The sequence below is a fragment of the Podarcis liolepis genome (assembly GCF_965112155.1).
Source record: "Podarcis liolepis genome assembly, chromosome: 12".
NCBI lineage: Eukaryota > Metazoa > Chordata > Lepidosauria > Squamata > Lacertidae > Podarcis > Podarcis liolepis.
This window is the reverse complement of record NC_139563.1, coordinates 5,879,693-5,951,781: the sequence shown is the minus strand read 5'-3', so window position 1 is coordinate 5,951,781 and position 72,089 is coordinate 5,879,693. Positions and strand designations below refer to the sequence as shown.

Genomic DNA, 72,089 nt, shown 5'->3' with positions numbered 1-72,089 from the left:
ATTTCGTAAGCTGATCTCGCTGAAAGCCATTACACTTTTAAAAAGAGGAGCTACTGAATAATTGGTGGCAGCTTGGAACTGCTGGTTCGGTGGGTCAGAAATGATATAATATGTATATGATTTCTAGGAATCCAACCTTGCGGGTACGGTTTGTTTGTTTCGGGGACTCTGTTGTTTCCATGGAAATCTCTCTTTTTTAGAAAAAATGAAAGCATACGGAGCATGATTAATTTCCATTCTGTTGCCATGGATATTAATAATAATGAAGTGGTTATTACTGTGCTCAAAAACTTTAGTGCGCGATTCCAGCATCTGTTTTCTTAAAGGTGGGGTGAGGGATGGAGCTTTCTGCATGGGGGATTTGCACTGCTCAGAATTCATGCAAATCCTGGGGGCACTAGAATATATGCCATTCCAGAACAAGGCTGCCAAGTTATCTTCTGCAAAGGTAAATGAAGAAACGTGGTGGAATTGATGTGCATCTGATGCACACCACGTCTGCATCTGTTTACCCACAAGTCTTCTTTTTTTGCAGCTGTGTGAGTTAAAAGAAAAAAACCAAGTTCTCAAACTGTGCAAAAATTGCGCTGAAATCCATATTCACACAGTGCATTGCAATGCAATCTTCCGCATTTAGATTGAATTTTGCAATGCAATGTTCTCAAAATCCGCTTTCCCGAAAGTATTTTCTTTCAAAAGAGGCGCCCTAGACTGCACATTGTGATGCCTCTTTTGAGCTGCAAACTGGGTTTGATCTTGCAGGAAGTTTGAAAGTCAACGGGAGCTTCCAGGGCATTTCCAACCATGTCAGCTAAAAGGAAGCCCTACTGAACCCACTGGGGCTTTCTCCCAGGTAAATAGAGGGAGAAGCATAGTCTTAGTTCTGATTCACCCATTCGTCTCAAAACTGGCCAGAACAGTTCATTTTGGATCTACCACAATCTAACTGCTCAAGAATCCCTCTGTTAATATTAAGACCTGTCTTTGAAGGGCTCAGTGCATGACAGCTTCATCTCCAGGGCCCATCCCTGCTCTCTCTCTCTCTCTCTCTCTCTCTCTCTCTCTCTCTCTCTCTCCCCTTAATCTCACTCCTATCCATTGTTTCTCCAATATATTCCCAGGGCTGGGGAAACTGTAGCCTTTTGGACGTTATAGTAAGGTTACCAGATTTTTGTCAATGAATCCGGAGACACTATAAACAAACAAACAAACACATACATACATACATACACATATATACATACTAACTGCACATTCGGGACGTTGATGGTGCATGGCAGAGGGGTGGCCTTTACCTCAACTGCCATGTTCCCTTTCCTCCAAGGCTTCTATCACCTTTCTCCATAAGCCTGGGCAGCCCCACAGTTGTTGGTTCTTCAGTGGTGGTGGTGGGGAAGCGGTGCGCGGTGGGTCAGGCATGGAAGGCGGAGAAGGAGAGCCGAGAGCAGTGGCAGCGAGGCTCAGGCAGTGTGATGCTTCCCTTCCCATCGGAGCAGCCCCAATCCCATTCCTACTTGCATGCAAGCAGGAGTGGGCAGGGATCCCTCAGCTGGGAAGGGAGGCTTCCCGTTGCCTAACTGAGAGATCCCTGCTCCCTCCTGCTTGCACGCAAGTAGGAGTTGGGAGGCTGCTCCGATAGGCAGCATGAAGCCTCCCTTCACAGCTTAGTTGCTGGGGTCAGGGAAGATGGAGGCAGCCCGGAAGCTGCATCTTAGAGCCCCTGCACCACCATCCTATGGGGACTTCTGAGCAGCTCCTGAAGCCAGCCAGAGCCAACCGCTCCAGGCTGCTGAGACTGCCGCTGCTGCATTTCCCAGGGACATTAGATGAAATCTGGGGACATTCTGGGCATGGAATATGTCCGGGGACTTATTCGCAAATCCAGGGACTGTCCCTGGGAAACGGGGATGTCTGGTAACCCTATGTTATAGGACACCAAATCTCATCAGGCCCAGCCAGCTTGGCCTATGCTCAGAGGCAAGAGTTATTGTGGCACAGTGAACGGGAACAGACCAAGTGCTGGAAGGCTGGCATCCAACACCTCTTGTCTCAATATCAAGATCTTCAGGTGACCATGAAGATGGATAAAAGGCACTTAAGAGACTGTCTCTTTAGAATCATAGAATCATCCTAGAGTTGGAAGAGACCACAAGGGCCATCGAGTCCAACCCCCTGCCAAGCAGGAGACACCATCAGAGCACTCCTGACATATGGTTGTCAAGCCTCTGCTTAAAGACCTCCAAAGTAAGAGACTCCACCACACTCCTTGGCAGCAAATTCCACTGTCGAACAGCTCTTACTGTCAGGAAGTTCTTCCTAATGTTTAGGTGGAATCTTCTTTCTTGTAGTTTGGATCCATTGCTCCGTGTCCGCTTCTCTGGAGCAGCAGAAAACAACCTTTCTCCCTCCTCTATGTGACATCCTTTTATATATTTGAACATGGCTATCATATCACCCCTTAACCTCCTCTTCTCCAGGCTAAACATGCCCAGCTCCCTTAGCCGTTCCTCATAAGGCATCGTTTCCAGGCCTTTGACCATTTTGGTTGCCCTCCTCTGGACACGTTCCAGTTTGTCAGTGTCCTTCTTGAACTGTGGTGCCCGATGGAGAAAGGGATCTAACCATGATTGCTTCTACCAAGAGCTCACCATAGTCCCCACTTGTCAAAATGGAGCCTGCCCAAGCCAGATACCCTAAAAAGCTCCCACGTGCCATACTAAGAATCGCTTTTTATGAATGGAACACCTTTGAATAGGGTGGAAAGGGTGAAATGGCTGCTGAGCGACACTGACGACTTTGCACTCTATGCGCTGGCAGCTAAGAAGACCAGGAGGAAGGAAGTAGACAAAATAGTGGTCAACTGCAAAGGGGATTCAGATATTTAATTTAGCACATCTTACCTGAGAATCTTCTGCTATTCTATTCTATTCAACTCAGCAAATAATTTTAGTAGCCTTGACCATGGTTTTATTGTATGTCTGGTTATTGTTGTTTCTTCTTTCCCCCCTTTTTGTTCTCCTTCTGAATGATGCCATGCCCTATGGCTAGTGCAATAAAAGGTTTAATTGGAAAAAATTGTGGCATAGTGCTTAGAGTGGCAGACTAGGACCTGGGAGACCGGGGTTCAAATCCCCACTTGGCCATGAAGCTCATTGGGTGACCCTGAGCCAGCCTAACCTAGCTCACGGGAATTGTTGGGATTCAGTGAGGCGGGAGAGAACAACCATGTACACAACCTAGAGCTCCTTGGAGAAAAAGGAGGGACAATAAGCAAACACACACAAAGGATTTGGGCCACAGGCGCTGTGGTTTAAACCACTGTGCTGCTTGAACTTGATGATCAGAAGGTCAGCGGTTCAAGGCCCCGTGAGGGGTTGAGCTCCCGTTGCTCTGTCCCAGCTCCTGCCAACCTAGCAGTTCGAAAGCATGCAGTGCAAGTAGATAAATAGGTACCACTCCGGCGGGAAGGGAAACGGCATTTCCATGCGCTGCTCTGGTTTGCCAGAAGCAGCTTAGTCATGCTGGCCACATGACCCAGAAAAACTGTCTGCAGAAGCAGAGAAACGCCAGCTCCCTCGGCCTGTAAAGGGAGATGAGCGCCGCAACCCTAGAGTTGTCCGCAACTGGACTTAACTGTCAGGGGTCCCTTTACCTTTACCTTCTCCACTAAGGCCCTAACCTCTGTAGGGAGTGTTTCAATATGGTGGCTTGCTTTTCTCCCTTTGCTATTAAATTCTAGCATCAAGTCACTTAGTGCCAGAAGGGGGAAAGAATCTGGAATGCTTAAAAGTTTCACCTCACAGTTATGTCAGGATGGGGGAAGGGGCGGTGAGGAGGAGGAGGAGGAGGAGAGAGAGAAAAGCAAGGCAGTTTCTCCTTGGGTGGGCACACCAGACAACACTCTAAGTCCCAAATCTCTAGCTCCCATCCCAACTGTCAAAGTAATTTGTGCTGCTTCTGGTCACACACACACACACACACACACACACACACACACCCCTGCACTGTGGTGTCAGGCTTGTAAGCAACACACTTTTTCATAAGCCCACCCCCCTGGGTGAAATCAAACCTTCCAAAGCTCTGTGTCCTGAGTGGATACTTCGCAGATCTCTTTGGCAAAGCGCTCTGTTTTCAGGTCCAGCCGTTCCGGCTGGCAAGGGTGACGGTTGCCGCTCAGCGCTTTGAGACATCGTTGCATGATTCAGAACAGATAAAAGTGAGCGCTTCTCCACGAGGCACATTGTTAAACTGCGGGACTCAGTTCCACAGAGACGGCCACCAGCTTGGTTGGCTTTGAAAGAGGTTTGAACAAATTCTTAGAGTGCGAGGGGGGCTATCAATGGTTGCTGGCCTTGACGGCTATGTTTTGCCTCTGGGGAGGGGGCTCTCTCCCTGTCAATACTTGCGATGTTGCAGATGTTTGCTATCTGCCCAACCAAAGGTGTTGCATTCTTTCAGTGCTTTCTGAGATGAACACCGTTTCTCCGCTGACAGCATCCAGAATAGCCATTCTCCCTTGTTACTTCAAACGAGCCATTAATATAATTGTACAATCTGCAGAAAAGGAAACACACACCCACACCCGCTCGCTCTGTGTGTGTACAGTGGTGCCCCGCAAGACGAATGCCTCGCAAGACGGGAAACTCGCTAGACGAAAGAGTTTTCCGTTTTGGAGGTGCTTCGCAAAACGAATTTCCTATGGGCTTGCTTTGCAAGACGACAATGTCTTGCGAGTTCCGGCTGGTTTTTTTCCCTCCCCCCCCTTTTTCTAAGCCGCTAAGCCGCTTATCAGCTGATCCGCTCAGCAGATAAGCCGCTAAAAGCCGCTAAAAGCCGCTAAAAGCCGCTAAAAGCCGCTAAAAGCCGCTAAAAGCCGCTAAAAGCCGCTAATAGCGCTAATCCGCTAATCCATCAATGGGCTTGCTTCGCAAGACGAAAAAACCGCTAGACGAAGAGAATCACAGAATGGATTCTTTTCGTCTTGCGAGGCACCACTGTACCTTCTTCATCTGGTTTCTCACCAATCCACCCCCTGCTTTTGGCCTGCTGGGTTCCTCAAGTTCTTTCTAATAGAAAATAAAAAATCCCTTCAACTCCCCATCCCCTCCTCTCACACACCTTATTTGTCCTTCAGGCACACTTGAGGCCAGGGAGACCCTTCCACACCCTCTCCCCTTCTCCCTCGTCCTCCCCACCACCACCACCACACAGTGCGAATACTGAGCCTCAGGGCAGAACAGAAAGCAGACCCACTGCGCCGCTACTTCACATTTCCTATTGAGACTCCGTTCCAGCAGAGGGGGAAAGGGGTCAGCTGCTAGCATCGGCCGCCAAATTCCAGTTAGGAGCCAAGGTTTTGTGCGTGTGGTGTGGAGATAATGTGGTTCTGGGAAGTTTGAAGCAAGTTGAAGTCCTCATTCACACCTGGAAAGTGGTGGGGACGTGGGAAAGGGATAGATTGCTCGCCGCAGGTCGGGGAAGAATCATAGAATGGTAGAGTTGGAAGGGACCGTGAGGGGTATCTAGATCAGGGGTTGGCAAGGTTTTACCTGCCTGGGCCGTTCAAGTCCCACGGAGATCTCTCCATGGGCCGGATCGCGTGCACGATTTCTGGTGTCTGGGCATGCACAGACGTGATTGTATCCTGATTTCCTGAACTCTGACCCTGATCCAGAACTGGCCTAGGTCACAGCTTTGGCTTTTTCCCACACTGGTGTTCTCACCAGAAATATATCTGCATGAAAATTCATATGCATTTTCTTGCGCATTTCACTTAATATATGCAATTTTGCGCAACATGCGATCTCTCCCTGTCATGGGTCTGTTCCAGGGCCGGATTTAGGTTTGATGAGGCCCTAAGCTACTGAAGGTAATGGGGCCCTTTATATGTCCAGCTGTCTTTTGTCAACAACAAATTCTCGCTGTTTTTGTGTGTTGAATATATGCTATATGGTAATTTATGGACCTAATAGGTATCTCAATTAAAATTAAAAGACACCTCCTTGTTGAGAGAAAAGCAATGACAAACCTAGACAGCATCTTAGAAAGCAGAGACATCACCTTGCCAACAAAGGTCCGTATAGTTAAAGCTATGGTTTGCCCAGTAGTGATGTATGGAAGTGAGAGCTGGACCATAAAGAAGGCTGATCACCAAAGAATGGATGCTTTTGAATTATGGTGCTGGAGGAGACTCTTGAGAGTCCCATGGACTGCAAGAAGATCAAACCTATCCATTCTGAAGGAAATCAGCCCTGAGTGCTCACTGGAAGGACAGATCCTGAAGCTGAGGCTCCAATACTTTGGCCACCTCATGAGAAGAGAAGACTCCCTGGAAAAGACCCTGATGTTGGGAAAGATGGAGGGCACAAGGAGAAGGGGACGACAGAGGACGAGATGGTTGTACAGTGTTCTCGAAGCTACCAGCATGAGTTTGACCAAACTGCGGGAGGCAGTGGAAGACAGGAGTGCCTGGCGTGCTCTGGTCCATGGGGTCACGAAGAGTTGGACACAACTAAATGACTAAACAACAACAGGTATCTAAAGCCATTTGCACATGCAACCAGTCCATGCAGAATGTAGGCACCCTATATATAGAAATGAACAAACCAGGGATATTTTAGGGAGCAGGCTAGCAGGCGGGGCCCTTGACTTCCATCATAGGAGCCTACACAACACAAAACACTGTTGCTGTATGAAGGTTTCATTTTAATTGTTTTTTATCTTATATTTTGGAAATGTACATCCAGTTTTTGTTTTCCTTTAAATTTTTTTGGGGGGGCCCAAGAGAGTGGGGCCCTAAGCTATAGCTTGTTTAGCTTATACCTAAATCTGGCACTGGTCTCTTCTACCCCATTCCATTGCCTCTCCCTTTCTCCTGTCCTGTCCCATTGAGTGCACTTTCTGCACACAACTTATGAGAAACACATTATTTAGTAGTTTTCAATGCTCTCTTCTGCAAAATACGAATTTTATTACTTCATTTATTTCGTACATGTTACACACCACTTGATTGTAGAAAAAACCTCAAAGTGGTTTACAAAAAAGATAAAGCAATAAAACTGACCTGCTAACTCCCCGGTCCATCCTTTCGAGGACTGCTACATGATGAACTTTTGTTGTTCTTGTTGCTTTGGAAAAAGCCAAGTGATATTCAGCAGCTGGAGCTTGTGAGGATGAATTTATGGAGGTGCCATTGGGCCTTTACTCTGATCTACAAATTTAGCCCCTCAGACACCCAGAGCAGCCAACATTTGAATTTAGGTAGGCATTTTTGCTCTACCCTAATATCCTGTAATGGGATGCGGGTGACGCTGTGGATTAAACCACAGAGCCTAGGGCTTGCCGATCAGAAGGTCGGTGGTTTGAATCCCCGCGACGGGGTGAGCTCCCGTTGCTCGGTCCCTGCTCCTGCCAACCTAGCAGTTCGAAAGCACGTCAAAGTGCAAGTAGATAAATAGGTACCACTCTGGCGGGAAGGTAAACAGCGTTTCCGTGCGCTACTCTGGTTCTCCAGAAGCGGCTTAGTCATGCTGGCCACATGACCTGGAAGCTCCCTCAGCCAATAAAGCGAGATGAGCGCCGCAACCCCAGAGTCGGCTAAGACTGGACCTAATGGTCAGGGATCCCTTCATCTTTAATATCCTGTAATAAAAGGAATCCACTTAAATGCCTTCAAATGGATGGCTATTTATTTCCCTACTGAAAAATGCTATGCTGCTGCTCTTTGGGTGTGGCTAACACCCTCGTTTGCTCATCTCAGACACAAACTGCACGACACACATAGCCTCCAACCATGATACCACGTAGGGCTGTATTTCATAGTAGTTATGCTCAGAGTAATTCCACTTCAATTAAAGGACACAACTGACAGTGTGGAGTAGTGGTTAGAGCGCTGGACTATTCCAGTCTCCCAAGAAGGAGCCTGGCATATAGTTTAGAGGCTACATCTAACAAACTAATGGGTCTATAATTGGCAGGGTTTTTCTTATCACCCTTTTTATATATCGGGGCAATTATACTCAGCTTCCACCCTTCCAGTATGCGACCTGAGCTGTTAATGTGTGTCAGGGAACTGACATCAGAGGCACGGGACAAGGAGAGGGTCTCTGATTCTGCAGGAGAAGGTCCCAGCACTAGGGGGAGACTCAGCTGGGAAAAAGGGGAAGGGAATAAGTGTAACACCAGGGATCCAGGAGAGCAACGGGACAGGGAGGTGCAGGGGCTCCAGGACTCTTCGTTGGAAGTTAGTGAGGAGAGCCCAGGCACCCCGCTGCCCACGCCCACCCTGTGCAGGAGACTTCCGCGCAGTGAGAGGCGGAGATGATTGGGCGTCAAACAGCTCTTATGTTGGCAGCGCTTTAAGAAACGCCCACAGACAGATTCTACGAGTGACTAAGGGCAGCCACGCTGAGATGGGCTGCGCAGTCCGGAGGGTTTAACCAGGCAATCTAATGCTCAAACGGAGCAGGATTACGCACGAGTAACTCCCAACCACTACAATGTGTGAAAACAGTTTTGCAAAAATGGGTGACCAGAAATCAGGTCTTATCTTATAAATTTCCATTGGGATCATGTCTTTTCCTGGAACTTTATTGGCTAGTTGGCTTATGATTAGCCACTTAATCTGATTGTGCGTGAGGTCTGGCGATTCTGGCAGTTCTAATAACTGAGTATAGTCAACTTGTGAGGGTGAGTCAGGACGGGGGCCATATATTCCTGTAAAATATGTCACCCAATCCTTTCCTTGGACAGATGCTTCTAACGGGTAGCCCAGGCCATTTGTACCTTGGGCAACCAGATGCCAAAATTTCCGTGAGTCCTTTTGAAGTGCTGTGTCTCAAGTGCTGGACTAAAGTGTGATGCCGGACTATGGGGTTGTGATGCTCATCTTGCTTTCAGGCCGAGGGAGCCGACATTTGTCCGCAGACAGTTTTCCACGTCATGTGGGCAGCATGACTAAACTGCTTCTGGCACTGCGGGGCACTGCGACGGAAACCAGAGCACACGGAAACACCGTTTACCTTCCAACTGCAGTGGTACCTATTTATCTACTTGCACTGGTGTGCTTTCGAACTGCGAGGTTGGTAGGAGCAGGGACCGAGCAACAGGCGCTTACTCCGTCGTGGGGATTCGAACCGCCAACCTTCTGATTGGCAAGCCCAAGAGGCTCAGTGGTTTAGACCACAGCACCACCCGTGTCCCCAGTGTTGGACTAGAACCTGGGAGACCAGCCAAGAAGCTCACAGTGCCTCTCTGCCCAATCTACCTTGTTGTTAAATGAAGAGAGGGCCATGTGTGCCGCTTTGAATTCTTGGGGGGGGGGAGAGAAAAAGACAGTATATAAATGCAATAAATAAATAAATGTCAGTAGGTCTACTCTGAGTAGGACTTTGCTGGATAAGACCCACACTGACAATCGCATCAATGAGTGGGTGGAAAATGTCAGACTGCACAAATAATAATAATAATAATAATAATAATAATAATAATAATAATAGATTTTCCCGATCTGTGTGCGAATGGAAACAACCTCCCTTCAAGAGGAGGAAACTCATGGCTTGCTTCCTAGGAGGGGAGGGGAAGCAAGCCCCCAGCAGAACATCTGGAGCGTTTATTTTGAGATGATGTAGCAAGCTTCCCGCAACGTGCTCCCAGACCTGCTTGGGGGGGGGGGGAGAGGACAAACTTGTGGCTTGATGAGAGATCACACCCATTTCCTTTCCGGGCCCTTCCCAAAGCATGTTAGGAAACGAGAGCCAAGACAAATCAAGCTCGCAGGAGCTCGCAGACAGACAGCACCTCTCCGCCGCAATTACAGCTCTCTGGGAAAGGGCGGCTGGGAGACGGCAGCCTCCGACAAGGAGCCACTGCCCTCTGCTGCCAAGCGGAGGAGCCAGGAAGCAGGGAGAGAAGGGCATCACTCTGCAAACCGGATGCCTGGCCCTCTCCTGAAGGGTTAGGGCCTCCTAAGAACACGAGAAGAGGACTGTTGGATCAGGCCATTGGTCCAGCTAGCCCAGTGGCGTAGCAAGGTCAGGTGGTACCCAGTGGTGTAGCAAGGTCAGGTGGTACCCGGTGCAGTAAATTTCTTGCCACACATTGAAATCTAGCTGGACTCCCAAGAGACTGCGATCTACTCACAGTATAAAAATACTGGCTGTGATCTACCCATTGCCATTGCCAGGAGTTGAGCTTTTTTTAGGGGAGGTTAGCTAAAGTTGGAGCTTCTGATCCTCTCCTTCTCTCTATCCTCCACTTGTTTGCTCACAATAATAATAATAATAGTTTATTATTTATACCCCGCCCCAACCTCACCACAGATACATTACAAACAGCGAGAAGGGGGGAGGTGTGTTAAAAACATCCCACCCATTTCTTGTAAAAAGCCATAGATAGTTACAGGCCAAAGGCTTGGTTTTAGGGGAAAGTGGTTGCTTTTGTGCTGCCTCCCTAGGGAGAACATTCTGCAAATGAGGGGCCAACACAAAAAAGGCCCGTTCTCATGCTGCCACCCTCCAGACTTCTGGACCATGAAGAAGGGCCTCAGGTGACAATGTAGGATTGGTGGCCTACAGGCACTTATCTGGAAGGAAGTCCCATTGAATTATTTTATTTTATTTTATTTTATTTTATTTTTCCAGACCTTCCTCCCAAAGGAGCCAAGGGCAGTAAAACAAGAGACAGAACAATAGAAAGACATCTTTAAAAAATCTTAAAGATAAACCAACACAGAGGTGGACCGGGAAAGATCTTAATATTTAGTAAAATTTATTTACTTAAAAGGTATTTATTTATTTAACTCATGGGACCTACCTCAGTGTGGACACTCAGGCAGCTGCAGCCAAATTGGACATTCCCAGAGCAACGTGGTGATTGTGGCAAATGCACTTGTTTTTGGTAGAATTTTTTTTAAAAAAGAAAAAGGTGGAGATCCTGGTTTGGGACTCCAGGGTCTTAGAGTCCATATGGACTTAGTTCACCACAAACATTGTAGGGCAATGAGCGTGTGAGGCCCTTTCATGGAAATGTGGTTCTGGCAAAGCCAAATTTAGGAAAATAACCAGGGGATAGGACAGGATGCCACCTCATAAAGCATCCTTCCATAAAACACGAAACTGGAAAGATCTGTTCACCGTTTGGGATGAAAAGACAATGGTGAGCCACAACTGACGGCTCCTCATTTGAGGAAGGACATTGGAGCATTGGTAGAGCATCAGCCTTGTGTTGATAGAGCTTTGCTGGCTCCCAGTATGTTTCCGAGCACAATTCAAAGTGTTAGTGCTGATCTTTAAAGCCCTAAACAGCCTCGGTCCAGTAGACCTGAAGGAGCATCTCCACCCCCATTGTTCAGCCTGGACTTTGAGGTCCAGCTCCAAGGGCCTTCTAGTGGGAGAAGTGAGGTTACAGGGGACCAGGCAGAGGGCCTTCTCGGTGGTGGCGCCCACCCTGTGGAACACCCTCCCATCAGATGTCAATGAAACAAACAACTCTCTGACTTTTAGAAGACATCTGAAGGCAGCCCTGTTCAGGGAAGGTGCTTTATTGTGTTATTAATATGCCCCGCATATTGAAGGGTAGTCTGATAAAGGATTTGGGGGGGGATGGCCCTGTCCGAAGCCTAGGGAGGTGAGGGGCTAAGCCACACACCCTATCGGTGACCCTGGAGAGGGGCTCTTAGTTGATGTGCATTAGCAGGACTCCCCCTACTGGTGGTTAACCCTTCCCGGACTTCAAGCGGATGGGCTGAAGTTGGGTATAGTCGGTTAGGACCAATGCCTAAGCCAATACCGCTCATCGCCTGTAACCAATAAAGTTGTGGCCTTATTTAGCCCATTAACCTTAATAATTGTGTCATGTGTCTTTATTTCGGGGGGGGAGGGGGGACTCGCCACGCAACGGAATCCTCCATTAGATTTTAACTGTTGCTGGATCCAGAACCCCAGGAATTAGAAGGGACTCAGGCAACATACAGATGGACAGCCCTTAACTCACAACCTAAATAAATAAACAAATAAATAACTGGTTTACTCAACAAGGCAATGTGAAACTGACTGGTCCAGCCCGTGGCAATTCTTTAGGTTCTTAGGGCTGGACATAAAATATGATGGAAACCGAAACAGAAAAGAAGTTTGTGGGGAAACGAACCCTTCTCATCAGGCTCCTTAGGAAACCCACAACTTGCTGTCAAGGTAACAGCCATTTCCACAATATTGTCGCCTCGCCTGAAGAACGAAAACGAAAGTTCCGGGGTTGAACGTATATGTTTTTCCACCTGCAAAGGAGCGAACCATTTGAGACAGCGTTCCAGGATGGATCTGGGGAAGGTCGTAAAAAGTTTGCGGTAACCTATATATTATATTTTATGCAGGCGCTTAACACAATATATTTTACAAATGTGCTAATGTTCCATAAATCACTTCACATGTACTGGAGTGTGCTGCAACGCCGGGCGGCTGCTCACGTAGCCTCACACGTGGGCAAACATGTCCGCAGAGGAGGCTTCCGATGTTTTCGGAAAACGGTGGAGGGAGGCGGATGGGTTCGTGTTTCCTGTAGCCATCATCTCTGTGGGAGGGTGCAAGAGTCGTCCTGGCAGATGCCATTGATTAGCCATCAAGTTCAGGACAGCCAGAAATTTGGTGCTACTCAGAGTTTTTACCGCTCTCTTGTAACACTAGAACTCACAGACATCCAGTGAAGTTCAATGTTGGAAGATTCAGGACAGATCCTCACCGCGGGATCACATTCACCCGGTGCTATACCAGCTGCACTGGCTCCCGGTGGAGTACAGGATCATGTTTAAGGTGCTGGTTTTAATCTTTAAAGCCCTATATGGCCTAGGACCCTCGTACCTATGGGACCGCCTCTCCTGGTATATCCCACAGAGGACCTTACGGTCTTCAAATAAAAACATCTTGGAGATCCTGGGAGGTTAGGCTGGCCTCAACCAGGGCCAGGGCCTTTTCAGTACTGGTCCCGATCTGGTGGAACGCTCTGTCCCAAGAGACTAGGGCCCTGCGGGACTTGACATCTTTCCGCAGGGCCTGCAAGACAGAGCTGTTCCACCAGGCCTTTGGCCAGGGCACAGACTGACCCCCTCCTTTGGTAGTCCTCACAGAACTCTAGCCCAATGGTTGCCATTAATTTGACTCTGAATTGATTTCAGAATGAATTGATTTTAGAATGTATTTCAATTAATTGATTGTGATTTTATGTAAGTTGTGTTATTTTTACTGTTGTCAGCCGCTCTGAGCCTGGCTTTGGCTGGGGAGGGCGGGATATAAATAATTTATTATTATTATTATTATTATTATTATTATTATTATTAGCCATTCTTCATGAAGTGCACAGCTAAAAACTATGGGATTTGCTCCCACGGGAGACAGGGATGGCCACCAATATAGATGGTTGCATTGCTGTCTCCAATCATACAGACACAGCCTTATGGCTATAGTCCTATCTTCCATGAATTTGTCAAATTTTCTTTTAAAGCCATCTAGGGAGGGAGTTCCACAGTTTAACTATGCACTGCTTGAAGAAGTACTTTATTTTATCTGTCTCAAATCTTCAAATTTTATTAACTTTGGGGACGTGATGGTTCTTAAACCTTTTCATGGTTTTTACTTATTTTATTTTTTAATTGCATTGTTTTGTGTTCCTGCTTTGTTGTTCGGCACCCTGTTTGTGAACCTGCCTAATTCACAATTTCTGAAACAATAGAAGAACAAAAATGCAGCCATTCTTCAAAACCTGCACTTAATAATAATAATAAATTTTATTTATACCCCGCCCTCATCAGCCAGAGCTTGGCTCAGGACGGCTAACACCAGTAAAATTGCAATAAAAACATAATGTGTATGGGGGGGGGGGGACCCAATTTAAAATACAGGTTAAAATGCCATTTAAAATGCAGCCTCATTTTAAAAGTAACCCATAGATCAAAACCATAAGGGGAGGGAAACAGAAGGGTCAGACTGAGTCCAAACCAAAGGCCAGGCAGAACAGCTCTGTCTTGCAGGCCCTGTGGAAAGATGTCAAGTCCCACAGGGCCCTAGTCTCTTGTGACAGAGCGTTCCACCAAGTCGGGGCCACTACTGAAAAGGCCCTGGCCCTAGTTGAGACCAATCTAACCACCTTGCGGCTTGGGACCTCCAAAGTGTTGTTATTTGTGGACCTTAAGGTCCTCCATGGGGCATACCAGGAGAGGCAGTCAGTGGCGTAGCATGGGTTGTCAGCACCCGGGGCAAGGCAAGTAATTTGCGCCCCCTAACCCGTGGATTTGTGCCCCCTAACCCGTGGATTTGTGCCCCCTAACCCTAACCCCCAGATGTTGCACCCGGTGTGGCCGCCCCCCCCCTGCACCCCCCACGCTACGCCACTGGAGGCAGTCCCGTAGGTACAAGGGTCCTAGGCCCCACTTCTCTGAATTTTGCAATTCTCCATCCAAGACATTAGTACAAGAAGGCACATGCTAGGCTCAAGTGAGCATCTAATTGCACATACCACTGAAAAACAGCAGACACAATCGTATAATATATGGGGAAGTTGCTTTGCAAAAAAAGAGAAGTAGGTGGTTTGGGGGGAAGTTGCATCAAAAGGTTGGGATAAATTCACACTACAGTGCTGTTGAATTTTCATGAGGACTTTAAAAAAAATCACAAACTTCAGCTGAAATGTAGAGAACTGGATTCAACGTGGGCAAAACAAGAAACTGAGACTGAGATATTGGCTCACCTGTTGTGTGAGAGCCCATTCTCTGCATGCAAAAGTTTCAATTCTCGGTATTTCCAGGAAGCGCTGGGAATGGTTCCTGCCTTAAACTATGGAGTACGTGGTTTATTTTATTTATAAAAGTGTATGCATGTGCCCTCTATTTGAAAGACTGCCCCATTCAAGTCTGGTTTAAAGATAAAGGTATCCTAAGGAAGGTTACCTAGAATGGTCCTAAAGCTGCCCATCAACTGTTAACACCTGTGGAGGAGAAGGCTGAGAAGGTCCACACCTGCCCTGGTCCCTGCCTCCCGCACTATGTCAAGAGGCCCTGTAATGCCACCTCCAACTCCTTGAAAGATTCATAGAATCATAGAATCATAGAATCATAGAGTTGGAAGAGACCACAAGGGCCATCGAGTCCAACCCCCTGCCAAGCAGGAAACACCATCAGAGCACTCCTGACATATGGATGTCAAGCCTCTGCTTTAAGACCTCCAAAGTAGGAGACTCCACCATACTCCTTGGCAGCAAATTCCACTGTCGAACAGCTCTTACTGTCAGGAAGTTCTTCCTAATGTTTAGGTGGAATCTTCTTTCTTGTTGATTCCATCAACAGTGTCTCCAAAAAAATGTACGCATCACCTGGGAAGACAGGCGAACTAATGTCAGTGTGCTGGAAGAAGCAAAGATTATCAGTGCTGAAGCAATGATTCTTCAACATCAACTTCACTGGACTGGTCATGTTGTGCAGATGCCTGATTATCATCTTCCAAAGCAACTACTCTATTCCAAACTTAAAAATGGAAAGTGTAATGCTGGTGATCAACAAAAAAAGGTTTAAAGACTGTCTCAAATTTTAAAAATGTATAAACACTAAGAATTGGGAAACACTGGCCTGCAAGCACTCCAGTTGGAGGACAGCCTTTTCCAAAGCTGTCATGGACTTTGAAGACACTCAAACTCAGGACGCAAGGGAGAAAGGTGCTAAGAGGAAGGCACGCTTGGCAAACCCTCACCATGATCAACTCCCGCCCAGAAACCAATGTCCCCACTGTGGAAGGATGTGTGGATCCAGAATTGGCCTCCACAGAAACTTATGGACTCACTGTTAAAACCGTGTTTTATCTTACTCTGCTACAAGTGATCTCCAAAGAAGAAAGAAGACCTCAATTGAAATTGCAGCAAAGAGTTCTTAATTGTTCGACGTGCATATCAATTGGTGGTTCAAATTGGTATCCTCATTTTTGGAGATCCATTTCCCCTTCGAAATGGCAAGGCATTCAGGTGATTAACTAACTAACTAACCAACCAGCATCATATGAAAAGCCAAGTCTGAAATGTCAGGTTCTTCCTTCTGCATGTTTAGACTCAAGTTGTGGAATTCTGGCTGGGAGGGTGTGAGATCTCTAAACTGCCACTTGCTTTCTTGATGACGCCATGGATGATGTGCCATGAGTCACACTTCCTCATGGCTGGGCCGGGCTAGGCTGAGAACCTGGCATACTTTATTTAAAAAAATCAAAATAAAGATATAACACTCTTCTATGGCCGCATGCTTGCCAGTAGTGTGGTTAACTTCCACACCTCCCAAGTGGCTTCGGAGACGTTGCAGACTTTTATTTGCTTTGCAGGAAATGAATGTCCTAGGCCATTGTGTGATGGCCTGGGACTCGGGCTTGAACTCGGAACCAGAGGAATCTCATTCCACACCAGATCCTTTGCCTCAGGCGGCAGCTGAACCAAGTCTGGGGCCTGATTCTGAAGAGCCCCAGTCTGCACAGGTTCCCCTGCAGCAAACACCAGCTGGGCTGAGTTAGGGGCCTGAGCCTGCCCTGGCTCCAGATGCGGGGATGACCTCGTTGCCTCCAGCTGGGCCATCACTCACAGCTGCTCCACTACCAGTTTGGTCAGGGGAGGCTGAGGCAGCCCCTGGGTCTAGTAACCCACCGACGTCTCCCGAGCTGCAGAGACTGAGGTCTGAGAGAAGGGGAGACCTGAGTACTCACAGGAGGAGTGCTCGCCTTCGGGCGAAACAGGGAGGTGAGTCACCGGGGGATCAGGACCGGCCGTTACCCCGACAAAGATAAAAGGCTGCCGGACCCCGCCCCAGGTTGCGGGAGCAACATTGCTGTATGCTAGAACCTGCCTGAGACCCTGTACCTGTCCTTGCCTGGTTTCCTGCCTCGGCCCTGTCAGACTGACTCCTTCTGGAACCCTTGGATTTGGGACCGGACCTGGACCACGTTGCTCGGGTTACTCCCAGGCCCAGCACACATTGCTTCATTGGTCCATGAGGTGGTATGGAGGATAGATAGAGCAGGTGTAGGGGACTTCAGGCCTGGGGTAACTGCAGCCCACCAAGCTTCTCTTTCTGGCCCATGCTTCTCCCCCAAGCCACACCACTCAGAGACCATGCTCCATGACCACCTCAAATGCTGTTGCCTGGATTGTTTCCCTGAACTATGATGATGCCATTTAAGAGGCTGTTGGATCAGGCCAATGGCCCATCTAGTCTAGCATCCTGTTCTCACAGGAGCCAACCAGATGCCCATTATGGAAAACCCACGAGCAGGATTCGAGCATGAGAGCTCTCTCTCCCATCCTGCGGTTTCTTGCAACGGGTCTTCAGAAGCATCTCTGCCTCCACCTGTGGAGGCAGAACCTAGCCATCATGGCTGGTAGCCATCAATAGCCATAATAATAATAATAATAATAATAATAATAATAATAATAATAATAATAATTTATTATTTATACCCCGCCCATCTGGCTGGGTTTCCCCAGCCACTCTGGGCGGCTCCCAACACAATATTAAAATACAACAATGCCTCAAACATTAAAAGCTTCCCTAAACAGGGCTGCCTTCAGGTGCCGTCAGGTGCCACTACCAAGAAGGCCCTCTGCCTGGTCCCCTGTAACTTGGCTTCTCACAGTGAGGGAACCACCAGAAGGCCCTCGGCACTGGACCTCAGTGTCTGGGCTGAAGGATGTGGGTGGAGATGCTCCTTCAGATATACTGGACCGAGGCCGTTTAGGGCTTTAAAGATCAGCACCAACACTTTGTGCTCAGAAACGTACTGGGAGCCAATGTAGATCTTTCAAGACCGGTGTTATGTGGTCTCGGAGGCCACTCGCAGTCTGGCTGCCATATTCTGGATTAGTTGTAGTTTCCAGGTCACCTTCAAAGGTAGCCCCACATAGAGTGCATTGCAGTAGTCCAAGCGGGAGATAACCAGAGCATGCACCACTCTGGTGAGGCAGTCTGTGGGCAGATAGGGTCTCAGCCTGTGTACCAGATGGAGCTGGGAGACAACTGCCCTGGACACAGAGTTGACCTGCACCTCCATGGACAGCTGTGAACCAAAATGACTCCCAGGCTGTGCACCTGGTCCTTCAGGGGCACAGTTACCCCATTCAGGACCAGGGAGTCCTCCACACCCGCCCGCCTCCTGTCCCCCCAAAACAGTACTTCTATCTTGTCAGGATTCAACCTCAATCCATTAGTTGCCATCCATCCTCCAACCGCCTCCAGACACTCACACAGGACCTTCACCGCCTTCACTGGTTCTGATTTAAAAGAGAGGTAGAGCTCTTGAATTTGCCTAATCCTCTTTTAAAGCCATCCAAGATTTTAAAGAAAACTTATTGCTTGCCTGGATGAAGGGAAGTGTGTGTGTGTGTGTGTGTGTGTGTGTGTGTGTGTGTGTAGAAGCTTCTGGGTTTTTGATTAGCATGGCTGGAATGTAGCCCACTGTGCAAAGGCTCCTCCCACTTTTGCCTTGAGCCCCACCCATCATTGGACATGGCCCCCAGAAGGTTGAACATGAGAGAATGTGGCCCTTGGGTTCAAAAATTCCCCCCATCCATTGCTTAAGGCTTTCAGCTGCTCACACTTGCAGTCAAAATGCTTCCTGTTGCACTAACAGCAGATGGCCCAATGGACTGCACTCATCAGGCAAACGTGAAGGTCATCTACTGTGTTCTATTTATTAATTTTATTTCATAAAATTCATGCACCACTTGAATGGTTTAAAACAAAACAAAACACACACCTCAAAACAGTTTACAATGAGAATAAAACAATAAAATTATCTGTAAAAGCAACTCTTTAAAACACTCAAAAATAAAATAAAATCAGCAATAAAGTGAAAACAGATCAAAACACGCACTGTTCTACATGTTTGGAAGGCTGGTCTATACAAGAATGTTTGTAGTAGGCACCGAAAAGAGTGCAATGAAGTGCCTGGTGTCAATAGGCAGGGAGTTCCACAGGACAGGTCGTAAGACTCTTCCTTTCCTTCCCTGTTTCTCCTTCCTCTGCAACACCTGACCTACAAACCTCATCTTATTCCTAAACTCATCCATCCCCCCGGCACACAAAAACACCCCCCTCGTCAGCTCTGAGTCAGCTTGCGAACACCTGAATTAGTCAAATGTTGTGGTTGGTATTGGCTAGGCTCGTTTCCTCTTCTAGGATATGGAGCAATTGATTACCTCATTACAGAGCCGAAACATCCTCTTTTGCCGGACAAGAAAGCCTTTCACAATCTGCCCGGAGGTAAGAAATGTTCGCTGGGCTGGGCCAACTCCTGCTTGCCATTCCCCTCTCGTGCCAACATTTCTTTCGATGCTCTGATAAGGGAGCGAGGAAGGACTCGCTGGAAAGTGTGACATGGCCCGGCTCCACACCTCCATTACAGAATCGACTTCAGCGCACCATCTCCACATCCCTGGATGGAACAAACATTGGATTTATAAGGTGTGGGCTGAGTTTTAGGCTAATGCCAGAAGATGAACAGATATCCCTAGCACAAGAAGAGTCTGCGAGAACTGGCCAATGGCCGTTCTGGTCTAGCATCATCATCATCATCATCATCATCATCATCATCATTTATTTATACCCTGCCCATCGGCTGGGTTTCTCCCACCACTCTGGGTGGCTTCCAACGGAATATTAAAATACAATAACCTATTAAACATTAAAAGCTTCCCTAAACAGGGCTGCCTTCAGATGTCTTCTAAAAATCTGGTAGTTGTTTTTCTCTTTGACATCTGGTGGGAGGGAGTTCCACAGGGCAGGTGCCACTACCAAGAAGGCCCTCTGCCTGGTTCCCTGTAACTTGGCTTCTCAGAGCAAGGGAACCGCCAGAAGGCCCTCGGCACTGGACCTCAGTGTCCAAGCAGAACGATGGGGGTGGAGATGCTCCTTCAGGTATACTGGATCGAGGCCGTTTAGGGCTTTAAAGGTCAGCACCAATATTTTGAATTGTGTTCCGAAACGTACTGGGAGCCAGTATAGGTCTTTCAAAACCAGTGTTATATGGTCTTGGTGGCTGCTCCCAGTTACCAGTCTAGCTGCCGCATTCTGGATTAGTTGTAGTTTCCGGGTCACCTTCAAAGGTAGCCCCACATAGAGCACATTGCAGTAGTCAAAGTGAAAGATAACTAGAGCATGCACCACTCTGGTGAGACAGTCTGCAGGCAGGTAGGTCTCAGCCTGCGTACCAGATGGTGCAGATAAACAGCTTCCCTGGACACAGAATTGACCTGTGTCTCCATGGACAGCTGTGTGTCCAGAATGGCTCCCAGGCTGCGCACCTGGTCCTTCAGGGGCACAATTACCCCATTCAGGACCAGGGAGTCCTCCACAGCTGTCTGCCTCCTGTCCCCCCAAAACAGTACTTCTGTCTTGTCAGGATTCAACCTCAATCTATTAGCCACCATCCATCCTCCAACCGCCTCCAGGCACTCACACAGGACCTTCACCGCCTTCACTGGTTCTGATTTGAAAGAGAGGTAGAGCTGGGTATCATCCGCATATTGATGAACACCCAGCCCAAACCCCCTGATGATCTCTCCCAGTGGCTGCATGTAGATGTTGAAAAGCATGGGGGAGAGGACGGAGCCCTGAAGCACCCCACAAGTGAGAGCCCAGGGGTCTGAACACTCATCCCCCACCACCACTTTCTGAACATGGCCCAGGAGGAAGGAGCGGAACCACTGTATGACAGTGCCCCCAGCTCCCAGCCCCTCTAGACGGTCCAGAAGGATGTTATGGTTGATGGTGTCAAAAGCCAGTGAGAGATCCAGCCGAACTAAGAAACAGCTCTTACCTTTGTCCCTATCCCACCGGAGATCATTGGTCATACTCTTTTCACAATGGCCAACCTGTGGGAAACCAACGGGCAGGATCCGAGCACAAGAGGCCTCTCCCTTCTGTAATTCCCAACAACTGGTATTCGGAAACATTACCGCTTGTATTCATGGAGGTGGAACATAGCCAGGTAAGACCAGCTGAACATCCCATTCAGGTGAGCTTGAGGTTCAAAGGGGAGATCCAGCAGGGTCCTGCCAGCAGATCAAGGCACCCAGAGGCCCTGCAGGACCTTGGAGAGCTCCCAGGGCCCTGCTGATCTGGCTTTTGGAACTGCCGTCCTTGCAGGCACCTAGCTCCAACTGCTGCCTTATAGGCATTGCCTGGGCCTATAGCGAAGCAAATGCCACCTCCTCAGAGGGACTGGCTGAGTGTTAAAGGACCATCTCTTTATCCCACAGCTTTCTTCTGGGGAGACTGGTCCCATGGAGGCTTCCAACTCTGAATCAGAGGAGTGCAGCAAGGTTGTGTCCACCAGTTGGGAGGGTCCTCCAGAGGGCCCTTCTTCTTCCTCCCTTGTGGCTGCTCTCCAATGTATACAATAATGTATATACTGAGGGAAAGCATGCATAGAAATGCATATATTAGTGAAAATAACTACTAGTGCTACTACTAGTAGTAATACAGTCATACTGAAGTAGCTTCGGGTTGAGCATTTTCGGGTTGTGCTCTGCGGCAACCCGGAGGTAACGGAACGCGTTACTTCCGGGTTTCACCGCTCATGCATGCGCAGATGCTCAAAATGACGTCGTGCGCATGCGCGGAAGCAGCGAATCACGACCCACACATGTGCAGACGCGTTTTGCGTTTGCTTCAGGATGCAAATGGGGCTCCAGAACAGATCCCATTTGCATCCAGAGGTACCACTGTAGTAGTTGTCATTATTATTGGAATTATGTTAGGGGAAATTGCTTGTACAAACGGGTAGAGTAGTGAAAACCTCATATAAAACTGAACGTATTAAGAGAAAACGGTCCGAATATGGTGGGAAGTTTTCTTGAGGTTTTTCTTTTTAGAACAGCAACAGCAACAGATCATTCGGCTCCCGAAAGCCACAAACCCGGAAGTAACTGCTCTGGTTTTCGAATGATTTTCAGAAGCAGAACATGCTACATGGCTTCCATTTTGAGTTTCCCCATTGTATTGAGGCTTCTGCTTTCAGTTTTCGGTCGTGGTACGGTCTTCCGGAACAGATTACATTCGACAACCAACGTTTGATTGTATAGAGGAAAAAGGGGGGGGGGTTGAAATTGAAAGATTGCACCAACCCTGCCCATATTTCGCTATACTCTCAATTTGACCATCCTTTGACTAACCGCCCTAGCTGCTAAATACTTTTTATTCCAACAGGTCTTTGAGAACTGACCATTTTTAAGGAAAGGGCTGTGATGCTTTCATTATTGTTCCGTCTGTCTTGGGACACATTGGAGGTGTGCGCCTTTGCAGTTGAAGTCAAGCCACTGGAGACTACTGTTAAAGATGGTCAATTGTAATGAACCAATGTAGTAGTTATTGTGTATTGTTATTGTCAGGGAACTGCCATCAGAGGCACGGGAGAAGGAGAGGGTCTCTGATTCTGCAGGGGAAGGTCCAAGCGCTAGAGGGAGACTCAGCCGGGAAGAAGGGGAAGAGAATGAGTGTAACACCAGGGATCAGGGAGAGCAACGGGACAGGGAGGTGCAGGGGCTCCAGGACTCTTCATTGGAAGTTAGTGAGGAGAGCCCAAGCACCCCGCTGCCCATGCCCACCCTGCGCAGGAGACTCCCGCGCAGTGAGAGGCGGAGACGATTGGGCGTCAAACAACTCTTATGTTGGCAATGCTTTAAGAAACGCCCACAGACAGATTCTACGAGTGACTAAGGGCAGCCACGCTGAGATGGGCTGTGCAGTCCGGAGGGTTTAACCAGGCAATCCAGTGCTCAAACGGGGCAGGATTACGCACGAGTAACTCCCAACCACTACAGTTATTGTTGAATCTTAAATAAAGTATTTTTGAAAAATCATGTTCTCCCATGCCCTTTTGGAGAGGTGAGTCATTTCTGTAGCTGCCTCTCCAATACACTTCTCCAGCTCACCATCAATGGAGAGGTTGCTGGTTATGGTGGAGCCCAGGTAGATAAAATCATCTACAGCCTAAAGCATGTGGTCACCAGTGCTGATGCTTAAAAAAATGTTTAAGTATAACTTTATGAAAAATCCAGAAGCTTTTCTACTGGGGATAATGGACACAGGTATAGCAAGAGAAGATCAGAAAATATTCCTCTATGCCACAGGAGCGGCAAGGATCCTAATTGCTAAAAACTGGAAAAAAAGAAACTGTGCCAACAAAAACGGAATGGCAAGACAAACAGAGTATATTGAACTGGCTAGATTAACAGAGGCAATTAGAGATCACATTAGACAAGAGTTTCAAAAAGCATAGGGGAAATGCAGAGAATACTTCACAAAACAGTTCCCTAAAATACATACCTGGACTTGTTTCAGATTAATGTCTGCAGGATACTTTGTGGATATTTAAGTTATAATTAGAAAAATCTTAATAATTATTCCTAAAGGAAACAGTTTATAAGGAGTCCAGATATAGGATAAAGAAAGTATTTTATTTGGTTGTTTGTATTGTTGTATGTTATGCTCATTGTATGCTATGTCTACGTTTAATGAGGGTGAATTTGTGTATTGTGGGGGTGGGGGGTTGTATTATGTTGTAAATAAAAATCCAATATTTTTTTAAAAAATTACCAGTGCTGATGCACGGAGTGCTGGTGACATCCTGACTCAAGATATTGGTCTTCGTCAGGCTGATGGTAAGGCTGAACTCCCTGCAGTCTTGGGCAAAAAAGTTGATGAATCTATGCAGAGCTTCTTCAGAGTGTACAATCAAGGCTGCATCATCTACAAACAGCATCTCTCAGAAATGGACCTGTCACACTCTTATCTTGGTGTGGAGACATGCCAAATTGAGCAGATCCCCATTGCTTCTTGAACGAAAGTACACACCATCTTCAGTCAAGCTGAAGGCCTATGAGAGCGGATCTTTTACACATCTGTTGTTTTAATTCTGCTACTGTTTAATTTCTTTTTAATGGTTATATTGTCTATGTTTTTAGCTTTTACTATTTGATCTGTGTTTCTGTATTTCTGTCTGTAAGCTGTCTTGAGACTCAGTCTGGGGAAAAGTTTGGATATACAGTGGTACCTCAGGTTACAGATGCTTCAGGTTACAGACGCTTCTGGTTACCGACTCCACTAACCCAGAAATAGTACCTTGGGTTAAGAACTTTGCTTCAGGATGAGAACAGAAATCGTGTGGCGGCAGCAGGAGGCCCCATTAGCTTAAGTGGTGCTTCAGGTTAAGAACAGTTTCAGGTTAAGAACGGACCTCCAGTACGAATTAAGTTCTTAACCCGAGGTACCACTGTAAATAAATATAGCAGCAGCAAAACAACTCCCTGGATCCTGATTCTGTAAATGCTTTTCATATTTCAGCTAGCTCCAGCTGGTAGCAGGCACCGTAGCCATGTCTAAAAGCTACTCCCCTCAAAATAAAATAAAAAAAATTCTCAGGGACATCTCCATCCAAAATGTGTATGTTGGAGAGCGTTTCGTGTTTTCCCTTTGAAGAAGGAAGCTATAGGAACGAGAAGTGCTCCAGTCACGGAGATTCCCTGTCATTCCTGTCGAAGAACATGTCATCTTTCCCTGTTGACAACCTGATATTCAACTCTCATCCGGTGAACCGTACATTTCCATCCCTGGAAGGTGGAAAGCTTGACCTCTTTCCTTTTCAGCAGCAGCTGCCACCTAGAAATCTCTCAAACATGCAGCACGGTCTCCAAGCGCAAGGAGAAGGACCGTCAGTCTTTCTGTTTGATTTCCCTGAGATGTTTTCCTTTCCTTTCTCAAACAGGGATTTGCATCCTCGGTTCCCTGCCTGGTGTCCTGGGCACTTTCCACTCCAGCCAAAGCTCTAGCCAAAGCGAATCGTTCCACGCAAACTCTGTTGATCCTGGTTTGGACGCAATTCAAGCACAAGCTTGCTGAATTAAAAATAAAAGAAAGAAGATTTCGGTGGATGAACCAGGGGTAACATCCTAGGATTTCAGTTACTTTGACAAGGCATGTAAAAAGAAAAATAGGGTGCTGTATCTACATAATTGGTACCAAGTATAAAGAATAGGGAAGTGTTTCATTCTTTATTTCCTGAAGAACAGTATTCCAAAGAAGGGAAACGGGGTAAATTTCATAGAATCACAGAAACATAGAGTTGTAGACTAGGAATAATAATAATAATAATAACTAACACCATACCCTCCAACATTTCTTCAGTGAAGATGATGATGATGATGACGATGACGACGACAACAACAACAACAACAATTTATTAGTTATACCCCAGCCACTCTGAGCGGCTCCCAACAGAATATTAAAAACACGATAAACCATCAAACATTAAAAACTTCCCTAAACAGGGAATCTGCCTTTAGATGTCTTCTAAAAGTCAGGTAGTTGTTTTTCTCTGGTGGGAGGGCATTCCACAGGGCGGGCGCCACCACCGAGAAGGCCCTCTGCCTGGTTCCCTGTAACTTGGCTTCTCGCAGTGAGGGAACCGCCAGAAGGCCCTTGGAGCTGGACCTCAGTGTCCGGGCAGAATGATGGAGGTGGAGACGCTCCTTCAGGTATACTGGACTGAAGCCGTTTAGGGCTATAAAGGTCAGCACCAACGCTTTGAATTGTGCTCGGAAACGTATGGAAACAACAGCTGAAGACCCAAATTTGAGAAACACTGTCTAGATGTCGTAAAAAGCAGGGTTATGCGTAACCTTCTGGCGTCTACTTGCCACTTGTGAGTGGGGACAGATGCAATGAAAGGGTGGAGCAAGACAGCCAACTCTCCACCCAGGTAAGCAAGAGGCATTCTTAGAGTTCAGGGGCATATCCCAGCCAGGCAACAGTGTTTGAGGAGGGTAAGCACAGGACCGAACAGAGAGACCTACTAAACATTTATTCAATACTGATCAAGGCTGGGTTAGCCAACAGAGTGTCCTCCAGATCTTCAGACTACAACTCTCACCATCCCTAAGCTTCTTCTTCTTTGGCGATCCCTCGTAGCTGAGTAAGATGGTCTTCCATAAACACGGTTTTAATAACGAGTCTGTAAGTGACTGTGGAGGGACATGGGTGGCGCTGTGGGTTAAACCACAGAGCCTAGGACTTACTGATCAGAAGGTCGGCGGTTCAAATCCCCATGACGGGGTGAGCTCCCATTGCTCGGTCCCTGCTCCTGCCAACCTAGCAGTCTGAAAGCACGTCAAAGTGCAAGTAGATAAATAGGTACCGTTCCAGCGGGAAGGTAAACGACATTTCCGTGCGCTGCTCTGGTTCACCAGAAGCGGCTTAGTCATGCTGGCCACATGACCCGGAAGCTGTCTGTGGTCAAACGCCAGCTCCCTCGGCCAGTAAAGCGAGATGAGCACCGCAACCCCAGAGTCGGTCATGACTGGACCTAATGGTCAGGGGTCCCTTTACCTCTAAGTGATTCTGGATCCACACATCCTTCCACAGTGGGGACATTGGTTTCCTAATAATCCCTAAGCAGCACAGCTGTTTTAAGAACATATGAGTAGCCTGCAGGATCAGGCCAATGGCCCATCTAGTCTAGCATCCTGTTCTCACTGTGGCCAATCAGATGCCTGTGGGGAACCAGAAAGCAGGGTCCGAATGCAAGAGCACTCTCCCCTCCTGCAGTTTCCAGTAGCTTCTGGTACCCAGAAGCATCGCTCCCTCTGACTGTGGAGGCAGCGCACAGCCATCCTGGCTAGTAGTCATTGGCAGCCCTCTCCTCCTCCATGAATTTGTCCGTTCCTCTTTTAAAGCCAGCCAAGTTACTGGCCATCGCTACCTCCCAGGGGAGCAAATTCCAAAGTTCAGAGGACAGCAAGCCAACAGAATTCCCACCCACTACTTTCAGTTTGCTAAATTTGCAGCTCCTTTGGTCTTTCTTCCACTTGTCAAGATGACCTTTGTTCATCATCCCCACCCCAACATTTCTCCAATGGAAATAGGGATGTCCCGGTATGTATTTACATACTTGGATTTGTTTCGGTTAATGTCTGCAGGAGACTTTGTGCATATTTAAGTTGTAATTAGAAAAATCTTAATAATTATTCCTAAAGGAAACAGTTTATAAGGAGTAAATAAAAAGGCCAGATACAGGATAAAGGAAGTCTTTTATTTGGTTGTTTGCATTGTTGTATGTTATGCTCATTATATGTGATATTCATGTTTAATGTGGGTGGATTTGTGTACTGGGGTGGGGGGTGGGGGGTTTATGTTATGTTGTAAATAAAATTCCAATAAAAAACAAAAAAAAACAAAATAGGGATGTCTTCTTCTTCTTCTTCTTCTTCTTCTTCTTCTTCTTCTTCTTCTTCTTCTTCTTCTTCTTCCTAAGATGATGATGATGGCTTCCAACATACAGAAAAACATAATAAAACATTAAACGTTAAAAAACTTCCCTGTACAGGGCTTTAGATGTCTTCTAAAGGTTGTATAGTAAGCCAACTCCTTGGCTTGTGGAGAGTCACATAACGTCATACCCTCCAGCATTTCTGTGATGAAAATCAAGACATCCTAAGGAAAAGCGGGACATTCCACGATCAAATCAGAAACCGGGATGGCTTCTGTAAATCCTGGACTGTCCCTGGAATATAGGGGCGATTGGAGGGTCTGCTCTCAAAGAGGGCTAAGCAGAGAACATGCATTTTGGCCTGTCCGGTGTCTCACCAGACTCCCATGTCTCGGTTTCTCTCCAGGCAAAGTACACAACCCTCTGGAACATTTTGCGATCAGCCTCCCCAGATTGTCAGAGTTTGACCAGGGCACTTTTGTGTTTGGCCCTGGTCTCTCCGCTCGCTGCGGAGCCTGCAGGCCAAAGGCTACTGTCAGGATTCGGGCCTCGTGGTTCGTGGAGGCCCGGCCCCTGTTTGGCAAGCCGACTCACAGCCTGCTAGTAGCCAGCTCCTCCGGGGAGATTGATTGATGGAGTTCTGAAGGGGAAAGTCTGTACTCCACTGACATACAGTATAAGAGAGCCTTGGCAAGGCAGCAGATGGAAAAGCAGTCTTGGCACCGGCCTTGGCAAAAGCCCGTCACGCTCTGTCAGGAGCAGCTCCAGCCTCAGGCGTGGAAAGGATGTGCTTGAAATTGTATCCCCGCTTCTCAGAGCCGGAGTAAAGGGAGAGCGCAGCAGGACTTCTAGGACTTGGGCCTACGGCAGGGGTGAGGAGCTTCAGGCCTGGGGGCTGAGCACAGCCCACCACCAAGCCTTTCTCATTGGCTCCTGGGACCCTCCACAGGCCCCACCCCTTTCCCAGACACACCCCTGTTGTTGTTTAGTCGTTTAGTTGTGTCCGACTCTTCATGACCCCATGGACCAGAACACGCCAGGCACTCCTGTCTTCCACTGCCTCCCGCAGTTTGGTCAAACTCATGCTGGTAGCTTCAAGAACACTGTCCAACCATCTCGTCCTCTGTTGTCCCCTTCTCCTTGTGCCCTCCATCTTTCCCAACATCAGGGTCTTTTCCAGGGAGTCTTCTCTTCTCATGAGGTGGCCAAAGTATTGGAGCCTCAGCTTCAGGATCTGTCCTTTCAGTGGGCAATCGGGGCTGATTTCCTTCAGAATGGAGAGGTTTGATCTTCTTGCAGTCCATGGGACTCTCAAGAGTCTCCTCCAGCACCATAATTCAAAAGCATCCATTCTTCGGCGATCAGCCTTCTTTATAGTCCAGCTCTCACTTCCATACATCACTACTGGGAAAACCATAGCTTTAACTATACGGACCTTTGTTGGCAAGGTGATGTCTCTGCTTTTTAAGATGCTGTCTAGGTTTGTCATTGCTTTTGTGAGTGCCTTTTCCTGGATGGAGTGTGTCTGGCAGGAGCGAGCCAGCAGTCAATCACACCAAGGAAGTTGGAGTTAGCTCTTTATTAGCAAAAACAGGACCTGCACAGGAGTGTCAGGCCTAATGAGCACAGCAACCCATCTCCGATTGCTCCTGCCCCTATGAAACAGTTGCAGGGACTGAAAGTCCCGTCTCCCCACAGCTGTCTTAAGTTCCCTCATCTCCAGGGCTTTTCCCAAGCAATCAGAGACTGTGCCTGTGTGAAGCTAACTTCTCCTCTGCCCTTTTCATGACTCTTTGGGTTCTGCGACACAAGGGGAAGACGAGCTGGTTGCAGCAGGAGAGGGAGACACCCGTGATTCCTCACCAGCCGGACTCATCTCTGCCTCTTGGCCTCCTTCTCTCCTGCTTCAGCTTCTCCCTCTGATTCTGGACTTTTCTCTGCCACAGGCTCTCCCTGCTCACTAAGCCCTGTTACTGTTGGGATCCTGCCTGCTTGCAACCAACTGCTTCTGGACAGTCTGCGTATGCTCTGCAATATTCAACAGGTTGTTGTTGAGATCCTTCAGCAGTTACGTCTTCAGCGTCTGACACCTCCTCTTTCCAGTCTTCTCCCAATACCACTCCCCGGGCTCTGAGCTTTCGTTCTGGGGGGTTCCTTAGTTGGTTCCTCCCACCATTCCTCTGTGTTCAATCAGTCGGTGACACTGTCCTTAAACTCCAGTAATGCCTCTGGAGGACAGAGAGGGGTGGATGAGTGCATTTAGAAGCTGGCCTACTCTACAAAGGTAATGTTTGCATTCCTTGATCTGCCCACTTTTGCATTTGACCCCCAAGAAAGATGCCCAGCAGGGAATGTGACCCTTGGGATGGGAAGAAAGCATCCCCACCCCCAGTTTATGGGGGACTCTGGGTGGTAGGCAATGGGAAGCAATGCTCATGAGACAGCTCCAGCAGACAGGGACGTAAACGTGTCAGGGAACTGACATCAGAGCAATGGGAGAAGGAGAGGCTCTCCGATTCTGCAGGGGAAGGTACCAGCACAAGGGGGAGACGTAGCTTGATAGAGGGGGAAGGAAATCAGCGTAACACCAAGGATCCAGGAGAGCAAATGGCAGAGGAGGTGGAAGGGCTCCGGGATTCTTCCTTGGAAGTCAGTGAGGAGAGCACTGGTCCTCCACTACCCACGCCCTCCCTGCGCAGGAGACTCCCGTGCAATGAGAGGCGGAGACGATTGGGTGTCAAGCAGCTTTTATGCTGGCAAAGGTTTAAGAAACGCCCACAGACAGATTCTGCGAGCGACTCAGGCAGCCACGCTGAGATGGGCTGTGCAGTCAAAATGGTTTAAACTATGCAACCAAGCTTCAAAGTGGGAAAGTTTACGCACGAGTAACTCCCAACCACTACAAAACACAATACATATTTTGCAATTTAAATAATGTATAAAAGGTAAAGGACCCCTTACAGTTAGTCCAGTTGTGAACGACTCTGGGATTGCACTGCTCATCTCGCTTTACTAGCCAAGGAAGCCAACATTTGTCCGCAGACATTTTTTCTGGGTCATGTGGCCAGCATGACTAAGCCGCTTCTGGTGAAACTAGAGCGGAAATGCTGTTTGCTTTCCTGCCAGAGCGGTACCTATTTATCTGCTTGCACTTTGACGTGCTTTCGAACTGCTAGGTTGGCAGGAGCAGGCACCGAGCAACGGGAGCTCACCCCATCGTGGGGATTCAAACCGCCGACCTTCTGATCGGCAAGCCCTAGGCTCAGTGGTTTAGACCACAGTGCCACCCACATCCCAAATAATGTATTACAAAGGCCTATTTTTAGGGTTGCCACACATCCTTTTTTTTCAGAACACATCCTCTTTTCCAGGGTTAAAATTTCTGTCTGAGTTGATTTTTTGAAAGTGCCAAAATGTCCAGGGGTTTTCCTTTGGTACCGAATTTTGTCGCGTCCTTCCCTGGCACCTTCCAATGTCACTCCAGTGCATGTCCTGCCCAGGGCATACCCCAGCGGTCTCCTGCTTCGCCCTGCCCCAGGCGCTGGTAAATGTGTCCTCTACAAAATACAACAATGTTTTTGGGTGGGGGAAGCATATTCTCTGTCAAAGGTGCATAAGAGGTGTGTTGAATTTAAGACTACTTGTGTGTTATTTGCGTACCAAATGGGACAGACCAGAGGCGCCATCTTGCAAGGGTGATGGGGGGGGGCAATGTCAGTAGGAGCTGGGGGGTGGAGCTGAAGGCAATGGCCATGTACCTTCAATGGCTGGTGGCTCCTCCACACTGGCTAGATGCTGCTTCCCAACTCCTTCCCAGAAGAAGAAGAAGAAGAAGAAGAAGAAGAAGAAGAAGAAGAAGAAGAAGAAGAAGAAGAGGAGAGGGGGGGAGGAGAAGGAGTTTGGATTTGATATCCCGCTTTATCACTACCTGAAGGAGTCTCAAAGCGGTTAACATTCTCCTTTCCCTTCCTCCCCCACAACAAACACTCTGTGAGGTGAGTGGGGCTGAGAGACTTCAGAGAAGTGTGACTAACCCAAGGTCACCCAGTAGCTGCATATGGAGGAGCGGAGACGCGAACCCGGTTCACCAGATTATGAGTCCACCGCTGTTAACCACTACACCATACCAGTGGCGTAGCGTGGGGGGTGCAGGGGGGGCCGGCCGCACCGGGCGCAACATCTGGGGGTTAGGGTTAGGGGGCGCAAATGCACAGGTTAGGGGGCGCAAATCCACGGGTTAGGGGACGCAAATTACTTGCCTTGCCCCGGGTGCTGACAACCCACGCTACGCCACTGCACCATACAGGAGGAGGAGGAAGAGGAAGAGGAAGAGTAGGAGGAAGAGGAGGAGGAAGAGGAAGAGTAGGAGGAAGAGGAAGAGGAAGAGGAAGAGGAGGAGGAGGAGGAGGAGGAGGAGCCTGCCACTGGAGTCGCAGCACCCTCAGTTCAATGCTCAGCCTCCTTCTCCCCCTCAACATTGGGGGGCCTGGCCCCCTCCCATGATATTTTGAGGGGCCCCAAAACATCTCAGACCGGAGGAGCTGGCCCCTCTGAGCCAGACCTATGCTAAGCACCAACCAAACTGGAAAATGGTGCAACTGGACACCTCCATCTGCCCCAAATGCAACAAAACATGTCTCTCCTGTATCAGTCTCTCCAACCACAGCAGGAGCTGTAACCTTCCAACAGTTTGACTTTGCCTCCATAAGGCACACTCCTCCATTGTCTCCCAGGACAGACGGATGCCAAGAACTGGTCCAGCTACCTTCCTCTTGCGGGGTGGTCCCAGCAGAGCAACACCCATCCCAGGCGCTGTTCAGTTTGGAGCCTGCAGAGCCCTGGATGAAGCACTGATGTGTGCAAAAAAAACTCCAAACCTGCTTTTGACTTCTCTGGAAATTCCTTGGAGGTTTTGGCTCAGCAACGAACCTCCAAATTTGTTTATCTTGAAATTTCACTTTAGGCTAGACTCGGCGGCTGCGTAAGGATATGCTACACCAAGCCTATCCCCCTCCCCAAACAAGTTCACTCGTCTCATCAGAACTCTTTTTGATTCCTACGTAACCGCACCGAGGATATTTCTCCCCGGCAGAAACCTCTACATTCAATTACAAGAAAATGGTTTGGGCGAAAGTCAGCGGTGACCCCGCGTAGCCTGCGCTGGCCTCCCTGACTCAGTACCATCAATCCACACACTTCCAGTTGCCAAGGGATGGCAACCAATCGAATCCAAAAGTTCCATAGGCTGCGTTCCTGCCAAACGGCATTGAAAGTGGCTTAACGAAATCCCATAGAAACATCAGCTGCCACAGTGGAGGAGAGAGAGAGAGAGAGAGAATAGATAGATAGATGATAGATATAGATAGATAGATAGATAGATAGATAGATGATAGATAGATAGATAGATAGATAGATAGATAGATAGATAGATAGATGATAGATAGATAGATGATAGATAGATAGATAGATAGATAGATAGATAGATAGATAGATGATAGATAGATAGATAGATGATAGATAGAAGATAGATAGATAGATAGAAGAAGAGGAGGAGTTTGGATTTGATATCCCGCTTTATCACTACCCAAAGGAGTCTCCAAGTGGCTAACATTCTCCTTTCCCCTCCTCCCTCACAACAAACACTCTGTGAGGTGAGTGAGGCTGAGAGACTTCAGAGAAGTGTGACTAGCCCAAGGTCACCCAGCAGCTGCATGTGGAGGAGCGGGGAAGCGAACCCAGTTCCCCAGATTACGATTCTACCACTCTTAACCACTACACCACACTGGCTAGATAGATAGATAGATAGATAGATAGATAGATAGATAGATAGATAGATAGATAGATATAGATAGATATGGACCAGGGGTAGGCAACCTAAGGCCCGGGGGCCGGATCCGGCCCAATCGCCTTCTCAATCCAGCCCACAGACGGTCCGGGAATTAGCGTGTTTTTACATGAGTAGAATGTGTCCTTTTATTTAAAATGCATCTCTGAGTTATTTGTGGGGCATAGGAATTAATTCATTCCCCCCCCCCAAAAAAAATAGTCCGGCCCACCACATGGTCTGAGGGATGGTGGACTGGCCCATGGCTGAAAAAGGTTGCTGACCCCTGATATAGATAGATAGAACTTCTTTTTTGTATAATTTTCTTTAAGTTTTTCTATTTTACATTTTAGAATATTCATTTAAGCTACCTTAAAATATCAGTGACTTCCCTTCTTCTCTTTCCATGGTTCAGTTTGCATGCCATAAATCTCTGCACATTTTACATAAACTAAACCATTCCGTATTCCATTGTTGCATCCATCAAAACTTATTTACACTGTTGAATTCATCTTAAGGCTGCCAACGTTTTCAAGTGTACACAATTCCCACTCCCGCCCCCATATATTCAATAAACAGTTTCCAATCTTCTCTAAATGTATGTTGGTCTTGTTCTCTCATTCTGTATGTCTCATTCTATATGCAAGCTGTTCATATTCCATCAGCTTAAGTTGCCATTCTTCTTTAGAAGGGACCTCGCTCGTTTTCCATTTTGGGGCTAACGAAACACAAGCTGCAGTAGGGGCATACATAAATAACCTTTTTTGACACCTCGGAATTTCCATCTGAATTATCCCCAACAAAAAGGACTCTGGTTTTTTTGGGGGGGAAAGTACTTTTAAACATTTTTTTCAATTATATAAATTTTATCCTTTTTTCTCTTTTAACTTTTTTATCCTTTTACAAGTCCAGTGATGCTTTGAAGAGTCAGTGAAGGCCACCATCTTGGATGACTTTTTTTTTAAAATAAAATATTTATTAAAATTTTTTAGAAATATAACAGAAAAAAGGAAAAAGGAAAAAGGAAAATACAAAATAAAAACAGTTAAAAACATACATTATTTCTTTTACTTATTTTCTTTTAACTTATTTCCCGGACCTCCTCATACCTCCCTTTTTTGTATTCCACTTCAATTTATTGGTTCAGCAAATCCTTATCATTAGATTTTAACCCATTTATAACCCTTTTTTCATATTCTCTTAAATCATTACAGCTGGAAACCCCTTAGTTGCTATCCAACATCATTCTATCATTCATTAATTTTACAATATTTCTGTAGATAGTCTTTAAATTTCTTCCAGTCTTCTTCCACCGACTCTTCTCCCTGGTCTCGGATTCTGCCAGTCATTTCTGCCAATTCCATATAGTCCATCACCTTCATCTGCCATTCTTCCAAAGTGGGTAGATCTTGTGTCTTGCAATACTTTGCAATAAGTATTCTTGCTGCTGTTGTGGCATACATAAAGAAAGTTCTATCCTTCTTTGGCACCAATTGGCCGACAATGCCCAGAAGAAAGGCCTCTGGTTTCTTCAAGAAGGTATATTTAAATCCCTTTTTCAATTCATTATATATCATTTCCCAGAAAGCCTTAATCCTTGGGCACATTCACCAAAGGTGAAAGAATGTACCTTCCGTTTCTTTACATTTCCAGCATTTATCATCGGGCAAATGGTAAATTTTTGCAAGCTTGACTGGGGTCATGTACCACCTGTATATCATTTTCATAATATTCTCTCTTAAGGCATTACATGCCGTAAACTTCATACCTGTGGTCCATAACTGTTCCCAGTCAGCAAACATAATATTATGTCCAACATCTTGTGCCCATTTAATCATTACAGATTTCACCGTTTCATCCTGAGTATTCGATTTCAACAGCAAGTTATACATTTTTGACAAATTCTTAGTTTTGGGTTCTAGCAGTTCTGTTTCTAGTTTTGATTTTTCCACCTGGAAGCCAATTTTCTTATCCAAATCTTGGATGACTTTAAATGAGGATTGGACAAATTCATGGAGAAGAGGACTTTGTTGGGATACTGCCGGGGAGACGGGGGCATCAGGCAGGCCCCCAGCTGGCTCCAGCCACCGGCCAGCAGCTGGATGATCACCAGTCCCCCTTGGAACAGCATCAATCAGCGACACGAGCCTCAGATATGTTTAGAGACCCATGCACGCTCTATCAGCAGAGTGTGTAAATCTTCTCACAGCAGAAGAGGCGGACAGAGCCATGTGTAAGCAGTACATTACAGCATTTTATTCAGCAGCAGGAGCAAAGGAAAAAACATGTCTGCTTCCCTTCATGTCCAGCAAAACAAAAGCTATATACAAACGGAAGGTCCCAGCAAGCTCTGGAAGTAAACAGGCATGTGACACACAACAGTCATGCCTGTACCCTTTTAAGGTGGAACGGAACTATATCCTAACAGACTTATCAATGGCTGTTATCCGAGATGGCTATGCTCAGAGGCTTTTGGATACCAGTTTCTGGGAGTCACAAGTGGGCAGAGAGCTGTTGTGCTCTGTGATGAAAAAGCTGGTTTTGCTGGACAGGTGTTTCTCCTTTTTTTCCTCCTGCCATCAAATGGTTAACAAACGGCAGCCTCTGATTGGCCGTGATTCCAGGAGGGAGAGTTTAAAAGGAGAGGATTTGAAGAGAGACAGTTAGTGGAGAGTGAGGGTTGGTAAAGGTGGGGTTGGAATTGAGGCTGGAGAGGTTAGCAGAAAGGTAGGTAGACAGGTTAGGAGATAGGTTGAGGTATAAAGAGTGCATGGGAGAAAGAGCTGGTTCTGGAAAAACAACTTCCACTCTGAGCGTATCGTGAGGGACAGAGTGTGGTGTCCAGTCGGAGGAATAGACTGGAATTTTACTGGGAGACCGAGGTTGAGCCCAGAGGAGTAGGAGCTGGAAAGGAATAGCCTACTTGGGTCTCAAATCTTGTCTGGAGGGGAGAGATTCTTCTAAGGAAAAGAAGAAACTCTCAAATGCAGTGAAATAATAATAATAATATAATAATAATTTATTATTTATACCCCACCCATCTGGCTGGGTTTCCCCAGCCACTCTGGGCGGCTTTCAACACAATATTAAAATACAATAGTCTATTAAACATGAAAAGCTTCCCTAAAGAGGGCTGCCTTCAGATATCTCCCAAAAGTCTGGTAGTTGCTTATTTCCTTGACATCTGGTGGGAGGGCGTTCCACAGGGCGGGTGCCACCACTGAGAAGGCCCTCTGCCTGGTTCCCTGTAACCTCACTTCTCGCAGGGAGGGAACCGCCAGAAGGCCCTCGGCGCTGGACCTCAGTGTCCAGGCAGAACGATGGGGGTGGAGATGCTCCTTCAGGTATACTGGACCGAGGCCGTTTCAGAAGAAACTCTCAAACCCAGTGAAAGGAGGTGTGCATGGAGCGCACTTTGGTCTATTACTTAAAGTACCTCAGATCAGGATTGTCAAAGGGGGTGGATAACTGAAAGAAAACTTCACCGTATAAAATAACCAAACCTGTAACGCAAAAACAACTGAGGACGAATTAAAGTGAAATCGCACTGTATTCCTGAAGCAACCTAAGTTTAATCCACTTGGTTAAATGCCAGTTGCCTTACATAAATCTTTATTTATTTATTTTTTGAAGAAAACCTGTCTGAGACTCCAACTTACTAAATATCCCCTCACAAAGGTCCCCCGCAGGATACTGTGGGTTAGATTTTTAAGAGGAAAGGAGAAGAAACCTTCGGGTTAAGGGTAATTCAGTGAGGTGGGGGCAATTTATCTAAGTGAGAGGAAAATTGGGTCTCCAGCTGTTTTTAGACTACAACTCCCATCATGCCCAGCTAGCAGAACCAGTGGTCAGGGATGATGGGAATTGTAGTCCCAAAACAGCTGGAGACCCAAGTTTGGGAAACCCTGGTCTTGGCACATGACCACAACAGCTGGCCAAGTTCATGTGGATGAAGGTTTTCAGGTTAAAACCAACACTTTGCTTTGAATTGGACAAGCGGCGTGAGAGGTTGTTTGGAAACTAGTTGGTACCAGCAGCAAGGGATGGATGAATTCACAAACTGCAGTTTCTCTCAGTTTCCCCATTTGAAGATTAAAGATAAAGATAAAGGGACCCCTGACCATTAGGTCCAGTCGTGGCCGACTCTGGGGTTGTGGCGCTCATCTCGCTTTACTAGCCGAGGGAGCCGGTGTAGAGCTTCTGGGTCATGTGGCCAGCATGACTAAGCCGCTTCTGGCGAACCAGAGCAGCGCACGGAAACGCTGTTTACCTTCCCGCCGGAGTGGTACCTATTTATCTACTTGCACTCTGATGTGCTTTTGAACTGCTAGGTTGGCAGGAGCTGGGACCGAGCAGCGGGAGCTCACCCCGTCGCGGGGATTCAAACCGCCGACCTTCTGATCGGCAAGTCCTAGGCTCTGTGGTTTAATCCACAGCACCACCTGTGTCCCATTTGAAGATAAGCTCGCCCCATTTCCACACGAGTTTACCATTAAAAAGAAAACATGCACATAACTGCACAGAAATTTGTGTGCATTTTGCACACCTTTCTCCGAATGCATGCTTTAAAAAGGCAATTACAGTGGTGCCTCGCAAGACGAAAAGAATCCGTTCTGTGTGTCTCTTCGTCTAGCGGCTTAGCGGATTAGCGCTATTAGCGGCTTAGCGGCGTAGCGGATCAGCTGTTAAGCGGCTTCGTGGCTTAGGATCAGCTGATAAGCGGCTTAGCGGCTTGGGGAAAAGGGGGGGAGGGGAAAAAACCGCAGGAACTCGCAAGACATTTTCGTCTTGCGAAGCAAGCCCATAGGAGATTTGTTTTGCGAAGCACCTCCAAAACAGAAAACCCTTTCGTCTAGCGGGTTTTCCGTCTTGCGAGGCATTCGTCCTGTGGGGCACCACTGTATGCTTAGTGTGCACATTTTTAAGCTGTGCATCTTTATACACAATGTTCACTTTCAGGTGGATTTTAGTGCACATGCACCTGAAATGCACTTTTTTTGGGGGGGGGAGGCAATCTTTCACATATTTTGAACAGGGAACTGCACCATAAAATTTGTAGAAGTGCAGATTTCATAGCTGCAAATGGGCTGAGTTTCATGTTGCATAGTGCAAATTAGGTGGATTGGCATTAAAATGTGTAGCACATTATTTATTCCCTGAAGTTAGAAGATATTACATTTTGAAATAACGGAAGTCACCCAGCTGCCCTCAAAGGTGGTCTCATCTAGAGTGCATTGTTACCAGAGCAGAGACCATATAGCACTGGTCCTGAAAAACCTACATTGGCTCCTAGTACGTTTCCAAGTATACCTGAAGGAGCGTCTCCACCCCCATCGTTCTGCCCGGACACTGAGGTCCAGCTCTGAGGGCCTTCTGGCGGTTCCCTCCTTGTGAGAAATGAGGTTACAGGGAACCAGGCAGAGGGCCTTCTCAGTGGTGGCGCCCGCCCTGTGGAACGCCCTCCCTTCAGATGTCAAGGAAATAAACAACTATATGACTTTTAGAAGACATCTGAAGGCAGCCCTGTATTGGGAGGTTTTTAATGCTTGATGTTTTTATTCTGTTTTTAAATATGCTGTAAGTCTCCTAGAGTGGTTGGGGAAACACAGCCAGATGGGTGGGGTATAAATAAAATTAATAATAATAATAATAATAATAATAATAATAATAATAATAATTTATGGATGCTGCCCCAGTGAAAGCATTATTTCTTTTGGTAATAGCTGATTTTCAATTCTAACACTTCTATATGGTTTCCATTTGTACGATTTGACATATGATTGCAAACTGCTTTGATGCTCTTCATGCTTAGTGGTCTATAGATATATATAAATAAGTATATACATTCCTTTGAAATGGCATATCACTGATCTAAAAATCCCAATGGCTTTTTGGCACAGCCCTAGCCTTCAATCGGTCTTTCTTCTTTCGAAACATCCATCCCCTTGTAAGACACACCCGTGATTAGTAAATCACCATCTCTCTCTACCGACACCCCATTATTCACGAAACCGCACTCAACCCGCCATGTCGAGAGTCAGTGGAAAGTCTTACTGAGGTGCCCACACACAGACTGGGAGAACTCGTTCAACAACACCTCTGTGTTTATTCTATTTGTTAGCGAGGGATGTGCCAACTTGGCCCGTGAGCCATGTGGAAGAATAATAATGTGAATTTGGATTCTGCGCTGGGAGAGCTTAGTCCACAACTTCACAAGGAGTTGTCCTATGAAAGAATGGGTCTTTGTGGAAGGTGTGAATTGGCATCGATCAACCTTGAAAGAAATAGCCTTGTTGTTATTTCACTGAAAGGAAGGACCTTTCTAGGAACATCCAGGATAGCAGGCTGGGATATTGCAAAAAGCAGACAGCGGGCATAGGGCAAATTTTCACATTAATCAAGGTCCCCAAACCTGTATCAACAAGACTATTTATTTATTTAAATTTTACTTATACTTTTCAGATAGATACATTTCACTGATTTTACAATCATTTGGATATTTCAAAACTTGACTTCCTTCCCCCTCTTTCTGCAGTTCTTAAATTTATATTTAATATCTTCTGCATATCCAAATTAACTTAACTTATTTATTTGTTTATCTTTTTTAAATATATACTCTTATGTAACTGCAGGTTATTACAACAATCCTGCCATTATTTTTATCTGTGTACAATTTAACTGTAAATATTCAATAAACCATTTCCATTCTTTTATAAAAAGTTTGTTATCTTGATTTCTTATGCTTCCGGTAAGTTTCGCCATTTCTGCATATTCCATAAATTTTTATATCCATTCTTCCTTTGTTGGAACTTCTTCTTTCCATTTTCCTTTTTGCCACTGTAGTCGCATACACGAACAAGTTTCTATACAATTTAGGTAGTTCTATCCCTATAATTCCCAAGAAAAAGTCTTCTGGGTTGTTGTTTGTACAAACGTTATTTCAAACACCCTTTTCATTTCATTGTATATCATTTCCCAGTAAGCATTAACCTTCCTACAAGACCACCCCATATGATAAAAAGAACCTTCTTTCTCTTTACATTTCCAACACCTGTATTGACAAGACTTGGCTAAGAAAATGGTTCCTCTGCAAGTATAGAATCACAGAACTGTAGAGTTGGAAAGGAGTACCAAAGGATCATTCGCATGAGGCAAAGGATCTGGTGCGGACTGAGATTCCTCTGGTTCCGAGTCTGAGCCCAAGTCCCAGGCCATCACACTTGCTGGTTTCCCACAGGCAACTGGGTGCCCACTGTGAAAACAGGATGCTGGACTAGGTGGGTCATTGGCCTCATCCTGCAGGCTCCTCTTATGTTCTCACCAGCATCTCCACACTGGGCTGAGTCTCCCCAGTCAGTGCAGGAAAAACGGACCTGGATGGAACAATGGCTTGGCTCAGCCAAAAGCCCCCCTGGTTGCCTTCTGGAGGCAGGGCAGGATAGACACTGAAGAAACAAACAAGGTAGTGTCCTATGTTCCTGAACTGAATGGAGAGCAAAAGCTGTGAATGGGCCCCATGGAAAACGGTTTTTCACCCAGACTTTTCTTCTTCTTCTCTGGAGCCCCTTGAGAAAGAGGTTCAAACCCTGAACCTCTGGATCAAACCCTCAGATCAGACAGCTCCAGTTAGGAAAGCTTTGTACTACAGTGGTACCTCGGTTTTCAAACATCTCAGAAGTTGAACATTTCAGTTTTCAAATGCCATAAACCTGGAAGTAAATGCTTCGGTTTTCAAACACGGCTTGGGAGTCGAACATGCCACGTGGCTTCCACTGAGTGCAAGATCTGGAGGCCTAGCTGTCAGCTGTTGACTTTTTGATTTTTGAATGTTTCAGAACTCGAAAAATTCCAAAGGGATATGTGAATTAAAGGAGAAATGTGTTATGAAAGTGAAAGAGCAGCTGTTAATAGCCCTGTTTACCATTGTTGGACAGTGTTCTCGAAGCTACAAACATGAGTTTGACCTGAACTGAAGGAGCAGTGGAAGACAGGAGTGCCTGGCGTGCTCTGGTCCAGGGGGTCACAAAGAGTTGGACCCAATTAAATGGCTAAACAACAACAACCATCCTTCAATGGCAACAAATCATTGGATCAGAATTTATAATGCATTATTACTCTTGATGGAGCAAGAATGCAACCAGCCAGTGGAGATCTAGCTACCAAATACGTAACATACAATTGTCTGGCTGGCTGCTTTTGACATTCCTGGCCCAACTAGCCTTTGGTGCCAAGGAAGCCACTCAGAGAGCTGGCAAGGAGCCCCATAAACCTGCAAGGCTTTTAAAATCCCATTATGCACAATACACTGACTAATTTAGTGTACAAAAAAAATGGACAACAAAATTGGACGAAACACTGATGTGCTCAAACCCTTGCCCCCAAATGGTAACCATTTTGGAATTTATCCTTGGAACCAATATTATTTTTGGGAGAGACTGGATGTTCATATATTTATATGAGCAGGCTTCAGATTATCCTCTACGACTGTTTTCTCAGAGGAGAAATTCCAGAATGACGTCCCTGAACCAAAATGGGTGGTTCAGGAAAGGTCTGCCAAACTAAGGCAGTTTTGACTATCCCTCTATCTTAGATGGGCCTGGGGAAACTTTGGCTGTCCAAAAGTTATTGGACTATGACTCCCATCATCCTGGTCATTGGTCACTTCTGGCTGAGGATTATGGGAGCTGGAATCCAGCAGCATGGGGGGGGGGGTTCAGGTTAGCCAACTGTCAGGTCTGTTGGTGATTGCTTGCAAGTAAACATTCAAGACTCCGACTTGTCTTTTGCAGGTTTTATTTAGTGCAACTATGTATAGTTCAGAGATCCAGAGTTCATGTCTGTCTGTGATGGCCTGGGAATCTGATTCAGAGGCTGAACCGGATGAATCCCAGCCTGCACAGGAGTTCCCGCCTCCAGGGCCAGCTGAGCCGGGCCAGGGCCTTGAACCTGAAGGGCCTGCACCTATGCCGGATCCTCAGGAGCAGACACCAGATGTATCCACTCTGGCTCCTGAGGTGATGGAGGACCCATTGCCTGCAGGTGCTCCTCTCCCAGCCCTGTCAGAGGAAGGTGAGGTTGCCTCTGGGTCCAGTAACCCTCCAGCCTCTCCTGAGCTGCAGAGGCTCAGGGCAGAGAGGCAGAGGGAACTAAGTTCCCGCAGGAGGAGTACTCGCCTCCAGGCCAGGAGAGGCGAGTCACCTGTGGACCGGGACTGCCCTATGCCTCAGAGGAGATAAAGGCCAGTCAGCCCAGTCCCAGGTTGTGAGAGCAACGACGTTGGAAACCTGTTTCTGCGAGCACCCAGACCTGTTTTTCCGGAGTTCCCAACCACGCCCGGCTTCTTGCTTTGGACCCCGCTTCACCCTTGGTGAACAGTCTCCAGACCCTTGGCCCAGGACCGGACTTTGACCACGCTTCACGGTAAACCCCCCGGGACCAGCACACTTTCTCAGTCACTTGCAGATTCCGGGAGTGGCTTTTTCCGGTCCGTCCCCCCAGCATAAGAACTTAGACACACACACACACCCGAATCTCCGCCTCCCCTTCTTACGTTTCATACCTCTGCAAAAACTGGGCGACAGAAGCTGCATGTTTGTCTCCCGACCAGCCTGGCTGAGCGAGGTGCTTTGGCTCACAGTAAAGTCTGTGAGCCTCTGCCTCGCTTCGCCTGAGGCGTCACTCTCTCCACTGCCCAACGAAGTACTACTGCTCAGCAACGTGGGAGGTTCCCTGTTCTCTTCTGCCCCCCTCCCCCCTTTCGATGGCAGTACCCTGACACCAACCTTTGATCAAAACATCTTCCCTTTACAGGGCCTATTAGTGGTTTGTCCCTCATAGTCTAGGCTTGACACAACATCATTCTAAAACAGTATTTCTCAAAGTGGGCAGTATTGCCCTCTGAAGGGCGGTGAGTTTGCCCAGTGGGGCACTCAGAGGCAAGAGGGTGGCAGGGGGGCAATGGAGGTGTAAATGACTCTCAGATCGTTGGATCAAGTTCATCATTTTTGTGGAATTAGCCGAACCAAATACTTTCCGTTGGCTGTGAATAAATGTGCAATTTGCTGTTACTGTCTTGAATTTTATTGCGTTATTATCTCCCACAAACCACTATTCTGAAGATTATTTTTTACAAGGTAGAATCACAGAATCATGGAGTAGGAAGGGACCACGAGAGCCAGTGTGGTGTAGTGGTTAAGAGCGGTAGTCTCATAATCTGGGGAACCGGGTTCGCGTCTCCACTCCTCCACATGCAGCTGCTGGGTGACCTTGGACCAGTCATACTTCTCTGAAGTCTCTCAGCCCCACTCACCTCACAGAGTGTTTGTTGTAGGGGAGGAAGGGAAAAGGAGAATGTTAGCCGCTTTGAGACTCCTGAAGGGGAGTGAAAGGCGGGATATCAAATCCAAATTCTTCTTCTTCATCATCATCTAGTCCAACCCCCTGCAATGCAGAAAGATTTTGCCCAATGTGGGGCTTGAACCCACGACACTGAGTTTAAGAGTCTCCTGCTCTACCAGCTGGAGGCTGAGTTTATGAAACCAAGGAGGGGTGGCCCAAAAGAGTTTGTGAACTGATCTAAAATGGTACGGTTTGTTCAATCTCTGATTCTGGAAGGGAGAAGTCCTCCATTTCATTGTAGTAGCTCCTGGTTCCCTTCCAGGTTCGTCCTGTATTTCTTCTGCGTCACAAAACTAGGTGTGTGTGAGAGTGAGTGTGGGTGTGGGTGTGTGGAACTAACGGAAGCTCCCCTCCTGGAGCACGTTGCTGTAAAGTATGCACAAATGCTCCAGCAGGAGGTTATGAGGCATCCCTGGAGACCACCATAACTGTTCTGGAACATGGAACGCGAGGAGGAAGGGGACAATTTGCGGGTAGACCTCCAAAGGAAGGACAGGAATATTCCATCGACAGCTTCCAATGTGGGTGTGATGTGTGGCTCTGCTCTTCAGCCGAGGGTGGCTAATTGGAAGTGAGCAGCGACTTAATTGCAACTTGCTAATTCCCAGTTGTTAAGGACGGTCGTATAAACGACCGAAAGAGAGTGAGGTGGGGGGAAAGAGAGAAAGTGAGAGAGAGAAAAAATAAAGAGAAAGAAAGGCAGGCTGGCGTTAACACGCAGCAATTTACACCTCCTGTCCAGATCATAACTCTTGGCCTCTGGTGCCTTCCACACTCCTGAGATTTATGGCCGATGGCCCCAACGCGGTCGCGAAATGGCAAGGCACCGAGACCTTGCGGTGAGATGGACTGAGGTTAGAGAAAACAAAACGGGAGCTTAATTTATGGGAATGCTTCTTTGGACAGGAACCCCAGGCCAAGCACAGCTCTCTTCTAGTGGAAAAAAGGGGTTGCAAAGCATTTCCTTATTCATTCTGTCTAGGGGAATATATCGTGGACTTTCTCCCTCATCTCATTCTGCTCTTTTCCTTTCCTCTGCAGAGCCAGAGTGGTGAAGTGGTTAAGAGCGGTGGACTCGTAATCTGGTGAACCGGGTTCGCGTCTCCGCTCCTCCACATGCAGCTGCTGGGTGACCTTGGGCCAGTCACACTTCTTTGAAGTCTCTCAGCCCCCCTCACCTCACAGAGTGTTTGTTGTGGGGGAGGAAGGGAAAGGAGATTGTTAGCCGCTTTGAGACTCCTTAGGGTAGTGATAAAGCAGGATATCAAATCCAAACTACTACTACTACTACTACTACTACTACTACTCTTCTTCTTCTTCTTCTTCTTCTTCTTCTTCTTCTTCTTCTTCTTCTTCTTCTTCTTCTTCTTCTTCTTCTTCTTCCCATTGGTACTGACTTAATCTTTACAGCTTTCTTTTTTTGGTTATAGAAAGTAAGTGGATTACAGCTGTAAAGATTAAGTAGAAGAAAAGGAAACAATTAGATAAAATTAAGGGAGAGGATTTGCTGAAATAAATTTTGGAATTGGAATGCAGAAAGGGGAGGTATGGGGAGGTCGGTGAAATAAGTTTTAAGCAAAAAAGGATTTGAAATTATACATGTTTGTTTTTGTGTTTGTATGTTTGTATTATGTATTGTGTGTGTTTATATAAATTGTGAAAACCCAATAAAAATTTTATAAAAAGAAAGACAATGAGGGGCGGTTGGTTTCTCCTATAGAAGCAGTTGGCGCCCATTCACCGAAAGACCGCAAGCCAGCGATGGGGGACTTGTGGTTCTCCAGATTTTACTGGGCTATATCTCCCACCATCCCTGACCACTGTCCTTTCTAGGTGGGGCTGATGGGAGCTAAGGACAGGAGTTAAAGTCCAACATCCATAGAGCCACAGGTTCCCCATCTCTGGTGTGAAGACTCTGTAACAGTGACAGCATCCTGATATTTGGGGTCACCAGCTGCTGGTATGGAGTCTGGGTTTTTCTCTCCCTGTCCCCAGCTCCCTGGAGCAGAGACTTAGGAAGCTCCCCTGTGCTACAGCAGGCTAGTCCTATTCCAACTAGGCCAGTTACCGCCATATTCTACTGGACTCCAAGTCCCATCAACCCTAGTCAGCATGGCCAATGGCTGGGGATGTGGGAATTGTAGTCCGTCTGACAGCGGCAAGGGTATTGTTAGCCCAGAAATGGAAGCAAGAAGAAATTCCGACGAAAGAAGAATGGCAGATGAAAGTAATGGACTATGCAGAATTGGACAAAATGACAGGAAGGATTCGAAACCTCCGGGACCGGAGATTCACAGAAGATCGGAAGAAGTATATGAATTATTTGAAGAGCAACTGTAATCAACAAATTACACTAGTAGGACTACAATAAGTTTGTAAGAAGAAATATACGAAGCGCTACAAAGTAGAAAAAGATAGAGATATTGGTTATGCGTTTGAAATGTAATAGGGAAAATAAGAAATGCATACTAAGAGATTAGATTGGAAAATTTTCAGACAGGACTGATGGAAGTCAAAAAAAATTGAGTAAGATGTAAAAGTATGTTTAATTATTGTTGAAAATGGTATGTTAAAAAAGCTAATAAAAATTAGCAATGACAAACCTAGACAGCGTCTTAAAAAGCAGAGACATCACCTTGCCAACAAAGGCCCGTATAGTTAAAGCTATGCTTTGTCCCAGTAGTGATGTATGGAAGTGAGAGCTGGACCATAAAGAAGGCTGATCGCCGAAGAATGGATGCTTTTGAATTATGGTGCTGGAGGAGACTCTTGAAAGCCCCATGGACTGCAAGAAGATCAAACCTCTCCATTCTGAAGGAAATCAGCCCTGAGTGCTCACTGGAAGGACAGATCCTGAAGCTGAGGCTCCAATCCTTTGGCCACCTCATGAGAAGAGAAGACTCCCTGGAAAAGACCCTGATGTTGGGAAAGATGGAGGGCACAAGGAGAAGGGGACGACAGAGGACGAGATGGTTGGACAGTGTTCTTGAAGCTACCAGCACGAGTTTGACCAAGCTGCAGGAGGCAGTGGAAGACAGGAGAGCCTGGCGTGCTCTGGTCCAGGGGGTCACGAAGAGTTGGACACAACTAAACAACAACAACAAGGTACCACAAAGGTCCTCTAGTCCAACTCCATGCAATGCAGGAATCTCAGCTAAGGCATCCATGGCAGGTGGCCATCCAATGTGTGCTTAAACTTCAGGAGGTTGAACAAGACGAGCCTTGGTTGGGTTGCACTGTTAACAATGGGAAAGGGTCGTAGCTCTGTGTCAGAGCGACTGTTTTGCACGCAGAAGGTTCCTGGTTGAAACCCCTGGTATCTACAGGTAGGTCAGAGAAAGAAAAATCCCTGCTTTCAACCCCCAAGAGCCACTGCTGGGCAAGGCAAACAAATGGTCTGACTCAGTCTAAGGCAGCTTCCTGTGTTCCTACGCTGTTTCACCAACTGCAGTTAAAAACAAGCTTCTCACTGTGGATCCCAGGACTCTCTAAGCTTTCCAATGTCTGCAGCATCAGCTCTCTCCAAAGAAACTCACGGCTGGCTTTTGTTTTGCAATATTTCCTGAGAAACGAACCGACCAGGGAAATAACTCAAGGTGGGGAGGTGGAAGGAACTTTGGTTTTGATGGACAGCTCTAGCTTCTCATCACACTGAACTGCTTTTTCCAGGACCTTCCAGGATCACAGAGATTTGGGGGGGACGGGATTTTAATAAAAACATTTTTAAATAAGAAAGAAAAGGAAAGGGATTTAAAACAGTCTGCTTTCCATGCGGGTCTATGCCTTCCCGCACTCCAGTCAAATTGCATTGCCAAGCACAGAGTTAAACTATGGAACTTATTGCCACAGGAGGCAGTGATGGGTACCAAATTAGGTAGCTTTCAAAGAGGATTGGATGAATTCATGAAAGAGAGGGCTATTGATGGCTACTAGGCTACTGATGACTACTGATATTTTTAATGTATTTTTAATCTTTTGTTGGAAGCCGCCCAGAGTGGCTGGGGAAATCCAGCCAGACGGGCAAGTGTGACGTTAACATATGAGAGTGCTGGAGGTGAAATAGTTAAACAGGTTACCCAATCAGAACCCAGGGGGGTGGAGTCAGAGAGATTATAAAACCAGCTCTGGGAGGGGCGAAGGGAGGAGTTCGTTGGGAGGTTGGTTGGAGTGGGAGTGAATTGGGATAGAGTCTGTGGGTAGGTTGAGTGAGTGTAGCGAAATAAGCTGAGTCAGGAATAATTAGGAGCTAGAAAAGAAGTAAATATCTGAGAGGTGGTTTAGTGAGCGAGAGCAGGTAGCGGAAGTTATAGGTCTGGATAGGCACCCCATGATTGTAATTGACCGATACTGTTTATGAAACCACACGCTTGTTAAACTGCACTAAATAAACAGAAGTTTATGTTCCAATTTAACCCTGACTGGACTCAGTATTGTACCAGGTAGGGCCTGGGTGGTGGCAGCGAGAAATAAAGTGGTGGCACAGGGACAATAGACGGTGAAACGTCAGGAGACCCTGTGTGATCGCCAAAGAGAGGTAATAATAATAATAATAATAATAATAATAATAATAATAATAATAAGCCTGATGTTTATGCTCTGCCTGCAGAGTCAGAGGCAGCAATGCTTTTGAATACAAGTTGCTGTGCCATTTTTCACCTTCTCACCCCTTGCCTTTTCCTGTAAGACCTATTGCAGTCGTTAAGAGTCGTCAACAGGCTCATCTCAGCTATCTGCCAATCTCCCATTCCCACCACCCTTCTGAGTAATACCCCTCCCCACCTTCTCACTATATAGAAGGATCTGGCAACTTCTGTTTCAGTGTATCTGAAGAAGTGTGCATGCACACAAAAGCTCATACCAAGAACTAACTTAGTTGGTCTTTAAGGTGCTACTGGAAGGAATTTTTTTATTTTGACTATGGAAACTGTAGAAGGGGAGAAGGCTCCTGTGCTTGAATCCTGCTTGCAGATTTCCCCCAATCCTCTCTTTGGCCACTGTGAGAACAGGATACTAGATTGGAAGGGCCATTGGCCCAGCCCAGGAGGCTCCTTTCACGTCCTTATGTCCTTTCTCACTTCAGTATCCCTCCTCGTTTTTCCATATGGCCAAACAGAGAGTGTCAGCTGAGGCCAAGGCTGGGTGTGTTAAGCCTCTGAGACAACAGCCTTCTCGCCTCTCCCTGCTGTGAGAAAAGGCGATATCAGCGCGTCTAAAGATAGATGCCTGTGCCGTGAGTGACGGGATAGAGATAGGCTTTGTTGCTGTTGCGTTCTGATAAAGCCCCGCCCTTGGATCCCTCTTCTTGGAAAGCTACAAGAGTGCCAAAGGAGATGATGGGCTGTACGGCTGACCCTGTTGAACCACGGTGGGTATTTTTGATGCTGGGAGAGGGTCAACAAGAGTACCAAGCCATGGCAGATGAAGCTGATTGACTGTATGGGACTGGCAGAAATGACTGGCAGAATCCGTGACCAGGGAGAAGAGTCGGCAGAAGAAGACTGGAAAAAAATTAAGGACTATCTACAAAAATATTGTAAAATTAAGGAATGTTGAATGATGTTGGATTGAACTTGAGGGGTTTCAAGCTGTAATTATGATAAAATGACTTTCTTTTTGTAAGTAAGAATTTAAAGCTACAACAATTTAAGATGTTGAGATAAGGATTTGCTGTATAAACAACTCAAACTGGGTATACAAGAAGGGGAGGTACGAGGAGGTCGGGGAAACAAGTTATAAGAAAATAAGTTGTGAAATTTATGTGTTTTTAATATTTTTATGTTTGTTTTTTTCTTTTTGTTTGTTAAAAATTGGAAACTTTAATAAATATCTTTTTTAAAAAAACCAAGAGTACCAAGCCAAGAAGGACCCAGGGAGCCCTGTAGGCAAGAGTTGTGACTGGTGCGATTTAATATTTGCACCCTGCTTTCCCAACAAGAATGCTGAGCTGGGGGCAATTCACAATAATAACTGCGGCATTAAAAATGAGTGAATGTTACAATCACTATAATCCTATCAAGAGCACAGTGGTGTAGAAATAAGACTAAAACCAAATTCATCAAGCAGTTAATACAATTCAATATACAGTGGTACCTTGGTTTATGAACTTAATCCGTTACTGAAGTCCGTTCTTAAACCAAATCCATTCTTAAACCGAGGTGCGCTTTCCCTAATGAGGCCTTCCGCTGCCGGTGCCCTTGCACCATTCAGATTCTGTTCGTAGACCGAGGTAAAGTTCGCAAACTGGGACACTACTTCCGGTTTTGCGGAGTTGGTAAACCGAATAGTTCGTTAACAGGGCTGTTCGTAAACCGAGGTACCTCTGTAAACTCATGCAGTCATACCTTGATTATTGAACGGCTTAGCTGGCGAACAAATTGGCTCCCAAACACCGCAAACCTGGAAGTAAGTGTTCCAGTTTGCAAATTTTTTTGGAAGCTGAACATCCAAGACGTGGCTTCCGGCTTGAGTGCAAGCCAATCAGAAGCCACACTTGGGTTTTCGAACGTTTTTGGGAGTCAAACGGACTCCCGGAACGGATTAAGTTTGAGAACCAAGGTACCGCTGTAGTGAGTTCAAGAGGAACTACTTTGAAGGGAAGAAGGAAACGCTACAAGTAAAATCCTGAAATTGAGCTTCGTGGTTTGAAGACACTGAAGGTTTGGTGAGCTTTAGCGTTTGCAAGGCAGCCTCTTTTGTTGCAGAGGGTTCTCAGGAGTGTTCTAGAGAAGAAGAAGAAGAAGAAGAAGAAGAAGAAGAAGAAGAAGAAGAAGAAGAAGAAGAAGAGTAGTAGGAGTCTCAAAGCGGCTAACATTCTCCTTTCCCTTCCTCCCCCACAACAAACACTCTGTGAGGTGAGTGGAGCTGAGAGACTTCAGAGAAGTGGGACTAGCCCAGGGTCACCCAGCAGCTGCATGTGGAGGAGCGGGGAAGCGAACCCAGTTCACCAGATTACGAGTCCACCGCTCTTAACCACTACACCACACTGGCTCTCAAGACACACCATCAGGGCAGGATTTTGGGAGCTGAAATCTAGCAGAAACAGCAGGTGGTCCCTGCCCTCCAGTGCAGCTGGACTGGCGCACCAGATTTTGAAATCAGTGGGATAATGCAGAATGATCACCTAAGGAGGATTAGGGGGAAATAAGATTAGTAGAAGTGCTATTTTTTCTTGAAAAAGAAAACTCACCTTGAACACCTCCCTTGTTCTCTTTGAATGGCAATGGCACCCACCTGAGAGGGGCTGGAAGTGACTCCCAGTGATTTCTGACTGAACCCCCCCTGTCCAAAGTCTAAGATTGTGTATGCATTATCCTCCACCAGGGCCAGGGCCTTCTCAGTGGTGGCTCCGACCTGGTGGAATGCTCTCTCCCATGAGACCAGGGCCCTGCAGGATTTAACTTCCCTCTGCAGGGCCTGTAAGACAGAGCTATTCCGCCTGACTTTCGGTTTGAACTTAGCCTGATCTTTTATTCCCCTTCCTTCCCTCCCCCTCCCCTTTTTATGACGATTACCCGCTCTGGGATCCCACAGCTAATTCTCCCCTGGTCTCCTCGCTGGCCCAAATAGGACTAATTTAGCCAGCTAGCCCTGGTGACCATCTAATGTTTATTGGATGGATTTTCCCCCTAAATTGATTTTTGATTTTATTGTTATTTACGCTTCATACCATATTTTACGCTGGTTTGTTTGTTGTTGTTGTTTTTCTAGCATCAACTAAGTGTTTTAAATTTGTTGTTAGCTGCCCTGAGCCCGGTTTCCTGAACTGGGAAGGGCAGGGTATAAATAAAAATTTATTATTATTATCTTTATGCCATCTTCAATACATTCCCTACTGCTGCTGCTTAAGAATGGAAGAAGAGCCTGCAGGATCAGGCCATTGGCCCCTCTAATCTAGGAAACCCACAGGCAGGTCCTGATCACAAGGACCTTCTCCCCTCCTGTGGTTTCCAGCAACTGGTGTTTGGAAAGCATTACTTGGTACGTAGCCAAATCGGTGGCCATTACTAATTTCAATCTGTGTTGATGAAACTCAAAAAATTAGAATATTGTGGAAAAGTTCATTTATTTCAGTAATTCAACTTAGAAGATGAAACTAATATATGAGATAGACTCATGACATGCAAAGCGAGATATGTCAAGCCTTTATTTGTTATAATTGTGATGATTATGGCGTACAGTTGATGAAAACCCCCAAATTAACAATCTCAGAAAATTAGAATATTGTGAAAAGGTGCAGTAGCTGTTCAATGCATAACACCTGCAATGGGTTCCTAAGCCTTGAAATGGTCTCTCAGTCTGGTTCAGTAGGAAGCACAATCATGGGGAAGGTTGCTGACCTGACAGTTGTGCAGAAAGCCTGAGACCCTCCATAAAGAGGGAAAGCCTCAAAAGGTAATTGCAGAAGAAGTTGGATGTTCCCAAAGTGCTGTATCGAAGCACATTAATGGAAGGTTATGCGGAAGGGGAAAGTGTGGAAGAAAAAGGTGCACAAGCAGCAGGGATGACCACAGCCTGGAGAGGATTGTCAGGAAAAGACCATTCAAACGTGTTGGGGACTTTCACAAGGAGTGGACTGAGGCTGGACCTTGACAGATTAGAGAACTGGGCCAAAACAAACAAGATAAACTTTAACAGGGAGAAATGTAAAGTATTGCACTTGGGCAAAAAAAATGAGAGGCACATATATAAGATGGGTGACACCTGGCTTGAGAGCAGTACATGTGAAAAGGATCTAGGAGTCTTGGTTGACCACAAACTTGACATGAGCCAACAGTGTGACGCGGCAGCTAAAAAAGCCAATGCAATTCTGGGCTGCATCAATAGGAGTATAGCATCTAGATCAAGGGAAGTAATAGTGCCACTGTATTCTGCTCTGGTCAGACCTCACCCGGAGTACTGTGTCCAGTTCTGGGCACCACAATTCAAGAAGGACACTGACAAACTGGAACGTGTCCAGAGGAGGGCAACCAAAATGATCAAAGGCCTGGAAACGATGCCTTATGAGGAACGGCTAAGGGAGCTGGACATGTTTAGCCAGGAGAAGAGGAGGTTAAGGGGTGATATGATAGCCATGTTCAAATATATAAAAGGATGTCATATAGAGGAGGGAGAAAGGTTGTTTTCTGCTGCTCCAGAGAAGCGGACACGGAGCAATGGATCCAACCATAGGCACCGACTCCATGGGGCCTGAGGGGGCCCGAGCCCCTTCAAAAATTTGTTTTGGGGGGGGCTCTGCCCCCCCAATAATTTAAGAAAATTATTAGGCACCTTGCCAAAAACCGCGCAGGGGACTCCGGCGCGCGCCTCCCAAAGTGACCGGGAGCTCCTGAGAAGGGGCGGGCAGGTCGGTCAGTCAGAGGAAGACCTCCAGCGGCGGGACTTTAGAAAGGAATGGAGCCGCGGGGCCGAGGAACGGCGTATTCGTCACCGGCGAGGGACCGGGGTGAGGGGAGAATGGAGGGGACGGGAGTTCCCGCCGCTGGAGCGGGGCTTTTTTTCTGGGTTCGGCTAAGGTGACGTTGGTAGGAGGGGGTGGCCGCCTCCCGGCGCGAAGCCTGGGGAGGGCAGGCCGCTTCTTGCATGCAAAAGCACCACTGCCATCCTGCCGCCAGTATGGACCCCGGTATGGGCCCCCCCAATATTTTTTATAAGTCGGCGCCCCTGGATCCAACCTACAAGAAAGAAGATTCCACCTAAACATTAGGAAGAACTTCCTGACAGTAAGAGCTGTTTGACAGTGGAATTTGCTGCCAAGGAGTGTGGTGGAGTCTCCTTCTTTGGAGGTCTTTAAGCAGAGGCTTGACAACCATATGTCAGGAGTGCTCTGATGGTGTTTCCTGCTTGGCAGGGGGTTGGACTCGATGGCCCTTGTGGTCTCTTCCAACTCTATGATTCTATGATTCTATTCTATGGATGTTAGGGCATCAAGAGCCACCACTACAGGCCCATCTAATCTAGCATGCTGTCCTCATAGCGGCCGGCCGGAAGCTTGTGGGAGGTCCACTAGCAGAACCAGAGCTGAGAAACCTTCTCCCCACCTGCAGTTCCCAGTAATGGGTTTTGAGAGGCGTGCTGAGACCACAGCCATGAGGATGTAGCCTGATGAAATGCTCATCACCAAACATCGTATTATTCACCAGCAAATCCCCAATGCAGCAGCGTTACGTCTACACCCCATCCATCCATCCAGCCCCAGGCTTTGCCTGCTGAGAAACGATCACATGACGTCAACTTGTGGGTACGCTTTTGGGCCCAGAGATATTTTTGCTGATGGGCCTGTTCCAGCTGCTGCATCATTACTCATTCTCCCCGCAGGCTTGCCCTTCTTCGCCAGGGGCCATTGTCTTGTGTTTGTGACATCACAGCTGGTTGCCGTGGGAACCCCTGATGATGTCACAGAGGGAGAATTAGCACCTATTAATGTGAACAAGCCCAGAGAAGGCATGAATAATGGGAGAGAGACCCAGCTTGGACACAAATTGCTAGGGAACGTTGTTGGACAGGAAAGAGGCTTGAAAGGTAAATGGGGATTTTTATATTGAAATATTATGTTTTCATTACGCTTGGACGGCGAACAAAAGCTCATATTTGAGTAATAAAATTATAAATGCCAGAGTGAGAACAGCTGTAGGATCGTGAAGGAGTTTTTTTTTCCATGCAGGGCAAGCCAGAAGTTATGATTATCATTTCTTTTAATGTGTATGACAGAGAGAAAGAGAGGGAGAGACTTTCAGCAGAGCAGGGAGCCTCTGTTGCTCAGCACTGGGAAGGCTTCTCAAAAGGCCAGGCTGAGAGATTAAGAACTGCCACAACTGATCAGGGCTATCACCCTGGAAGCTCAACAGGTTGCTAGGGAAAGATCCGTAGCTCAGTGGCAGAACATCTGCCTTGAATGAAGAAGATTCCAGGTTCAATCCCAGCAATCTCCAGGTAGGGTTGGGAATGTCTCCCTTCTGAAATCTGGGGGAAGTTGCTGACAGTCAGTGTCTTGGCTCCCACCCAAACCACAAGAATAAGGAGGAGATCTTTACTGAGGCAGAGAAGATTTACAGGCTCAGCAACAGGTGAGGAGTCGCAACAGCCACTACGCTCAGGGTAGGTGGCAGGAAAGATGAGGCTAGAAACGGCTGTCTCCATTTAAGGCAGCAGTTCTCAACCTGTAGGTCCCCAGATGTTGTTGGACTACAGCTCCCATCATCCCTGAGCTCTGGCCTTGCGAGCTAGGGGTGATAGGAGTTGTAGTTCAACAACATCTGGGGACCCACAAGTTGAGAAAGGTTGATTTAAGGAGACTGAGATCAGAGCAAAGACTGATTCAGAAAGGCAAGGAAGCTACAGAGATGTCCCAACGAGTTGGCATACCTACCTTCCAAGCTTGTAAAGATGTGGCAAGGCCAGCTCACTCCAGAGACTCTTGTGCCTTGTGAGATTTTAGAGCATGCAGGTGCTTGCTGTGTGCAACAGCTAGGCCTCTTGCCTTTGTACAGTAGCCACGCAACTGTCAGAATCATAGAATCATAGAATAGTAGAGCTGGAAAAGGCCCTAAAGTTTATCTAGTTCCACCCCCTGCAATGTAAGAATCACAGCTCAACAATCCCTGGCAGATGAACATCCAACTTCTGTGGGGAACATCCATCAGCTGTGGGGAGGACTGCAGGGCCTGCTCCCTTCCAGGGCCTTTTCCAACTGGCCCAGGGGGCGTGGCCCAGGCCCTTATTTGGAACAAACTTTTGGGGAAGTGTGGGAAGTGTTCTGCCATTGCTTCCCTGTTCCAAGTGGTTAATGTGCTTTAAAATGTCCTCAAGCGGTGGCAATTTAAATTTTTATTTCTTTTTTTCATTTTTCCTTTGTTGGGGGTGGGTGGGTGGGATGGATATTTGGTTGGGGATTAATTTTAGTGTAATTGTTCTGTTCTTTTTTGTTGTTGTTGTTTTATTGGTTCTGTATAGTTTGTGTTTTGTTTTTAAGGGGTGGGATCAGGGCTGCCTGGGAGTGAGGCCCCAGCCAACACGATGGCTGGGACAAGTTCCACAGGGGGGGAAGCACTGGGACATCCGATCTCGGTGATCATGGGCAGGAGGCGGAGTTACGCTAAGACCAGACCATGTCATTACCGAGGAGGCAGGTTTAGTCGTTGTTTGAAGACTATTCCTGCCTCCGGGTTTGGCCTTGACCGGATGGATACTGGAATCAACAGGGGAAACCCACATGACCTGAAGGTGTTGCTGTGCAATGCCAGGTCGATGATGAATAAAACCACTGCCATCCACGACCTGATTGTGGATGGAGGATTTGACCTGGCATGTGTGACAGAGACCTGGTTGGAGGAAGCAGATGGGCCTGTCTTTGCCGCTGCTTGCCCACCAGGTTTCTCTTACGCACAGCAACCCAGGTCATGTGGGCGGGGAGGGGGGGTTGCAGTGATTTTTAGGAAGTCACTAGCTTGCACCAGGTGTCCTACTGGGAAGATCCAGTTTTCTGAGTGCATGTTCTGGAAGTTGGGCAATAGGGGCAGTACAGGATTCCTTTTGGTGTACCGACCTCCCCGCTGCACCAAGGATTCCCTGCCCGAGCTGCTTCAGGTTATGACGGATGTTCTCCTGGAGACACCTAGTTTGGTCGTCCTAGGGGATTTTAACATCCATGCCGACATGACCTTACAAGGGGCCGCTCGGGACTTCATGGAAAGCATGGCCTCCATGGGGCTGTCCCTGAATAAGTTGGGCCCAACTCATAGTCATGGACATGCCTTAGACCTGGTGTTCACCTCTAGTGACGTGGCTGATCTGACACTAAGCAAAAGTGGGGGGGAAAAGAAGTGCCATGGTCAGATCACTTCCTGGTGCAACTGGACTTCTCCGCGACCCTTCCCCTCTGCAGGGAGGTGGGACCAATTTGGATGGTCCGCCCCCGCCACTTAATGGATCCAAGTGGTTTCCAGAGAGTGGTAGGGGATGCTTTATCCCATGCTGATGGCCTTTCAGCTGATTCCCTGGTGGCCCGCTGGAATGCGGAGTTATTTATTCTATTTTTTTTTTTAATGATATTTATTGAACGTTTAAAATTACAGAAAAAAAGTGGAAAAAAGAGATTAAACAATACAAGTTGATACATATAAAAAAGAGAAGAGAAGAAAAAAGAAAGAAAGAAAGAAAGAAAGAAAGAAAAAGAAGAAGAAAACATACAATACATCAAGACCAAAAATAAAAGCAAAAAAAATTAAAAATAGATCCCATATTTCCATATCTTTGTCTTTCATTAACTTGTTTCATCTACCTCCTCACACCTCCCTTTTTTTGTATTCTAGTTATTAATTATTTCAGCAAATCCTTTCCATCTTTCACTATTTTCTGTCATTTAATTGTCTTAATTTATTTTAACCTTATCTTACCATAAAAACCCCTAAAACTTAAAACTTATTTGTACATAACTCCTTATAACATTTCTACTAAAGCCATATAGTTTCATTCCAACATTTTTCTAACACTCATAAATTTTACAATATTTCTCTAAATAAATTTTTAAACTTTCTTCCAATCTTCATCCACCGTCTCTTCACCCTGGTCTCGGGTTCTGGCAGTCTTTTCTATCCATTCCATCTAGTCCATCAACCTGGTGATCTCCTGTCCGAGGCTCTTAACTCTTTTCCATGTCCCTTCTGCAAATCTTCTTCATATTTATACCTACACTTTACTTTGTCTTCTGCTGATCTTGTTCTTAATTTCCTTCCTTTGTCACTGAGGAGTAGATCTCGGGTAGACTCTAACCTAACAATGTCTTTATCCCTTCTTGACAGGTCAGCCCATTCTCCATAGACAGGGCCAAAATCCAAAAAATATTTCAACACATGTTTCAAAGTCCCTCCAAAGTTAAAGGCCCCCGCCACTCCAATCTCCCCCTGGCCCAAAACCAGATCCCAAAGGCCAGAACATCCCTGCATAAGGCGATCTTTCCAACTTTCCTTCTCCAATCCAAGCGGGACTCCATCTCTCCAAATCTGGCTTTCTCCAGATTCGGTCTTCAAAAGCAACAGCTTATGCTCATACAAGGCCGAGGCTCTCTCCACTTGTATTACTTGAGGTTCAACAACAACCTCCTCCTTTGTCTTCTCCACAGTTTGCCATGTCAAAGCAGATTACTGGGTCTTTTCCTGAGTAGTTTATTTATAAGTATTCACTTTTTATCCCAAATCAATCCTTTTTTGTCCAAAATTGTCAATGCTAGTAGTCATCGTATCCATCTCATTTATCTACTTGCATTTTGACGTGTTTTCAAACTGCTAGGTTGGCAGGAGCAGGGACCAAGCAACGGGAGCTCACCCCGTCACGGGGATTCGAACCGCCGACCTTCTGATCAGCAAGTCCTAGGCTCTGTGGTTTAGCCCACAGTGCCACCCGCATCCCTGAGCTCTTGACCTACCAGTAAAAGGCCCATGCTCCTTGTAGGTACTAATATGGTGGTCAAATCACTGGGGTGGCGCCTTGTCAGACAAGCTTAAAACCTCTGGGATGCGCACCAGGACACCCTTTGAGGCTAGTCTTGCTATTTTCCAAAGAGAGCCGGCTTGGAGTATGGCAGTAGCTGCGGCTGAGAGCTGAATCTGTAGCTTCGTTGTGCAGAAACCTTTATGCGCCATTGAAATCCCACTCAAAGCCTTCATGCAAGGCTTCCCTGGCATGAAATTCACCCGGGGAGAACAGCTCCTGGGGATTTTTGGTAGCGTCCCAGATTCACACGGTGTTTGGACAGAGCACATAAACATGCGTCTCCCTCGAGTGCAGTTTGCGTAGATATTAAACTCTCAGGGTGGCAGAGATTCCTTCCCGAAAGGATGCTGAGTTCACCTGGGGGGGGGGGGTTATGCGCAATCTGGCAGACGCCATCCATCACCACCTGTTAGCCTTTGGTAACCCTTGGGAGCACAGCTGTATAAAATGTACAGTGTGGTCGGCAGCCAATGGAGTCAGCCGGCCCAGCAAACGGTATGTGAGCAACTTGTAACTATTAGTCTTGGAAGCTACGCCTGCTTTTCGCCCAGACTCTGAGGGCGTCAGAAGGTTTGAGCCGAGTTCCTAGCTTCATCCACACCCCAGGGCTTGCTAGCCTCATCCACTGTGCGTTCATCAGCACGGCTTCCCAAGACTTAGAATCATAGAATCATAGAATCATGATTCTATGGAAGAGACCACAAGGGCCATCGAGTCCAACCCCCTGCCAAGCAGGAAACACCATCAGAGCACTCCTGACATATGGTTGTCAAGCCTCTGCTTAAAGACCTCCAAAGCAGGAGACTCCACCATACTCCTTGGCAGCAAATTCCACTGTTGAACAGCTCTTACTGTCAGGAAGTTCTTCCTAATGTTTAGGTGGAATCTTCTTTCTTGTAGTTTGGATCCATTGCTCCATGTACGCTTGTCTGGAGCAGCAGAAAACAACCTTTCTCCCTCCTCTATGTGACATCCTTTTATATATTTGAACATGGCTATCATATCACCCCTTAACCTCCTCTTCTCCAGGCTAAACATGCCCAGCTCCCTTAGCCGTTCCTCATCGTTTCCAGGCCTTTGACCATTTTGGTTGCCCTCCTCTGGACACATTCCAGTTTGTCAGTGTCCTTCTTGAATTGTGGTGCCCAGAACTGGACACAGTACTCCAGGTGAGGTCTGACCAGAGCAGAATACAGTGGCACTATTACTTCCCTTGATCTAGATGCTATGCTCCTATTGATGCAGCCCAGAATTGCATTGGCTTTTTTAGCTGCCGCGTCACACTGTTGGCTCATGTCAAGTTTGTGGTCAACCAAGACTCCTAGATCCTTTTCACATGTACTGCTCTCAAGCCAGGTGTCACCCATCTTGTATTTGTGCCTCTCATTTTTCTCAGGCTATGGCAAGCAACATAACTTTGGCATGGGTTTATTAACATCGTTCCCTCTGATCTGCTTAGAGAGCCTGTGTTGTGCAGCAGCTAGCATGCGGGACTGCGACCTGGGAAGATAAAAGGTAAAAGGACCCCTGACCGACTCTGGGGTTGTGGTGCTCATCTCGCTTTATTGGCTGAGGGAGCCGGCGTACAGCTTCCGGGTCATGTGGCTAGCATGACTAAGCTGCTTCTGGTAAACCAGAGCAGCGCACGGAAATGCTGACCTGGGAAAACAGGGTTCAAACCCCCACTCAGCCATGAAGCTGAAATGATGAAGAAAGAATAAGAATAAGAATTTGTATATTGTATTTTGTGATCTTTTTATGTGAACCGCCCTGAGGCCTCCGGGTATAGGGCGGTATATAAATTCAAATCATCATCATCATCATCATCATCATCATTATCATACTGAGTGATTTTGGGACGGTCACTGCCTCTCAGCCTAAGGGATTAAATTACAGATTAAAATAGGGATTGTAGGGATTAAATTAGGAGGCGGAGAATTATTTTATTTACCTGTGCGATTTTTTTCTAAGCTAAGCCAAGTATGAATAATTCTCCAAAAATTACAGACAACCAGTGATATGAGGAATAAAGATCCACATGGAGTTAGTCGGAAGTCAATATCTTTTTCCTTTTCCCCTATTCTTTTTTGGGTGTTGTTTTTTGTCCCCCCCTTTTTTTCTACTCATGTAAAAACACGCTGATTCCCAGATCGTCCACGGGCCGGATTTAGAAGGCGATTGGGCTGGATCCGGTCCCCGGGCCTTAGTTTGCCCACCCATGCTTTAAAGGGCCTGGAAATGTTGCTACCCCATCTCCTTTTTCTTTCCACCCCCAAAAGAAGCTAGGCTCTCCCCTCTCAGAATATGCCCTGGAACACCTATCAGACTTCCGCCTAGGGAATTATGAACCTGCTAGCTCTGAACAAAATCCAAGCCGGTGGAAAGGACAGGGGCTGGATTAAGCTCACCTTGGTCTGTGGTTGGGTTTAACAAGCCCTTGAAGTTCATTCCTGAGTCTAGTTGACTCAAGAGTCCCAGTGTCAAAGAGCCAGAAAAACTTTCTAGGAACCAGACTGGAGGGAAGCAGAGGAACTTGCATAGGCCACTGAGAGGAGCCACCCTGTCTGGTTGTTGTCTGGGTGAACTTCATGCCCATTCCTACCTACCTACGTACCAACCAAGCATTTTATCTCCAGAATCAACTGAATCAATTCAAAACCACTGAACTGATTAGAAAAAATTAAACACAGCCTTGAATCACGGAAATGAAGAGTTGGAAGGGATCCCAAGTGACGTCTAGTCCAGGCACCCCCAAACTCATCCCTCCAGGTGTTTTGGGACTACAGTTCCCATCATCCCTGACCACTGGTTCTGTTAGCTAGGGATGATGGGAGTTGTAGTCCCAAAACAGCTGGAGGGCTGAGTTTGGGGGTGCCTGGTCTTGTCCAAACCCCTACAATGCAGGAATCACAGCTGAAGAAACCCCTGCAGGTGGAGACCCAACCTCGGCTTCAAAACCTCCAATGGTCTACCACCTTCTGAGGTCTAAAACCTCAGCTCCAAAGCAAATCAAAGATTCAGTGTGGTGCTCTCTCACTCTCCCGTCTCGTTTACATTTTTTTGGTTCTGTGGGCAGGATGCAAACAAGGCCGGATTTAGCTTTGATGAGGTCCTAGGCCAGGCAAAAGCAAACTCGGCCCTCCAGATGTTTTGGGACTACAATTCCCATCATCCCTAGCTAATAGGACCATTGGTCAGGGATGATGGGAATTGTAGTCCCAAAACATCTGGAGGGCCGAGTTTGCCTATGCCTGCCCTAAGCTACTGAAGGTACTGGGGCCCTTTATATGTCCAGCTGTCCTTTGTCAACAATAAATTGTCAGTGTTTTTGTGTTGAATATATGTTGTATAGAAATTTATGGACTTAACAGGTATCTAAAGCCATTTGCACATGCAGAATGTAGACACCCTATATATAGAAAGGAGCAAACCAGTGATATTTTAGGGAGCAGACTAGCAGGTGGGGCCCATGGCTTACATCCCAGGAGCCTACACAACACAAAACACTCTTGCTGTATGTAGGTTTTATTTCATTTGGTTTTTATCTTCTATTTTGGAAATGCACATCCACTTTTTTTCCTTCAATTTTTTGGGGGGGCCCTAAGCTATAGCTTGTTTAAAGGCAAAGGTAAAGGGACCCCTGACCATTAGGTCCAGTTGTGGATGACTAAGGGGTTGCGGCGCTCATCTCGCTTTATTGGCGGAAGGAGCCGGCGTACAGCTTCCGGGTTATGTGGACAGCATGACTAAGCCACTTCTGGCGAACCAGAGCAGCGCATGGAAACGCCGTTTACCTTCCCGCTGGAGCAGTACCTATTTATCTACTCGAACCTTGACGTGCTTTTGAACTGCTAGGTTGGCAGGAGCAGGGACCGAGCAACGGGAGCTCACCCCGTCGCGGGGATTCGAACCGCCAGCCTTCTGGTCGGCAAGTCCTAGGCTCTGTGGTTTAACCCACAGCGCCACCCGCGAGCTTATATGTAAATCCGGCACTGGATACAAAGCATGTTGCTGGCAGGCTCAGAGAATAGCCACCCCATTGTTTTGACCTCCTTATGGATTTGTTGCTCCCACCCTCAAGACTCTTGCTCTTCTCACCACCTCTGCCTATGCGCTGCAGGCCACTTTCCACCGCCTCAGATGGCCACCGGCTTTGCGCATGAGCCAAGAATCAGGGTGGCTTCCAACCCACCATAAACTGCTGCTGGCTCCTGACCTCCGAGAGCCCTTTCCTCGCAAGGTTCCCGTTGCAAAATTCGTAGCCGTTGAGTCACCCCAGTGAGCTCACCTCTCCAGGTGGACTTGGTGCGACATCATCACAATGGCATTCCCGTGCCTTCGAAGGTGGAAAAAATGTCAGAGAGGCCAAGGACTCTCAGGAACTCAGCCTTGAATGTATTCCATGGAAGCAGTGCCAAAAACAGAGAAAGAAATTCTTCATGGTGGCTCGTTGGCTTCCTGATTCTGAACCAGGTGAAATTTCGGTTTGATTCAGTAAGCGAATTCTCATGGAGCTGAGATTTCACTTGAAGTTTCATTGAGTAGTTGTGATGGCCCATAGCAGTCAATAGCCCTACAATAGCTATGTTCTACCTCCACTGTTGGGACGCGGGTGGCACTGTGGGTTAAACCACAGAGCCTAGGGCTTGCCGATCAGAAGGTTGGCGGTTTGAATCCCTGCAAAGGGTTGAGCTCCCATTCCTCAGTCCCTGCTCCTGCTAACCTAGTAGTTTGAAAGCACATCAAAGTGCAAGTAGATAAATAGGTACCGCTCCAGCGGGAAGGTACCTTTACCAAGAGCTCATGAATGCCTGTCCTTGAGCTATTCCAGGGCCGGATTTAGGTTTGATGCGGCCCTAAGCTACTGAAGGTAAAGGGGCCTTTTCTATGTCCAGCTGTCCTTTGTCAACAACAATTGTCACTGCTTTTTGTGTTGAATATATGCTATACGGTAATTTATGGACCTAATAGGTATCTCAAGCCATTTGCACATAGCAAAATATGTATTTTATCAAAGTAATTGTTGAACTGAAAATTAAGAAGTATATTAATAATTATTGATATACTTTTATCAAGCTCTATTAAGCTCTAACTTGATTTTTTATTCCTAATGAACTTAATGCAAACACATTGGCATTTGGCAATAGCAAAAGTTCCTTTAGAAATACAATTTACAAAGACTCATAATCTAGTCTCTAGGAACTTGCTATAATATGAAATAATAATAGATGTAAATATATGATGCAAACTACTAATAACTATAAATAGCAGAATGTAGGCACCCTATATATAGCAATGAGCAAACCAGTGATATTTTAGGGAGCAGGCTAGCAGGCGGGGGCCCAATACTTACACCATAGGAGCCTACACAACACAAAACACTGTTGCTGTATGAAGGTTTCATTTTATTTGTATCTTATATTTTGGAAATGTACATCTGGGGGTTTTTTTTCTTTAATTTTTTGGGGGGCCCTCAAGAGAGTGGGGCCCTAAGCTATAGCTTGCCTAGCTTATAGGTAAATCTGGCACTGAGCTATTCAGTTCCTCCCTCTGCCCCCTAATATCATCTCATATCTTAATGATGTCGTTCCACAAATAAGTGAGAAATGATTGCAGAAGATCGTTTCTGTGGATTCTCTTACACAAAAGCTAACATTAAAAAATGACGCAACACAGTATTTCCAAACTTTTTCCCCACTGTTCTCAAACTTTGTTTTAAACTGTCGCTCTGTCTCTTCAACTCTACTCAAACCTCTGTGTCAGGGAACTGACATCAGAGCGAAAGGCAAAGGAGAGGCTCCCCGATTCTGCAGGAGAAGGTACCAGCACCAGGGGGAGACGCAGCTTGGTAGAGGAGGAAGGAAATTGGCGTAACACCAGGGATCCAGGAGGGCAATTGGGGGAAGCGGAGGGAGAGCTCTGGGATTCTTCCTTGGACATCAGTGAGGAGAGCACTGGTCCTCCACTACCCACGCCCTCCCTGCGCAGAAAACTCCCGCGCAGTGAGAGGCGGAGACGACTGGGAGTCAAACAGCTTTTATGCTGGAAAAGGTTTAAGAAACGCCCACAGACAGATTCTGCTAGCGACTGAGGCAGCCACGCTGAGATGGGCTGTGCAGTCAGGACGGTTTAACCAAGGCAATTAAGCCCCCTAACGGGGACAATTTACGCACGAGTAACTCAAACCCATTACACTCTGCTTTACTCAAATTTCCGTTGTTTAAAACCACCATTTCCCTCTGTGTCTCTCCATTCCTGCTTTACTCAAACACCTGCTGTTTAAAACATCTACTTTTTTCCTCTTAGTGTTTCTCCCTTCTCAGTCTACTCAAACGCCACCCATTCCTCAGCTGCCTCGTGTGAGAGAGACAAAGGATGCAGAGCTCTCAGATATTCCCTTGTGTGAAGGTACTTTGCTCAAACCTCTGCGTTGTTTAAAACTGCCATTTTCCTCTCAGTTCAATCACTGCTTTGGTCAAACTTCTGCCATGGTTTTTCGTTCTTTTTTTCAGCTGACAGATTTGTGGCTGCACCGAAACCGCGTTCCACTAAAGATGATGAAGGAAATGCAATTAAAAACCCCACAATCCAGAATAAAGTGCAGGTATCTGCTTTTGCCGCCAGAACTGTTGGTAGCCATCTTTGAATTGAAATTTCAATTCTTCGTTTGTTGCTAATTCTATCAAAATGGGTTCACCCAATTCCAGGAAAAACTCTCCTCTCCAGCACAACCACCGGATCCAGGGGAGACATTGCCTTTTTAAAAAAAGTGCTTTATTAAGGTTAAAAAAAAGTAACAAACATAAGAATTAATAAAGAAAAATAAATGAAACTGTTATATCATATCTCTCTACATTCTTCTTAAATTTCTAACAACTTCCAGTCACCTCATTGTGTATTTACCATTTCATCTGTCTAGCGCACCATTAATCTTCATTTACCTTTTATTAATTTCGATAAGTGTTATTATGTCTCATCGTTGTTCATCCTAACACAGAAGTCACTCAAGTCTTGCCACTGACGTCATATTGCCGCAATATTCAATGAGGTATTTTTTAAATACATATTCCGTTTCCTAATAAATGCTTGGTCTGTATTACCTCTCAATTTATATGTCATTCTTGCCAACTCGGCGCGCTCTAACAACTTAATTTGCCACTCCAGCTTCTCCTTTCTAATTAGTGGTAATTAGTATTCTTCCAGCCACTGTAGCATACAAAAATATTTCTCTCACATTTTTTGGTCTCTCTGGGCCGAGTATCCCCTGGAGAAAAGCCTCCGATTTTTTTCTAGAAGGATACCTTAAACATTCTTTTAAGTTCCTTGTAAATAACATTCCAAATCCCTTAATTTTGTGACACGTCCGCCACATGTGCTGCATTCAAACTTCCGCTTTGTCAGTGTCCTGCTACAGTGCCTGATCTGGTGGTGAGCATCATTGCACAACAGCTGGAACAAGCGCGAACAGTTTTTCGAAACTGACTTCTCATTTTTTTCTTTATGCTTCCACCCACTGGCAGAGGAATAATAATAATACTAATAATTTATTATTTGTACCCCACCCATCTGGTTGGGTTTCCCCAGCCACTCTGGATGGCTTCCAACAAGGATTAAAAATACATCAAAATGCCACACATTAAAAACTTCCCTAAAGAGGGCTGCCTTCAGATGTCTTCTAAATGTCAAGTAGTTGATTATCTCTTTGACATCTGGTGGGAGGGTGTTCCACAAGGCGGGCGCAACCACCGAGAAGGCCTTCTGCCTGGTTCCCTGTAGCTTTGCTTCTCGCAGTGATGGAACCTCCAGAAGGCCCTTGGTGCTGGACCTCAGTGTCCGGGCAGAACGATGAGGGTGGAGACGCTCCTTCAGGTCTACTGGGCCAACGCCATATAGGGCTTTCAAGGTCAGCACCAACACTTTGAATTGTGCTCGGAATCTTACTGGGAGCCATTGTTGGAAGAGGAGTGTGGGGGGAGCGCACCGACCCTGGCAGCGTGGTCCCAGTGAGGTGCCACCGTGGCTGCTCCCTCACCCATGCTGGGTGCCATGCTGGGATGTGAGCCAGCCCCACCCCCGCCTGCGCTCCGCCCCCTGGTGCTGGAGCATGAAGCTCCCCTCCTTCTTCCACTGCCCCCTTATTTTTTTTCAATGCCCCCAATTGTGCCCGAGGTTCCTATTGCCCCCCTGGATCATTCCAGCACACACACCGCAGGTGGTATTGCCCATTTTGGGAAACACTGTTTTAAACCACCATTCCCTCCATCACTGTCCATCCCTTCTCGCTCCCATGCTATGGGCACTATGCTGTTACGCAACCTGTGTTAACCTCTGCTCCCCTCCCCACGGAACTAAAATTTACAGCATTAAGGAAAATTATACGAAAATGATATATAGATGGTATTTCATTCCAGTAAAATTAGCAAAAGGGATGCGGGTGGTGCTGTGGTCTAAACCACAGAGCCTAGGGCTTGCCAATCAGAAGGTCGGTGGTTCAAATCCCCGCGACGGGGTGAGCTCCTGTTGCTCAGTCCCTGCTCCTGCCAACCTAGCAGTTCAAAAGCACGTCAAAGTGCAAGTAGATAAATAGGTACCGCTCCGGCAGGAAGGTAAATGGCATTTCCATGAGCTGCTCTGGTTCGCCAGAAGTGGCTTAGTCATGCTGGCCACATGACCTGGAAGCTGTACGCCAGCTCCCTTGGCCAATAAAGTGAGATGAACGTGCAACCCCAGAGTTGTCCGCGACTGGATCTAATGGTCAGGGGGTACCTTTACCTTTAAAATTAGCAAAAAATGTACAAAAGTAAAGAAAGTAGATGCTGGAAATGTAAATCAGCAGAAGGGACATTTTTTTTTTTGTATGTGGTGGGATTGTAAAATTGCAAAGAAATATTGGGAACTGATTTATAATGAAATGAAGAAGATGTTTAAAATTACCTCGCTTAAAAAGCCAGAAGCCTTCCTACAAGGTATTATTGGAGGGGATGTACCAGGAGCAAAAAAAAAAAGGTTTTATATAAATATGCAATGACAGCAGCACCAATATTATTAGCTCAGTACTGGGAAGAAGCAGGTGTCCCAGTGAAAGAAGATTGGCAAGTCAAATTAATGGAATATGCTGAAATGGATAAACTAACATTAAAACTAAGAAGAAGAGACGAAAATAAATTTAAAGAAGAATGGAAGGACTTTATTGCATATCTACAACAGCATTGTGTACAGGTCAATACATTGGCAGTACTTGTAATGTGATTATGAATAAGATAATAAGTAAAAATAATGACTCTCAGATTACAGAGGACATGTGGTGTGAATAAACGCAATGTAACTAAGGAAGGGTTTAGGGGGAAATCGGTTCTTTAAATATTTGGGCATGAATTAATACTATTACTGTATGTTTGTTATTTTTGGAAAATTAATAAAATGATAGATAGATAGATAGATAGATAGATAGATAGATAGATAGATAGATATAAATATAGATACAGTGGTGCCTCGCAAGACGAAAAGAATCCGTTCTGTGATTCTCTTCGTCTAGCGGTTTTTTTGTCTTGCGAAGCAAGCCCATTGACGGATTAGCGGATTAGCGCTATTAGCGGCTTTTAGAGGCTTTTAGCGGCTTATCTGCTGATCGGATCAGCTGATAAGCGGCTTAGCGGCTTAGAAAAAAGGGGGGAGGGGAAAAACCAGCAGGAACTCGCAAGACATTGTCTTCTTGCGAAGCAAGCCCATAGGAAATTCGTTTTGCGAAGCACCTCCAAAACGGAAAACTCTTTCATCTAGCGAGTTTTCCGTCTTGCGAGGCATTCGTCTTGCGGGGCACCACTGTATATAGATATATATAGATATAGATATAGATATAGATATAAAACATTTGATTTGCTCCCCTCCCCTGCCCTGACTTTATGCAATCCCAGATAGTGATACCGTACTACAGATGTTCCACTGGGGGCTGAACGATGACAGCCTTCCATTTTTATGTCTATAGGAAGATATATAACAGCAAGCATGCAAAACAGTTATGGTCGTCTCCCCAGGTAGCCAGCTTAAAACAAATGCTTCTAATATATCTTTTAAATCCACTGGTGACTCTGGAGATCTTACGTAAACAGAAGAAGTGGAAATTTTGAAAACCTACTTGGCCTTGTTGGAGCAAGGCAGGGTTTACTTAGTTTTTATGTGTTTGAAATCTCTGCTGCTATTCCTCCGGGGTTGGGGGGTTGGGATAGAAGTGGCAACAAAGGGGCTGGGAGGTAGCAAAGGTTTCCCATTCGGCGAGGGTGCAAGTCTTAACGGATCGTGACCACCAAAGTCAAAAGGAGAGGTATGATTTCATAGATTTCATGGAATCATGGAGCTGGAAGGAACCCCAGGATCAGCTAGTCCAGGGGTAGACAACCTAAGGCCCGGGGGCCGGATGCGGCCCATTCGCCTTCTCAATCCGGCCCCCAGACGGTTCGGGAATCAGCGTGTTTTTACATGAGTAAAATGTGTCATTTTATTTGAAATACATCTCTGACTTATTTGATGTTGTTTTTTTTAGTGGGTGCTAAAAAGAGTAAGGTGAAGATGCCTGATTGATCTCAACAGGTAGGGAATTCCAAAGTGTAAGTGTTGCCACACTAGAAAGACTCTCCTCCCTGGAAGAGAGGGGAGTGGTTGTGGGCGGGAGACCGAGCTCCGCCCCTGGTAGGGGGCATTAGCCCCCTCCCCTCCTTACCTGGCTGGCGCCCACGCCCACCAGAGGTAGCCAAGCAGGTGCCTCCGGGGGGCATGTGTAGCAGCTTAATGCTGTGGTGCTAGCTCCGCCTCCTCCTCATTCGTCGTCGTCCCTCAGCAGGTATTCCGTCCAATGCCTGCTTGGCGGGAGGCCATGGCACGACCCTCGGTGACATCAGGGGGTGAGCCTATAGTTGGATGAGCATCAACAGGCTCCACCTACTGTTGAATAAGCCCACCACCTATAGTCATCCAATGCCTAAGCCAATACCTTTTCACTGCTGTCAATCAATAAAGTTGTGGCCTTTTCTTGCCCATTAACCTTATATCACGTGTCCTTGTGTATTTATTTCACATAGCGGGGTCGGGCCCTCGATCCACAAAATCAGGTTCTTGCAAATGCAGAATGAGTATTATGCAGTACCTGTCAATTCCTCCAACAGAAGTGATCAAGTGGGCACGTGGGATAAGGTGATCTTGAAGGTAAACTGGTCCCAAGTTGTTGTTGTTCTTTGGCGATCCTTCGTAGCCGAGTAAAATTGTCTTCCATAAAACACTGCTTTAACAGTGAGTCCATAAGTGACTGTGGAGGCCAGTTCTGGATCCACGCGTCCTTCCACAGTGGGGACATTGGTTTCCGGGCCGGAGTTGATCACGGTGTGGGTTTGCCAAGTGTGCCTTCCTCTTAGCACGTTTCTCCCTTGTGTCCTGAGTTCGAGTGTCTTCAAAGCCCATGACACCTTTGGGAAAGGCTGTTCTCCAACTGGAGCGCTCGCAGGCCAGTGTTTCCCAATTGTTGGTGCTTATACTACATTTTTTAAGATTTGCCTTGAGACAGTCTTTAAACCTCTTTTGTTGACCACCAGCATTACGCTTTCCATTTTTAAGTTCAGAATAGAGTAGTTGCTTTGGAAGACGATGATCAGGCATCCTAACAACATGACCAGTCCAACGAAGTTGATGTTGAAGAATCATTACTTCAAGACCGGTGATCTGAGGCCAAGTCATGAAGGGCTTTATATAGCAATAGTAGAAGAAGAAGAAGAAGAAGAGTTTGGATTTGATATCCCACCTTTCACTCCCCTTCAGGAGTCTCAAAGCGGCTAACATTCTCCTTTCCCTTCCTCCCCCACAACAAACACTCTGTGAGGTGAGTGGGGCTGAGAGACTTCAAAGAAGTGTGACTGGCCCAAGGTCACCCAGCAGCTGCATGTGGAGGAGCGGAGACACGAACCCGGTTCCCCAGATTACGTGACTACCGCTCTTAACCACTACACCACACTGGCTCTTTTAGTAACATCTTAAACCTGGCCCGTTAGCAAATCGGCCATCCGTGCAGATCTCTGAGTGCAGGTGTTTTATGCAGACAAAGCCTCATACCTGTCAGCAATCACACTGCAGCATTTTGCAGTAACTGCAGCTTCAGGGGGAAGCCCCACATAAAACACATAGCAGTACTCCAGTCTTGAAATAAGGTAGCATAAGGTACTATAAGGTAGCTTGAAATGTTCCTGTGATTTTTCTTCCAGTGCTTCTCCCCACCACCACCAGTCGTCATTTATATTGGGGAAAGGGCCTGGTTTTGTTTGTTTGTTTTGCTGTGGTGCTGAAACATAAGGTAAAGGGTAAAGGGACCCCTGACCATTAGGTCCAGTCGTGACCGACTCTGGGGTTGCGGCGCTCATCTCGCTTTATTGGCCGAGGGAGCCGGCGTACAGCTTCCGGGTCATGTGGCCAGCATGACGAAGCCGCTTCTGGCGAACCAGAGCAGCGCACGGAAATACCGTTTACCTTCCCACCGGAGTGGTACCTATTTATCTATTTGCACTTTGACGTGCTTTTGAACTGCTAGGTTGGCAGGAGCAGGGACCGAGCAACGGGAGCTCACCCCGTCACGGGGATTCGAACCGCAAACCTTCTGATTGGCAAGTCCTAGGCTCTGTGGTTTAACCCACAGCGCCACCCACGTCCCGAAACATACAATCTAATAATTCAATTCAAATGGGTGCATCACATGAGGAAAAAGGGAGGAGGAGTGAAGAGGAAAAACGAGGGGAAATCAATACTTTAGTTTCATAATGGTAGCCAGGTGGACTACTGTTAAGAGATGGTATGGAGAAGAACTGAGTGCCAGCTGCCCCCATCCAGTTGGATAGAGAGGGCTTCCCAGTTTTACCTTCCCAGTTTTACCTGGGAGAGCAGCCAGGTGCAATGAAGCTTACCTTAAGGGGAAATCCAGGAATCCCAAGTTCTCACATGACTCCAGAAGTGGGAAAAGGAAGTCGCAGATTTTCATTTTTTTTAAAAAAATCTGCATTGTATCTGTTTGCCTTGGAAAACATAAGCCTGGAGAGAGAGACTCGTAATGAGCCGTAAAACCTTCAAACTGAAATTGATCCAGACTCTTAAATAAGCCGGGGGGGGGGGGGGGGAGAGACCAGAAGCAGGAAGAGACACATGACAAGCCCGAGAAAATCCAAACACAACTTGGCCTTTTTTTGGCGTATCGGATTGTTTTCCCCGATTGGATATTTCCACTGGCACGGAAAGTAATTTGCTGGTCTCTCAGGGGATCTACTTTGAAGCAAATGGAGCATTTTAAATGACCTCCTTTGGATCCGACGGAAATTGAGCTCTCCAGACCAAATTCCAGGCCAGCCTTATGCCAGTTCCTCTGCCCTCCTCTTCCTCTGGGTCCCTCCCATTGCCTTCTCCTTGCCCTGGTCAATGGGATTGCAAGGTTCCCCTAGCCAAACAGGTTCCGCTCTTGCACCAAGACCAACACAAACACTCAAATGCTTTTATTCTCCTCTGACCGTGACGGTGACATTTCCAAATGGGGGAAAAGAAGGAGCAAGATGTGAAACAAGATCAGGTGAGAAGAAGATGGAATTTAGACGTTCCTCCGTTGGCAGATGATGAGAAAAGAAAAATGGTGCTGGTGGTGAAAGGGGGAGAAGGAGCTTGATTGGAAGCAGGAGATGATAATCCAAAAGTAGCCCATTTGCATAGACTCTTGGCAGACACACATCTCCATGCAGTCTTCTCTCTGTGTTCAAAAAGGCTGGCTGGGTTGACATTCCTCCTAACAGCTGCCAGGTTGCATCAGTCGGGTGGACCATGGACGGCTCCATCTTTCAGCTGGAGTCAGCTCAGGGCCAAGGAGAAGTTCAGGAGGAGGACATTTTGAGGACACCCAAGGTTACGCAAATGCTCCAGTCTGGAACCAGTGCAGGAAAGACACAAAATGTTGTCATAAGAATGTAAAAAGATTCTGCTGGATCAGGCCAAGGGCTCATCTCACCCAGCATTCTGCCTTCACAGCGGCCAAGCAGATGCCTCTTCTGGGAAGCCTGGGAGCAGGATCCAAGCACAACAACAACTTTCCCTTC

The 72,089-nt window shown here is 46.7% G+C and overlaps 1 long non-coding RNA gene across 1 annotated transcript; it reads left to right on the top strand.

Annotated features, from left to right (window-relative positions):
* Window positions 1–53,181: 53,181 nt before the first annotated feature.
* Window positions 53,182–64,824, top strand: LOC310689543. Its single transcript, XR_014517471.1, has 2 exons — window positions 53,182–54,012; window positions 64,494–64,824. It is a non-coding gene; the product is annotated as an uncharacterized lncRNA (long non-coding RNA).
* Window positions 64,825–72,089: the final 7,265 nt, after the last annotated feature.